The following is a 70,870-nucleotide window of genomic DNA, read 5'->3' as shown; positions in this document are numbered from 1 at the left end:
CAGGATCCTGGAGAAGTGTGGAGTCATGGGCAGCCTGGGCCTAATTCTAAAGTCTCCAGCATAAGTCATCCTGGCACAGAATGGCTCCCGAGATCAGAACCAAGACTTTCACCCTGTCATTAAGGCATTTTAACTGGAGCTACCTCTCATCAGAAGGGAAGTGAAATAAAAACAAGGGCAAAGCTCTGCCTCAAGCAAACAGTCTGAAAGACTTGGATTTCTCTTTCTACCTTAGGAAAGAATGAGCTTATTTCAAATGCAGATGAGGGAGAGTCAGCTTCTGATGCAAGTGTTGGACCCCTCCTCTCCACTACAAGTTCCAGTCAAGTGATCATTTGCCTTACATGACCTTTTGGCTAAATGCTTGAAGATCACCCTGTGTGATTATTGACTATGCAAGGCATTTGCATCTGGGAAAACATGCACAGTTTTCTTGCAGGTCTCCTTTTCTGCAGCACAGAACTTGCATTCCATTTCTATGTATAGTTACTCTTCTACAAAATCCAATCTGACTTATAAAACCTTTTATTCTTTTTTTTTCACTGAGCTTTTGCTGAACTTCTATACTCTTTCTCAGAATGGTGCTTTTATTCCTTCAGTAGCAACAACTGTGGTTGTTCTACATTCTGAGAGATGGTCTCCCTCTCAGGTGCAGTATCCAGTCCCCTCTGCTTGCTTTCTATTGCTGCAGCTTTATCCTCCATACCTCTTAATTGGCCCAGTTGGCATCTCTTGTTGTGCTGGTTGTCTCTCACACCATCCCCTCTTTTGTCTGGTCTTTTCTCAGACTCCATGACAGGCCTGAAGAGCTTACCTTCAATCCTAACCTAACATGCTTCTGATTTTCAGAATAGATCCATTCTCCACTTGAGTCCTGTACATGCTCACTGCTGGCCTAGAACTTCATTCTTATGGCTACAGAGTATATCTATGTTTCAATGTCTATCCAATATTTCTTCAGTCTTCATCTGCCCAGTGGGATTCCACTCTTTCCTGGCTTTCTCTTTACTTTCCCACTCCATTTCCTGTTTCACCTACTGCTTTTGCTTCAACCAGGCCCTTAATTTTAAGAGAAAAATTAGGTCAGGACTTCAGAAGTACTGGAGACAAAAATTAACTGAACATTACAAAGGCCTCAAACTTCCTTCTGAATGACTCTGCTAAACACAGTCAAAACTGGTGTTAGCATTCCAGGGGTCCTAGAGGCTCCACAGGGATCAACTGTCTCCGAGAGAGGGCAGCTCTTCAGGCCACAGGATGTGTTAACTCCCAGTCTGACTGTGAGGGCTTTAGAGCCACACAATACAACCTTATTGACTGCACAAACTAGTGCCAAGAGCTTAAAAGCTTTTTGAGTACCTTTAGTGAATCTGTTTGGTTTAACTAGAATTTCCAGCAGTGATGACCCACCCTTAAGGGGAAGGAAGCACCAAACCTTGAGATGGGGAAAACTCAGACCACCAGGACTTGCTGGAAGTTGGAAGGTGAGCAGAAAGCTGGATTTGGAGTTGAATCTCAGTGCACGTGTTCCCAGGCCACTATAACCATAGATGTGCCATTGTCAACTGTGTGGTTTTATTTTAATTAGTTCAGTCCCTTTTTTTGAACAACTGTTCCTTCAGTCAGGACAGCTGCACAGTTTGGATGAAAAGCCACCCACAAGTGTATCCCAGCTAGAAGTGTGGTAATTAAATCCAAATAATTAAGACATTCATGAGTGGCATGTGAAACCTCTGGAAACAGGCAGTAAATTTTTTTGTGCAGGCTCATGTCACAGTGGGCTGGAAGTGAGAGCTGCTGTGTTTGTGTGTGTGTGGAGAGCTCACTTCTGTGACATTCTTACAGAGGAATGGATCAGTATGCAAGTGTCAGCTTCCTATTTGAGTCCTATTCTCATCGGCTATTAAACAAAAAAAACACCACAAAATAAACCTCAAAAATATTTTGAAATGGTTTTACCAATTTAAACCATTTTTTGAGACCAAAAGAGAAGAGAGACTCTCATGTTAACTTGTATACCAAGCTTTCAGCAGACACAATTTAAATGCTAAGTCATTAACCACCCTACAACTGTATTTATACTGGAAAATACATATGAAGCTTTCAAAGAGCTTCACATGCCACACTCAGCCCCAGTGCTATGGATACACTTGAAACTGCAGAAATGTTTAATTCTTCCATTTAGCTTATGAATCCTCTGTGGATTCAGTGTGCTGGACTTTAGCCCAGACTTTAATATTCAGTCTGAAGCCTTACAGGGAGAATTCTGGAAAATGCTGCTGGCACTGACAGACTTCTTTCTTACCTGCCCATATTAGACCAGTATGACTCAGGCACTCTGAAAACTCCAGAGTATAAGAATGTTGGATATAATCAGCTCAATTGTGGTGTGAAAAAGAAGGTGGGAAAAAATAAATTCCCCAGAGTCCAGGTATAAATCATAGAAGAAAGTTCTTGTCAGCAAGCTGAGAGGCTAACTGCATGAATTATGGAGTAACAAGGCTCCCTTCCTTACTTCAAGTCTCTGTTCTAAGACATAACTATATCCTTCACATCAACCAAAGTCTCCAGCTCATGCAAGAGAAGGTTTGCTGGTAGAGCTGAGGAAGGTTAATCTCAGCCACATAAATAGGCAGAGCTTGATTTTTCCTTCCAAGCATTTCCTAGACTCCAGTAGTAATATTCTAGGGGACAGAAGCTATCTATCTTGTTAATTAAAATCAAGCTGTAGAAGATGATTGACTCATTTCCTAAGACCAGCAGGAGTAACCAGTGCAATGATCTTAGTAAAAAATAGGGGGCTGGAGGCCAAAGCTTTCCTTTAAAAAGAGCTCTTAACCCATAAACATTCCAGTTCCATTTCCTTAACTCAGTTGCCAGGAGCCAAGGGCAAGGCAAGGGGAAAGAAAAAAAGACAAGACATAGTTCTGCTTATCAGTAATGCAGCAAAAAACCTCAGCCCTGATCTAAATCCAGAAAGAGGCTGTTTTATGTGGTGCTTCTGTCACATGCAGCACACATACAAAGATTTCCTAAACCGGAGACAGGAATTAGATCTCTGATGAAAGATGTGAAACACTGAAAGCACTTGTTTTTCACTTTGCATGAGTTGAGTCTAGAAACATACTGGTTTTGTTGGAGCCTGCATGGAAGTGCTTGGCAGTGCCTCACACATTCCAGTGCTGCCTGCTGGCACCTGGTCTGTCATCCCTGCTCGACTGTAAAATTGTACTTAATAATGAAAAAAATCTCTGTATTTTCGTTTCAAAACTCTAGCCTACCCTGCATTTGCAGGGGGGGTTGTATTACATAATTCTACAGTACCATAAAGTGATTTTCTGCACAAATACTGCTTTTAGTAACCGTAATATAATATAGAAAAGCTTTATGTTTTGTTGGTGATAACATTAGGCTTTATAAATACCTGATACTGTTTCAGTGACTATTCTACCAATTCTGAGGAGCTGTTGCTGCTCTTCCTGAGCTAGCCAGCTAAGTGAATATCAGCTTGTGGGTCATATCATTCTGATATGAGCAGGTGATTTCAGTACAACTTTTTGAGCTGCCATACCTGATCAAAACTCTCTGAAAGGTTGGGACCCTTAAAGTGATATTTATCCTACCTCACAGGAAACAGAAAAAATCAAGTTACACCAGAGCAGAGAAAGAAGATGGGCTGATAGCCACTGCCTCAAGTTTGTATAGAACAAATAATGGGATTTCTGTGTCTAGTATTCAACATCCTACCTCAGCTGCTCTTTCCCTGGGGGTAGATGTCTCAGAGGTGACTTCAGGTGAGCAGGGTTCTGGCACATTTGTGCCTGAATAATAATTACCTCTCACCTAAATATGCTTGGCATATTTTACTTGACTGGGGACTTGGACAGGCCAGCATTGATTCATCCCACTAAAGCAAGGTGAGGACACACCTCACTAAAACCTCATCATTTTGTTTGTCCTGCCGTCCACTCTGACCGTCTGCCAAAGCTTACTGCCCTTGTGACAGATGTCAGGAAGGAACAGGCTGTGCTCCAGCCTGTTGTTTTCACAGGTTGGTATCTTTGCTCCATCAACTTTCTTTTTTGTGGTAAACCATGCTGAATTACATCCTGGAGCTGCTGAAGAGTGCAAGGACACCTCTCCTGGTCTCTGTGCTGTGGGGAATGCTGGCACTGGCATGGAGGCAGGGCCCTTGGATAAGGCTGATAATGTTTCAAACCACTGTGGTGAGGATTACACTGGAGTGCAATCAGAGTTTGGGGACCATTTCACAACCTCTCTGTGCCACTGAGCTCCAATCTTTACCAACAGCACAGTAGTCTGCTTTATCTACACACATTATAAAGGTTCTGTGGCTGATGCTGTGTAACTCAACCCACGTGTTGCTGAGCAAAACAGCGCTTTCACTGCCCTTTCCTTGGTGGGTGTCGGCACGAGGGTCTCTCTTGTCGATGTTGTTGTACCCCCACTGTCAGACTGGTGTGTGAACACCCTGTGGGGTGCTTGCAGCCCGTGCACCCCGAGGTGTGCCAAGGGTTGGCTCTGGTGGGCTCTGGGCAGTGAGGACTGGCTGCCCACAGGCAGGGAGCCCTCAGTCTCGGGGCACCCTTAATATCTGGGCACCTTTAATATCTGGGCACCCTCAGCCTCAGGTCACCCTCAGCCTCAGGGAACCCTCAGTCTCTGGGCACCCTCAGTCTCTGGGCACCCTCAGTCTCCCGGCTCCTCAGGCAGACGGTGGTTATTTCTGCCGGAGTGAGGAAGGGGCTTTGGCAGCAGTGTTCCCTTCCTCTGGCCTCTTTTCAAGCTCCAGTCAAAACAAGTCTAATGCCTTTTCTCCACACAGACTTTTTCTCCCTTCTTTGAGGTGGAAAGCAGTCTTCTCTAGGCCGTGATTTCCTCCTGCCCTTTGCAGCCCTGCATGAGGGGGTTTGGGGCTTTTCCCTCCCTTTTGGGGGGGACAAAGCAGAAACCACAGGAGAAAAAGGTGAGTCCACCACACGGGGACTCAGGGCCGCATCACCATGGGCAGGTGCCCAGTGTGGGTAGGTTACCCCTCACCACATGTGGGTCACCCCTCACCACATGTGGGTCACCCCTCACCACATGTGGGTCACCCCTCACCAAGGGTAGGTGACCCCTCAGTGCTGCAGCGTGGCTGCCCAGCAGTAAGAGGAGAAGGTACTTTCCGGTTCATGAGGGAGCCCTTCGAGCTGGCAGACCCGTCTCCTCCTTCTCCATCCCTGGCATTTGGGGTGTCCTCGTGAAGAAATGGGGGAATTCCTACCAGCTGGCTGCATGGAGGCTGTACAGCTGCCATGGCCGCCACTGGACAGGGCTGGGTTTGGCCCAGCAGCTCACATGCATCAGCCTGACAGGATCAGGGTAGGCTTAGGGTTATAAAATGCTATACAGGGATTTTTGTACACAGTGGCAAGTGCTGTTAACACTGTCCTGGGCTGCTGGGGCAGAGCTGACTTACTAAGAGCATGCTGGAGTTTTTCCCAAGCCCAGGCCCACCTGTAGGCAGATCCTTATTCTACAAGCTGGGCACATGATGAACTACTGTGAAGGTAACTCATACATGATTTCCTTTATTTTTTATGTAGTTTATCAGAGCAAAGAGCACGAAGAAAGAGCAGCACAGTGTTCAGAAAAGTTACTTCAGGAGCCTGCTGCAAGAGGGAAAAGCTGCTGCTCTCCTGTCTGGCTGGATCTCACAGTAGAGCAGACACAGGTCCCTAAGGAAGGAGCACAGCAGACACTGAACTGGCAAAACACAGAAGGTAGGAATAAAAGGAAAATGTGAGATCATTTCTCAGATGCAGAGCTGTATCCTGCTGCCTAGTTTATCATGAGAAAATGAGATATCTATTGTTCTTGTCCGTCACAAATCCTTACCCAGTGCACCAGCTTCTGGTCTCTGCTTGGAATTGCTGTGTGGAAGACTTTTTCCCTTGTGCTGACTTGTTCTTTGACTTCTATACCACAGCAGTTTCTTGGCACACTCACTGCAAGTGCTGGAGGGGCACTGACCTGCACTGTCCTCAGACTTCCAGAGTAGAAGCATTATTCAGCAGTGAGCAGTGCAGGACTTGTACCACAGCAGAAATTTTCACAGAAACAAACTCGTTGCTCTTCAATTATGGTCCCCGTAGCAACATATAACAAGCTATAACTGGCTGGCTATGGCTCCCCAAAATTCTCCACTCTCTTAAAAGTTGTTGATCTAGTTAAGAAAGGAATAGTTCAATTCATTTGGCAGGTTCCTACCGAGGAAGGTGTCTCCTTGATTAGTACATGTCGGTAATGTAAGTTAAAAATGAGTGGCATTCTGAACACAGAAAAAAAGTAGCCTAGGAGAGAAAAACTCAAGATATCTTTTTTTCTCTTATTACCTTCCTTTGTTATTGTATCAAACCTGTGGGAAGAGAGGAGTCTAAACTGAGGAAAATACACATTGCTTAACTTAGAGCATTTTAGTAAATAGTACTGAAATGTGTGGCCTTTCCATCCAGTAAGGGCTGGTTTTGGAGTGCAGTTTCAGTGTGGATCTAACATCTCCTCATTAAAGAGTTCATACCATTAAAATCATATGATTCACCAAATGTCATACTCCAAGTAAAATGAAGTCATATGAAGGAATGAACACAACCTCAGCAGTGCTGTCGTGCCGAATAAACAGTGTCTCTGGTTTGAATTCAGAGCAGCAGCTTGCACTGGCAGCCTTTGTGTGTGGAAATGGCATTTTTGCTATGTATTGTTCAGTGGCAGCACCACCAGTGCTATACTTCAACTGTGATTTCTGTCAGAGTGCTGACCTGTGATTGATACATTAATTTCCTTTTTTGAGGGGGGGGAATAGAAAAGTGCTGAAAACCAGGTGTACACCTGGTGTACACCTAAACCAATCCCAAATCTCAGCTGAACACCACTACTTTTTCTTTACCTCTTTTCTACTTTGCCATGTGTTCTAGTGCAAATAGACCCCAAGCAATTCCTTCAGTTCTTAATGTTCCCCAGCAGAGTTTTTTCTGGAAATTGGATTTGACTTTTGGAGCTTACCCTCAGCTTCCGTTTCTGCTAAGAAATTTCTAATATGGGTTTCCTGGGAGGCTTTGAAATGCTGAAGAAACCTTTGAAGCCACAGGAAAAACTGGCAGATTTCAGCAGGCCTTGGAACAGGCTTTTTTTAAGGACGAGGTGAGGGGTAATTTCATTGGGTGGAGCAAATTTCAGGCTGGAGATCTTCCTCATGATTCCACTTGGCTTAACAGTGGTGGTGCAAACACCTCTCAATACTGTGATTCTGAACGTGTGTAGTAGCAAATTCAAAATTACAGTTTTAGAATCATGAGAAGAACACATTGCTGCTGTCATGGTGGTGTTCTGCCTGTGACATTAGAGCTGAGTCCAGCCAGCCTCCCATTAGAGCTGTGGTATCCAGGAGTCTGGAGGCTTACTGTGTGCCCCTCTGCCCAGCCAGCCGAGGCTTTCTGTGCTCAGGCACTTTGCCATGCCAGAGATGTTCTTGGGCCTGGAGACCCCATCCTGCAGAGAGCTGGGGAAATGGGGGCTGCAGCTCCACGTCCTCTGCTTTGCAAGCACAGTTCTGAAGGACAGGATTGCAAACTGGACAACACAGGCATGTGAGCTGACCTCTCACAAGTGCCCCCCCAAACCACATTGATCTTTTTGCCCGAGGATCTAGAAATCTAAAAATCTGTGCTATTGCAGTAGCTTTTTAAGTCTTTGGAAGGTTCCATTTTTTAATTATATTTTTTTGGCCCATCCCTACCCTGTGTTCAGTGTACTTTGCTGGTTTGTCTGCTTCCTTCTTGTGTCATGGTGTTCTGGAGCTCTGCCTGCTGCTGCTGTGGTAGTTTAAGCTGTTTTATTGCTTTGGGGCTTCTGTGAGTGGTGGGCTTTGGCAGGTTAAAAATTCAACATTACACAGAGCTCACAGCAGAGCGTCACTGCACAGCCTCTGTTCCTGAACTCTCCCCAAATGATTTGGACTGATTGAGATCTCTAGTTTGCATCACCCCCTCTTGCTCAGGGTGCCTTCAATTTCCTTGGAATGTGATGAGGGGAGAGAAAAACTGTTCCTGAGTCAATACTAAGTATCTTTCTACACTGGGTCTTGTTCTTTATAAACTGTTTCCTTTGGGAGAGTCTTGAAATCAAATTCTGTCAAGCTTCAACTTTCCTTTCCTGTTTGAGTAGTCCCTTAAGTACAAGCCAGAGCACTGAAATCCTGTGCCTGTTTAACAAGAGGTAGAACCAAAGAACTGGTCTGCAGTGCCAGAAAACCTGGACTTTATTCCTTCTATCCACTGTTTGAGCAGTTTTCCCCTATCAGGTATCTACCTGGAGGGCAAACAGTTGCACAAAGAGGTGAAGTTTTTTCTCCCCTCTCCAAAACAACTTGGAGCTGCTGTGTGTGAAATAAGTGTGTCCAGTCTCCAGAGGAAAACAACCTCCCTCTCCCACAGACCTGCCAAGCAGGATGCATTATCCTACATACCCATCCCAGCAGGGCAGGGAAAAGCAGGGAAGGGAAAAGCAGGGCAGTGTCTCATAGACAGGTCCAAGTGTAAAGGTGAGCTTCAGTTTGAAAGACTAATTGTGAGGAAGGGCTGGGAAGGGGAGGGCTTAGCCAGATGTTTTTCTCACGAGTTTATAAAGACTCCTCCTATGCCTGGTGTTATTTTTAGGAATTTTATATCTACAGATCAAGCAGGCATACCCTTTAACACAGTCGTGCAAGACAGTGCATCTCTTATCCTGGAACATAAATGCATGGGGTTTTTTCCTTTCAGCTTCATCCTATTTTGATATGGAAGTTTTAATCTGGTAACTAAGGTTTGTGTGATTATATCTTTATTTGTTTATCAATGTGCAGTCCAAACTGTGCTGTGAGATGCCCTTCTAAAAGACCTGGTATTTAGTTTAAATCAGCCTTGTTTACCCACATGCTTCTTATCAGTGAAGGAGGGGCAGAAGTTGTTCTGGGTGAGTATAGGATTACTTAGACATTGATGAATTCAGCTCCTAAAGGTCACTTTGTTGCAAAAGCTCTCCCTGACAGAGAGGGGGGGGGGGGTTAAAAAAAAAAAAAAAAAAAAAGTTGTTTGGTTTAGCTTCTTGCAGTCAAAACTCTTCTTTCAATGTCTGGGTAAAGTTGACTGCCCCAAGTTTTTTTCAGAGTGTGCTCATACAACTGGGCTGTCACGGGTGTTGCTGCAAAGACCTGTGAAATGGGATGCCCTTTTCTGGCAACAGACAGGACGTGCCTCTGCCAAGTCCCTCTGCTGGGTTCGACCAGCCTCCAGCCAGCTCCTGCACTTTGACTGCTTGTTTCCTGGATAGCCCCACCATTGCCAAAGGTAAACACTAAAAAATCTAGTCTGCTGATGACCCTATTTGTTTGCAGAAATTTATCCCATGGTCAGGGATTTCCTGGGAGAGTCCCTGGAGTGAGCAGCCCCTGATCTTGCTGCTCTGAGCCTACAATCTATTTCCCAGAAACAGATTAACCCAGTGATGTTCGACATCATCTCTGTGTTGCCAAAACTTAGGCTGTGTAACTTCATTTTACTGGACTCCTGATTAAAATTGTCATGTCCTTTTGTTATTTCAAAGCAAAGTTTTATTTACCATTGTAAAAATTACACTTTTGGAAAAATTCCTAGACAGTGGAACTGAATTTTCCATTCTTAGTTACACATGAGGTTGTAGCTTGAGCCTGAAATTCCTGCATTTTTTAAAGGATCTTTAGCATCGTTCTGCTAAGCAATTAAAGAACAGTTGCCTCAAACAGAGAAGGGGGAAGAGATTTACTGCATTCTTTGTGAGCTGTTTAAATTCCTTATAACCTCTAAGTCAGTTTGCTAAGGGCAAGTGAAAGATTTTATTACTTGATGGAAGGTGTGTGGAGTCATAGCAGAAAATAGCTTTCTTAAGAAATGATTAATTAAAAATCAAAGGTCTGATCACCTGAACAGAAACCCATCCTACTCATCACCTTCCTCTGTATCATTGTCACAGATATTTGCTCTCTATTCAGAGAGACTGTGCCCAGTTGTAGGTCTTCCTTTACCCCTTATTAAAAACCAAACCACACCGGAAACTCCCAGAGCTGTGACAGGGGACTGGATCCTCATTGCTGTTGAACACTTTATATTACTCTCCTTAGTAAGCGACAGTTTGACCAGGCACTTTCCCCTCATCCTGGGAGGTGAGGGTCTGGATGACAGCTTGAAGTGTGTGCTCCTGATACCACTGCACTGCTGGCTGTGTGTTAGCTCAGCCCCATAACATCCTTCCCAATGTATTGTCCCAAGCAAGACAGGAATGAGGAGAATCAGGATCTGCTGTCAGGCAGGTCACTTGATTATTCTCCAAGGAAGGAAGCCCCCTTTTTTTTTTTGAGTTCTGACATAGCTCAAATTCAAAGAAAATGATAAAATAATGAGCTATTAATTTTTCTCCATTGCCAGTTGTTGAGATTTGGTGCTGTGCACAGCTCACTGGTACAGATTGTTTTATGGTGAGCAACACCTTCAAAAATTGCCAGCAGGGAGTAGTGATTTAGGGCCTGTTTTCCTCAGCCTGTGGGCAGTGAGATTTACTTCTCCAAGCAATGGCAGAGGATAAACATCCCAAGGAAAGAGGAGTGGATAGTGTTGGCACAAGGTTACCAGCTGGAGGCAGGTCTTACTGAGGCAGAAAAATCCCCAGGGTAAACAGCACTGTTGCCTGCCCAGGAATTGAGGCACTCTGCTAAAAGCAGGTGGGCTGGTTGAGAGGACACAGCTCTGCACTGGGTGGTGACCTGGCTCAGGGTGGTGACCTGGCTCAGGGTGGTGACCTGGCTGCTGGACTTGTCCATCAGCAGCTTCACAGGGCTCTCACTGAGGAAAGAGGGGAATCCAGAATGTCACACCTTAACATCTGTGACACATCTGAAAAGCAAGACATGGACAGACATGGACCTGAAATGGTTCCAGATCTCCCAAATATTTCTTTTCAGAGCCTTGATTTAGCTTACAGGTAGAAGACCAGTCGTTAACAGTTTATTAAAATGTTAAACAGGTGAAGAAAGGCAATGCCTTTAAATCCTCACAGGCATGTTCTTTTGTTTCCTCTCTTCACTAGTTCAATTACTCCATGCAGAGATCAAAACTCCAATAAACAAATGGATGAATAAAAAATGCAATTATGTTGACTTAGAGAAATTACAATATGTCTTTCAGGTATAATCAGCAAGACATGCTCTGCATCAAAGAGAATTTTAAATGCTATCAGGAAAGTCAGGTTCAAACCACATCAATTCTGTATTGGGGAATTTGACAAGGATAAATGGGCAGGTTTTCAGAAATCATGCAGGCAACTGGAATTGCTGACACTTATAGAGGAGGTATGGTATCTGTATTCAGGTTTCCTGGGAAAAAGAATCTTAAGTGAAAACTGTTGGATGAAACTACACAGGGACAAATTATTAGCCCTCGTGCTGCCAATTCTTCATGCCTGCTCAGCCTCCCCAGGGTCTTCCTTGGACTGATACTCTTCTTTCAGGTCCTAGGATAAGAAAATTGAGTTATTTTAATGTCTGTGTAGGATACTACTCTCTCCAAATATCTATTCCAATTGATTTCCTCAGATAAACAAGACAAAATTCTGGTAAACCTTAGAAAGCCTGTCACTGACAGAGCATCATTTGTAAGAGCCTGTTCTTGGGCCCTGAGGCTGTTCCAAAAGTACCATTATAAACCCTGGTGAATCAAAAAACTAACAGTGGAACAAGATATGAGACTTTCTGTTTGTGTAGTGCACCTGAGACACTCACTGTGAGCTGGGAGCAGGGCAGCAGAGGTTGCATCAGAGGCCATCTGTGAATCACAGAACAGATTTTTCTTAAGGTGTGTCAGTGTTGGATGAGCTGCCTCTGTCTGTGCAGTTCATGACAAGTCTCTATTTGAATGATTACTAATCTGCTCTAACTCTAAATCCTGTCACTAGGGGTGTAACAGGTCTGTCCTCTTTTCAGGAGGCATGAGTAATAATTCTTAGCATGGTAATAGACTCATAAATTAAAGCTCAGATTCCAGAGACACTTCTGTACTTTGGCTGTAAGAATTTGAGTTGGTTTTGAGGTCTTTTGCTTGGAATACGTTTTGTTTGCTCATTCATAGTCAGTTTGGGGTCATATACTGACATTGTCTGTAAAATAAGCTAGCAATGATACTGGAATTTCTTCATGGCCATGTAAGAGGAAAAATGAACTCTTTTCATCCTTTGTTTTCACTAAGCAGTTCTCTCATTGCTTCCCTTTTTTCATCAGGTACAGTTTCATTTTCTTCTCAAATGCATTATTTGATATGAAATGTCAACAAAGCAGGGCCCATGGTAGCCATGTGACACTGGGGCCAGCAAAGCAGCATTCTCGAGTCCCCTTCCAGGGATTTCTTGTTTAGTTTGTGCATAGTGAAGCAAATTGAGCTGCTTCATGGATTACCACTGATTCCTCACAGGCCCTTTCTGTCCTTGAGGATCTCTCTTTTGATCTACCTTTTGCTTTGGAAGAAGGTCTTAGATTATATTTCACATTTTTCCTAGCTTTTTATGGATTAAGTTTCCTCTCAAAGCTATAGGTTGACCACATGGATTCATTTCAAAAATAAAAATTACTATATTAATTTCCAGTTTGAGGCAAGACTGTTCGTTTTTCTAGAGGAAACATCTCTAGTTGTGTTTTTAGAAAACATTATGAAGTCTTCTCTTTCTTCTCTGTCCAGAATGGTTTGCTTGTAAGGATCCCGTGTCTGCATAGCTGGATGATTAAGCAGAAAATCCTAGGAGGTATTTATGTGTTGCTTTTCATGCTCAGGACTGAGCCAGTGACTTTCCAGTGAACGGTCAGCAGAGTCTGTGTCCTGTTACAGCCCAGTTAGAGGTGTTCTCCAAGCAAGCAGCCACCAGGCCTGCTGATGGCCTGGCTGCTGTGGGCTCAGCTGGAGCCCAGAGGGGAAGCTGGGGCTGAGGTTATCAGGAGAAGGGTGTTCCCCTTCCCTTCCTGCTCCCTAGGCAGGAAGGGCAGACGAGGGAATTTGTTGATCTGCCCTCTGAGTTGGCTTGTCTTAGATTTGAATATGGGGTTTGGAAGCAGAACCCGAGGAAAGGGTAGGGCAGTGGTTTGTAGTTAGGATTTTTCTCCTTCCTGCCCTGGGTGGTGAACATTTTGAGTGGCCTCCTTGGTATATCTTTCAAAGTCATGGCTGAATGTGCAAATGACAGAGGGTTCCTTTCCGCTGTATGGCCATAAGAGAAGAGAGCTGAGCTTCACCAGACCACTGCCATAAAATATGGTAGAGAATAGAATCTTCTGTGCTGAGTATTAGAATAGAATAAAGCTTCTGATTTCTGTGACTAAGCTGTAAATTCAGCCAGATAGTAAGTGCTATTCTGCTTTCCCTTTACTTCTGTGAAAGGAACCCTTGGCACAGCTAAGTAGGTTAGGATAACATGAAATCCGAGGGATAATATGGATTGACTTCCATCCTCACAGTCAGTTTTGACTCTTAACAGTTTTTCTCAGTGACTCTGTGTCTCTGAAATGTGGCAAAACATTGTTGCTGTGTACACATGGGTCAGCAGAGAAGAACCTCCTGGAATTTATTCATCAGCACAAACAGCATCAAGACATTGACTTCTATAATACGTAGACAGTAAACAATAATAGGGAAGGAAACATAGGAAACAGGACATGTTACTTGACTAAAGACAATGTCCTGTAAGATTGACTGTGAATGGTATTAGAATAATAATTTCTGGTGTTTTGTATGATTTTTTTCTGGTTCTCCACTGGGGGTACAAACTGAACCATTTTCTCTGGACCATCACAGATATTCCCAGTTCACACCTGTTTCCTGGCCATTTCTGGAGTGCACAGGATGCTTTTGGTTTTGAGTTCAGTAGTTCCAGCAAGTAGCCTCCATCATCCCAGGAAGAGGACAAATCTTCAGGAACTCAGTGGGAGTTCCACTTTACTGCAGTGATAACCATAAGAGTGGACAAGCTCAGTGGCAATGACATTGGTTACAGTTTTCTGTCACATAGTTCTCCAAGATGTTTGAAAGGTCTGAACTGCAGAGCCCCTTGTCATTTTGCTCTCAGCCAACTTGTTCGGGGATTCCTTTTTAGGCTGATGTTAGATGATGTTATGAAATGCTGATTTTTCACAGTATCCCTCAAAGTATGATGAAAGGAGCTACAGGGCTGATTTTTCCATCTGTAACACTGCTTTTTTGCTCTGTCTGTACCTATCTTTTGAGGAGTTCATTGACAGTAACACTGCCAAAGCAGGACATAGTCACAGGTGCACAGAAAAAGTCATGCCTTGTAGAAACCTTCAACTGTGTTGTGACCTTCTGGTAGATTTGCTGGGTAGGTGCAGAAAATTTCATTAATACTATATCTGTCTTCTGCCTAGAGATTGCATGGAATGCAGTCTCCTACGTATTTTTTGGCTCTCCTACAGCTTATTGATTTGCATGGAGGGGGTTAGAGAGGACCTCTGTACAGTCCGAAATGCTGGAATACACAGGGAGCTCCAGGACAGTTTTTCAGTGTTCAACCTTGGAGTAAAGCAGAACGGGAAAGGTGGATATAAAAACAGATATATCTGTAGAAATTGTAGGAAATTTATTAACGTAGATGGTAAGCAAGTTTGAATTCCTCCTGCCCAATATCTGTCAGCACAAAGGGTACGCAGAGCACTTTCAGCGATACACAAACCACATCTCTGCTTCGGCTGTGCTGTTTTGGAAACATCAGAAAGCACAAACTTACCAGGTGCCAGAGATGTTTAGTGGATGTAGTGGCAGCACAGTTGGCCCTGTCTGGGGAGAAAGGTGAGAGGGCTGTAGGCAGTCCCTCCATCCTGACTGCCCTGCCACTGCAGCCCTCGGGCAGTTTGCACCACCAGCCTGCTCACAGGGCTGCTGAGCCTGGGGGAAATCTGGTCTTAGGAGTGGGACTGTGCTCTTGGCCCCCTGCCACCTCCATCCTATTGTCCTTCCCAATAAAGAAGGCGGAGATAGATCAGCCCGTTGGGTTCACATCCGTTGTGCCAAACTAGTTTTGCGTTTCTCAGGCTTCAGAAGCAGCGGGATGTCAGGTGTGCTTTTCCCTTTGGATTCACCTTCCCTAATTACCTCCTTCAGTCTTTCTGCAGCTGCTGCAGACATGAAGAACAGCAGGAGAATGCTTCTGTTTGCATGCTGCTGCCACTAAACGTCTGCTTGATCCTCTTATTTGTAGCTAAAACACTATTTGGAGCAGGAACTCACTTTCATACGCTGAGGCAGTACCAACTATAATGCAGGATTTTGATTTCTGAACTGGCATGTGTAGGGCATCACCGTGCAACAAACATTGGAGTATAATTACGAAAGAAAAACTCTTCAGAAATAAAAACTCTTCAGCTAAATCTCAAGTGGGTCACAGTCCGTTAACTTCCATCTTCCAGGACCCTTCACTTCTGTGTGCTCCCGAGTTCTGCCCAAGAGATACAGAGCCATAATCAGGCATTGCTAGCCCAAAGGAAAACAGGAAGCAGGGGAAATGTGAGGAAGGAGCTCAAGGCCTCCTCTTAAGTTTCAGCCTTTATACCAACTGCTACTGCACCTCTGCTTGGGAGTTTGTTTCAGTATCACCTCAAGCAGGAGGAGTTGTATATGCCAGCTCTCAAGGGACAAAACAAAAATGTAGAGCGTGAGTAGTAAGGTACCATTCTTCCTTTAAAAGGGAATGAACCCTCTATATCCTGTAAGGAAGGCAAGTCACAAGAGGAGGCCATCAGTGATGGCATCAAAGCATTGCCAGCATTTCCTTTCCCTCAACTCACTGTGACTTGAAGAGCTGGTGATGTCAGAGAGCTGGGATTCCAGACAGTTGTTGATCTTACCTCACTTGGAGAAGCTGCAGGGGTTTTTAGCTCTTCCTTACAAGACATTGGCCAGTCTTTCTTACGTGTTTCTCGTGTTTCCTTTAAGCTCTTTATGCTGCCTCCCTTTCCTGCTCTCACCACTGTGCCTGATTCTGTCCATTCTGAAAATAGCAATTGATACAGCTCACAGCTATTTATATCTGCTCGTGTCAACATGACATGTGCCCAGAAGAAATCGTGCCTTTTTACAGCTCCTGCATCAGTGCAGTTAGACAGGCTTAAAACACAGGTAACTCAAAGTTTGAAGTGATCTCCATTCTTGTCTTTCCCCTGAAGAAGATGCAGGAAGTTCCATGTTGTGATAGATTTTATGGTCTTATACAATCTACCAGAATTTGTCCCTGCATTTTTTTCGGCTTCGAAGGCAGGATTTTTTCAAGTCATGTTGTGTTTAATGTATCCCCAGTGCTCAGCAGCAGATTAGCTTCATGTCCAGGAATGCAACAAGAAACATTTATCACTGTGGTGTAGCCACTTCCTTCTCTAGAAGTAAATCTTCCATATGCTTTGACATTTTGGTTCCTGAACTGTTGTTGTAATCATGCTAAGAAAACCTGATCAGGATGGAGTAACTCAGAGAGTAATTTGTGCTTCAGAATAGTTCACAATTTAGAAGTCAGAGCATTATGAAGCAAAGAACAAACTGGTGGAGGAGTTAGAAAACAAGTGTGATGTTATTGGAGGATGCTAGAAACACTGCTGGATGGAAAACGGGCAATGTATTCCTGCATCTGCTGACAGGTAGTTGAAGTGGCAAGGATTTTTTTTTCATATGTTTGTGACCCTCTATTTACCATTTGAAGTAAGAAGATGCACTTATATCTAGGTGTCTGGGCCAGAGAGAGAAGAGGATGGAGGATGATTCTGTGTATATTGATACGCTTTGTTCAGTCTCGATTTTCTTAGACTGTGAGTTTCATTGACCTCTGGTGCAGAATGCCAGTTCTGAAACAAGAAATATCAAAGCAATTCATTTCAATAGTTCAATATTATTAACATTTCATCCAAAAGAAGTCAGTGCAGGGCTCTTTATTTTGCTGTGTGCACTGAGTTTGGACAGAATTTTTCACTCTGGTGAAACGTGACTCACGGTGACCCTGCACTGGAGTGTGGTGCAAAAGCAACACCTCAGCTTTTTAAAGATCTGCAGAAGAGGCAGTTCCAGGGCTGATGGAACAAGGTACAGAGGGAGAGAATCAATTCTTCTGAGTGCCTGTTCCAGAAGAGTGTGAAAGTCAGTGGGAGCAGAAGTCTCCACAGGGCCCTCTACCACATGGAGTAGGTTCATCATGTCCCTTAGAGCAGTGCCACATGAACCAGCTCTCTGAGATGGGGAACAGGGAGGGGTAAATTAGACCCTTCCTGGGCTTAAATGACTTCTTGGGAACTTCCCTCTCCAAAAGTTTCAGGAGCAAATTTCAATGCCTAGGGGCAAGTTAGAAGCAAGAGGCACCTGACATGGCATTTATGAATTGAAGAGAGTGACAAACCTTAAACAAACAATGACAAAGGAAAGAAATATTTCCAGATCTCACAGTGGAGGGAACTAAACACAGTAGCACAGCTGCAGGTTAGGAGTAATGAACAGACCATGTTCAAGGCTAAATAGCATCACTTGTGCTTGGGGTTTTTATTTTGTGAACATGTGTGCAGCTCTCTGACTAATCAGAAATGGGAGGGTTGCACTCTGAGCTGTACCTGACAGGAAATGGAGTTGTACACGTGGAAACCAGATGGAAAGTGTCCAGACAGGAATTTTTGAGTGGCTGGTGAGGTCAAAGGTGGGAGCCAGTTACAGTAAATTTGATGGTCCTACAATATCAGAGATAGTCTTGAGACTTTCTTTCCCGACAGAAGATGAGCTGGGGCTGTGAAATTTCTGTCTCTTTGGTCTATTGTGATGGAAACACTGCTTAAAGAGCTTTGAAAACAGGCAAAATAAAGCCATATTAGATGTTCTTTTCAGGCTGGAAGCCAGATCCAGAAAGAATTTAGGGAGCTTAAAGTTTCCTTCTCACCTCATAGCACCTTCTATTTAAAAAAACCAAAACCCAAAAATGATTGAATAACAAATGAAAACAATAAATGAACAATAAGTGTTTCAGATCACTGTCCAAGAATGTCTAACAGGTAATCCCCACTAGTTTCACCTGCAGTGTTCACAGATAAACGTTTGTTATTTCTGGGAGAGGGAAGAACTGCAGGACATGGTTGTGATATGATAAAGCAACCTGTATTCCTGAGCTCCTTCAGTTGACTGGTTTAATATCTTTCATGCCTGCAATGACAGACAGCAGAATTCCCATGACTGAAAACTCCCAAACAATTACAGTGCAGGAAATAAGCAGAGGTGTCACTGCCTGCTGTGAATTTGTCCCCTCTCTGACATGGGAATGTACAATCTGCTTGTTTCTGGGAAGCCAGTTTGCTGTCCAGGCTCCACAGTCAGTGGAAACAGCAGCATTCCTGTTTTTTCAGTGTGTAATAAAATAAATATTGAGAGATTCATAGTCTTCTGTGCCTGGTGAGCAATAAAAAGTGCAGCTGAAACACAGCCCATTTCCCCCCATTGTACCAGCTGTGCCAGCCTGCTCAGTGTGAGCTTGGCTCATGCATTACAGGGGATTTTCAGTGAGATCCAACCTCTAGAGCAGTGTAAGGCCTGGGGTAACCCGAGTGTGTCAGAATCTCAGGTTTGGCAGGGGAAGGTTGCTTGTTCAAATTGCTATGTGTGGCAAAAAACTTGGAAGGGTCATGGAAATTCAAAATCTGGAAAGAAAAACAGCTTCAATTTATTATTTCCATGAAGTTGTAGAAATTAGGATATTAGACTGTTCACCTCTGTGAGAGAGTTTGACTTAGCATGTAGGAGATCAGCAATATCCCTACAATCTCATGCAATAACTTCTCCATATATCCAGCCAACTCTTATTTAGTATGCACATAGCACAGGTTCACATAAATGGGTTCTATGGTTTACATTATCTGTTTTTTTTTTAAGCTAAACAAATCTGTCATGAGACTAATGTAGAAGGGAGGGGTGCATGTGCTTAGCTAGTCCAAAATCTAGGAAATCAGAACTGAGTTCACTTTCTTCCATTCTTTGGAAAGCCTTAGAATGTCTGTCCGTCACTGAATCTGTCCTTCAGGTGTGTGAAGTCATTCAAAAAACAGGTGAGAGAAAGAACCACACCCTGCAAGTCCTGCCTTGGTTTGTTTTTGCAAGATCTCTAGTCATCTGTTACTTTGGTTGCAGAGGAGTCAGTACAAAGGAGAGAACCCTTTCTTTCCTTCAGAGCTGTAGAAGCACTGAGTAGAGAGGGTCTGCTTCAAGGGGTTTGTGCAAACACCAGTAAACTTAACTTATTTAATAGTCCAAAGAACTGAGGTGTAAAGAAAGGAGTCCAGATCTTCAGCAGCCCAGGTCAGTGCCAGATCCAAGAGATACTGTATCATATATTGTCTTTTCTCTTGTACAGAAAGGCTCAGGAGTTAACTATGCTTTCTGACTTCATCACAAACAACTATCTGTTAAAAACACATCACACACTGTTATGTTGGCCTTCACTCAAGATTTTTGGGTGACAAACCTTTTAAATATATTGAAGGCCAAGTCGACTCCAGGGCACTTGTTGGTGGGGAGACACCACAAAGCAGATTGCATGCCTAGCTCACAAATTACTTGTCTAGCACCTGTATTTTCATCAATGGCTTGCATTTAAATAAGTACTTTCCTTTTCAGATATTCGTGGTATTTTGCAAGCTTATTATGGGAAACGGATGATGTTGGGATGGAGGTGACACAACCCTCACAGTAGGTTCTGGCAGAGGAGTTTTAAGTTTTGTGGGAGCAAGCTAAGAAGCTGAGTTGGCAGGTAAAATGAGTGTCAGCCCTCCAGTCCTCAGGCCTGTGTGAGTGGTGTTTGCTCTTACCTAAGTGGAGTGGTTTCAGGTTGCACACCCCCCTTTGCCTATCTCTGCTCAGTCTGGCTCTGGGTTTTGAGGTTTAGAAAAGTACAGGTGCTTTGCAGAGGAAAATTTATTGCTCTCCACAAAGGAGTGCTACGGGATCCTCCTAGATCTCTAACAGCCACATTCTTTCAAGCTTGGTAATGTATTTAGTGATAATGAAAGTAAGTAGCTCATTGTGTTGGTATGAGGCAGGTGTAATGTCAACAGGCATTGTGCAAACATAGCCAGACTACCAAGGCAAATTATTTCAGGTTGATCCTGGCCTTCTGTAAGCACAGATTGATAACCCAGGGGAAGGCCTTTGTCTCAAAGCTCACTGCTGTTATCTACAGCCCTGACAGCTGGAGATCTTCCCAAAGAGTAAAAGGCATGACTGCTTCCAGAGCAGGATGCCTGCCATGCTGCTTTGACAGAGCCCATGGCAAATCCTGAGCAGTGGATTCAACCCTTGAAAATGATGGTATTTAGAACTAAGCTGAAGATGTAGCAAACCATTAGAAAAGAGCAGCTTCCAACTGATGCACACACAGTGCACCATTCCTACATCTAGACCTAGAGTTCTCCAGTAGCATAGGAAAGGAGCACCAGAGGAGATCAAAATGCCTTTGTGACCAGCAGGCACATTGTAGAAGAGCTTTCTGGAGGGGAATCATGAGCATGCTGGTGCACTGTGTTAGTTAGCTGAAAGCCATGCTGTTTAAAAACATGATGGAACTGATACTAAGTCTTTAGAATTAAATTAGCCCCAAGCAGAGAAGCATGTTGGAACACTGGCCTCCACTTCCCTTTGGTCTTGTCTCTAACCCATCCTCTTGCTATCAGGGCCTGGATGTGTGGAATCCCTGGAGCTGTAATAATAAAGACCTGGTGAACATGAAAAACTGGGTAAAGGGGAATTACTGGAAATCTGAGACCCCTCCCTGCATTTACAGAGCAAACACCTTTTTATAATTGCTATATGTACTTATGTAGTTTTACTAGTTACAAATCTATAGTAAATAATGCCTCGACAGGTCAAACATTTAAGGTACAATGAGTCATTCTCAATATTAAATGAGAAGCCTCGATCCCCAAATTTTTGATTGAGGCAAATCAGTGTTTTAAATGCATATCTCAAACTGCTTGTTAAAGTAAATGCCTGTGGTATGACTGGGCTGGAAGGATGGAAGAGAAGATTCACTGGGCTTTCAAACTGGAACATGCATTGCCTGCTCCAGTTTCAGGTTTTATTGCAAGGCCTCTGGTTTTACCCAAGTGGGCAGCAACTTGGCAGAAATCTTCCACAGAACATTCTTTTCATGTATATTTACCAACAGTAAACTCAAAAGTGGCCCAAATGAAACTTGTCAGTGGGACTGTGGTGTGTCTCCCTCTGTGCCCAACCCACAAAATCTTATCAGTCAGCTGTTGCCCCAGCCAGGAAGTGTTAGCTCCTGAGTTTGGCTTGTGGTAGCTCCTGTGTTCAGCTTGGGAGACTCCAAGTTCCATATGCAGAGTGCCAGCCAATATGACTGTTCTGTCAGAAACAAAAGGCCTGTTCAGGGTCACCCCCCTACCTCTGAAGGAAGGGTGGGTGTGTCCAGGGAAAGAAGGACACAACAGACTTAAGTACCTGTCTTTTACCCATTGTGTCTTCCCTCCAATTTTTATCAAGATAATTTGGATACCACCTCAGCAAAGAACCTGCCAGGCACTTCCTTTAATTCTTTATATTTATATTATATTATAAAATAATACATTATATATCAACATTTTAAGCTCCATATTTCAGTGTAGAATCATTGAATGGCTTGAGTTGGAAGGGACCTTTAAAGGTCATCTAGTCCAACCCTCCTGCAATGAGCAGGGACATCTTCAATCAGGTCCAGTTTGCTCAGAGCCCTGTCCAACCTGACCTTGAATGTTCCCAGGGATGGAGCATCTACCACCTCTCTGGGCAACCTGTTCCAGTGTTTCATCACCCTCATTGTAAAAACCTTCTTCCTTATGTCTGGTCTAAATCTTTTCGTTTAAAACCATTCCCCCTTGTCCTGTCCTATCAGGCCCTGCTAAAAATCAGCCCCTTTAAGTATTGAAAAGCATCAATAAGGCCTTCCTGGAGCCTTCTCTTCTCCAGGCTGAGCAGCCTCCACTCTCTCAGCCCTTCCTCACAGGAGAGGTGTTTCAGTCCTCTGGTCGTTTTTGTGGCCTCCTCTGGACTGACTCCAAGAAGTCCATGTCCATGTCCTTGCTGTGCTGGCATGTCCCTGAGGAATTGAATCCACTTTCTGCAATGATCAATATGATAAATTGAGCAGGGTTTTTTTACACAAAAGATTTCTTTACAGGTAATTGCTTACAATTTTGCAAAGGCTGGAAAGATGGTAGTATTATATCCAGTCAGAGGAGTGGAAGAGGCAGGATGTCATTCCATGTAAGGGATCTTTTCTCTGTGTAGGCATTGGACTTTAGATCTGCAATAAGGGCTCGGAATTCTTATGAAGTGGTAGGAAAAACCTTTCACCATCATCACCTCTACTGCTGCTGTGTCCACAGATTCTAAAATGTATTGATGCAAAATAAATGGACCAACTCCTGTCATTCCCCTTGCCCTTTGCTGGTACCTGTCTTTCCTGCTCTCTAACAGGGACCAGATGGATGTACAGCCAAACACTGTAGTGTTATTACTAATAAAATAAGTGTAGAGTTATTACTAATTACTATTATTACCAACTGGGCAACCATACAACAATTTGTATTGATCATTGATCCAGTGCTAGGCAGTCTGGGGGACAAGGATCAGTCTTAGTTGATCATTAGCTCAACATGATTCTTTTTCCTTGGTTTATGAAGGGAACTACGAGTAAATGGCCCAGGAAGTAGCCCTTTGTAAAAGGGGCTGGGGAGGAGTTAAAGGGATAGTAGATTATACATAGTGGTGGGTTCGGGGTAGTTTTGGGGTGGTTTGGTTTTTGGTTGGTTGGTTTTTTTATCAACAGGGGTTTTTTTAAAAAAGAACCATGAAAATGTTTAATAATTTGAACAAAATAAAATCAACGTTTTGCAAGAAAGGTTGCCCTAACACAATAGTGTGTGGCAATTGGGAGTAGAAGTGCCCTGGGCCACAGAAGTCTGCTTTCTTTTTTCAGCTACAGGAAATATAAAAAGAAAGCACAGTTGCCAGTGCAAGAACTAACTCCAGATTTGAAAGTCTTCCTGTTGAGAAATACTGGTTTCATAAGCATGGAAGTGTGCTCTTCATAATTACAACCAGTCTTCCACTTTGTCATTTCTTATTAAAGTTTAGAAAATTTAGCAACCTTCTACATAAATGGTGATATCAGACGTTATTATTTTGTACACTATGTAAATGTGATGGGAGCTGGGGTTTGATTTTTTTCAAAATCAATCTTTCCAACTTCTGTACAATTCCCATGGATTGTCTCTCAAGCTGGAGAGTATCTGGATGTTCATGTTTCCAGTACTTCTGCTCTGCAAGCTGTGCAGTTCTAATGTATCTGTTAGCACAGAATCCAGAAATAATATTTTGTTAAGCCAACTCCTGTTCTTTTATTTTTATTTTTTCTCTCTCTCTCTCTGTTCTTTTTTAACTCCTCTCCTCGAATCAGTGTGCCCTTCAGCACTGGTGGGATTTCCTGAAGGCACAGCAGCATTATAGCCCATTGCAAGTCTTCCACATGTTCCATAACTTTTCCACAACATGGAAAAGTTGTGCTGTCAAAAACCAGGTTTCCACCTGTTGCCTTTGAAAATGCCCTTTTGGTTTTGCCTGGGAAAGGAGGCAGGGGCCCTACCTGATGGTTCTTAGGGAAGTAGCGTGCACAGCTAGTCCTCAGAACTCCCATGTTTGTTGACTTTTGAATTTCACGTTGTAACTGTTGGCATCCAGCTTTGAAGTGATGAAAGGCTGAGAAAGCACTCAGAGGTGTGACAGAAATGGGAACAGAGAGCTTGCCAAACCCTTGCCAAACCCTGCAGCATTTTGCACAGTTGGAAAGCCAATAGTGTCCTTTTGCTCTTGGCTCCTGTGCTTAACTTCAGCTGCCCAATTGATGTGAGAATGAGCTTGTTTCCATTGAAAACATGTTAGAATTGAACTCTGCTCTTATTTTGTGACAGTCCTTACAACACGTCTTGCAGGGATTGTAGCATATTCTCAGCGTGAACATCAAGAGAAATCTGAGTGTAGGACACACGTGTAGAGCGAGATGGATGTATCTGTGCTACTTCTAGAACTGCCTTTCTGAAGAGTCAGGCTAAAATTTCCTGTGGTCCCTTGATTAAAGGATGTGTATTTAAAATGTGTCAGGTTTCTTTCTCTCCTGTTTGTTTAAATGGAAGCAATGTGCTTGCTTTGATGTGAAGGTGAGCAGGTAACACATTTCCTGCCATGTGTCCCCCTGCACCGTCTAAACACTGAAATAGAAATGTCCCTGGTCTGTGAATTACCCCTGTGCTGTTCTTTGTGATCACACTCTGGTTTTGACCATGACAGTGAGATCCTGAGTTTTGGGCTTCAGAGACTGCAGTGATTGGAGTGATGTGATTTTTCCCTGAGTACCTTCTGTGGTAGGAGCTGCATATATTCTGAAAATCAGTGTCAGGAGAGGAGCTGGAAATTTAAATGTGAGGACCTACTCAGTGGTTTAGTGGCTAAGATCACTCAGTGTTCCTGATACCATTTACATATTTTCTGCTCCTGTTGATTTTAAATACTTTTCAGGCTATTGGGAAGCAGATTTTTGCATGTGCTTGATCATATGTGCAATATGATGAAGTCCATCTCTTCAGAGCAGCAGTAAGGTTACAGCTGTACTTCGTGGCTGATTACAGGGTTAGGAATATTGCAACAGCCTCACCAAAGACCAGAACAAGCACATTTTTCCTGAGGGAGTAGACTTCTGAAAGCGGCAGTTAGATTCTTCAGGACATAACTTCTATCCCAGAAGAGGTATAGACTGCTTTCCTGCCTCTAATACCAGACCTAATTATGCATTATTGTACTTAATTATGCATTACTGTATTGGGCAGGGAAGGTATTACATTCTCTGTCATGGAGCTTGACAAGGTTTATGTGGACTAACATTACAATTATTTTGACCCAAGGAAGGGAGTAATCTCATTCCTTTCCAGATTGATGTGGTGGTATCTGAAATCAGATTCTGAATCTCTGTTCTTAATCACTTCATGTTCTAATCCCTTTTTTGTTTGTTGATACAGCTTTGGCTTTACTCAAGTGCTATGATTTTGAGCCCAAGCTCAGGTAGAGCTTGAAACAATATAGGACTGATTTCCTGTTCCATCTTCTTTTCTTGAAACACAGACCCATCCACGACTGAAGCATTAGAAGACAAAAGGTAATGAGATTGTTTGTGGTATGGAGTGCATTTGTTTGCCAACTCTGTGTTATGTAGGGCAGAACAATCATTTGCTGATGGAATTCAGACCTCGGTTCTGCCTGTGTGAGGCAGAGGTTGATGGTTCCAGGTTCTTGGTTGTGCTCAGGTGCAATAGGGTGCACACCCATCACCGTGGGTGCAGGAGCTCCTGCTCGGGACAGGGATGGGTTACAGAGAGTCCTGCAGCCCTTACCTGTGGGCAAGTCTGCACTGCTCCTTCTCTTCTGCATTACCATGGCTATAATCAGGCTTAAAGTGCCAAAGAAAAATGTTTGTAATAATTGTCCACAGTTTCTACCCATGGCATTGCAGTAACAGAAAAGAATGCAGGACAGATTGCTGTTCCTGTGACACCTCTCACTGTGAGCCTCTGAGTTGTGCCTGAAGTGTAGGCATCTTTTACTGAGAATCAAAGGACCACTTTTAGCATCATCACTGTGTGCTAGAGGCTCCAGCCACCTGTGAAAGTGCAGGAGTGAATGACAGAAGTACCAAACACTTCTGCCTGTTATGCCCTACAGGTCTCCACTACACAGTGACAAAGACCTTTTCTTCCACCACCTTTTAGCAGTCAGCAATCCTCAGCCACATAGGCTTTATTTCTTTGCAGAACTAGACTTAAAAATAGCAAGATGCTTCTTAATCAAGTGGGTTAACACTGCATGAAAGGAGTCCTGTCTCTGTAGAGCAGGTTATTGGCCCTTGCTATCTTAGTAATTGTTCTTATCTTCCTAACATTGCCTGCTTTCAACTCAGGAGGCCTCTCGTGAAAATATGTCAGTTCTGCTACCTTATTCATGGGCAAAGCCTGCTCTTTGTCAGGAATCACAGATTTTTTAAAAAATATATGACTGTTTTGGAATCTTTGACCTCTGCAGCACCTATGACAAAATGCAGATTACAGAATAATTTACACTTGCTCAACCTACCACTTTCTCACTGTTGATCTGTGCTGCTCAAACCAGAAGTCCCCCAGCACCCAATTATGAATGCTCAAGGAGAGGTTCATGTTATTTTACTGACAGTGGGCCAAAGTGGTGTCTGTGTTATGCTCTTGCACCAGCTGTGAGTCTGACCCACAGTCAAGCAGTTTTCTTACCCAGTGTAAAAAGAAGAGACTTTGGTCTCATGTTCCCAGAGCTCACTTGAAGTTGTCAAATTTATCCTGCCCTGTCATCTTAAATTCTTTCCAATGAAGTGTGACAGCATAGCTTAAAAATGTCAAAGGTTGTAGCTTTTTTTAAGAGTATCTGTTTTCATCTCTTAGGAGGTTATTAAAAAAATAGATAATAACCTTGAAAACAGATAGAAAGGGACCACCTGTACAAAAGCAATCTCTGCAAAAACATAAACAAACAAAACCCACTGACATTTGTGTGATCTAGGATAGGGTGGGAAGGGAAGTAAAAAAGGTGCAAATTCTCCTTTTCTCTTGTTTTTTTCCTCCCTTTTTGTGACAGAGAGATTTATGTATCTGCTGCTGTGGCCACAAAGGGAAAAAATGGATTAGAGGAAGATATCACATTGCAGAAAATGAGCGTTCCTGTTGCAGTTGCCCCTGTACAGAGACAGAACCTGGGGCCAGAGTCGTGCCAGGTCTGGCTTCTCACCCCATGGATTCTGTGTCACTGCACATGGCCATGCCAGTCTTTAACACTTGGCAGTTAAATCTAGGGATTGGATTCTCACACATTACCAAGGAGCTTAAGCCCATGCCATTCATGACTACAAGTATATTTAGGAACTTTCTGCAGTCAGGAGCACTTGGGGAGAAATATCTGTCTGGTTGTCTGGTGGGTTTATGATAATTCTGCTGGGTACTGCCTATTATTTGGCTTCAAGCAGTGAACTGAAAGCATGCCCTATAATGAATAAAAGCTTAGTTGGAAAGAATTCTTTTGTTCTTACATGGGTTTGCTGTCATCTCCTGAAATGTTATTAATTTCCTCTTGGAAATGTCTCCAACAATCAAAGCTTGCTGTGGTTGCCAGCCATTTGGTTTAAATAAACAGCTGTATTGATTTACAGAGATGCTGGGCCTTGGGCCAGCTTTTCCTTTGCATTGCCAGCAGAGTCCTAAAGGTCCCTGACACCGTGTGCCCTTGCCTAAGCTCTGTCTTATCTGCTACATCCTTCTGTATTCATTTCTTTCTACGTGTGAAACACGACTGGACATTAAGGAATATGAGGATTTATGGTGTGAAAGCTGGAAGTAGCCAGCTAGCTCTTGGCTTGGTTCTTTTCATCCCAAACCCACATGTTTCCCAGCCCCTCTGGGGATCCCAGCATTTCCTTTTAAGCTGCTTTAAACATGATTCTGCTTCTCCATCTCTGCTTTTTATATTTTAGAAAGAAAATCGCAAAAAAAAATGGATTTCCTGGAGACATTTGCCTTCAGAGACTGTACTAGAGAAAATATAATTAGAATGGAAGGCACTGACTGAAAGGTTGAATACATCTGTCCTTAAACAGGCTATTTTAGCACTGGGAGTGGTATAGCTAAGGCAAAATAGGCTGTAAAATCCATTTAAGAAGCTGCCTAAATACCTAAGCTGTGGTCTTGAGCTATCTTTGTACCACTGTGGCAGCAGTGCTGCCAAGCCAGCTCAGATGTTTGTGGGAACTGATGCCATAGGGATGATGGCAGCACAGCCCAGAGTCTTGCTCTCTGCCAGAGAGGGAGTGTTCTTTCTGTGCCTCAAACAAGACATCCCAGGAAATGGCCAGATAATTTCTGAGGCTCCTCAGCACCTTAAAACATGGTTGGTGAGGGGATAAACCATCTGGTTTTGAACTCAGATGAACATCAGAAAGGTTTGACATGTGGGAACTGTTGAGGAAGATCTAGATTTTAATTTCTGTTTGTTGAGAGTCAGGGTGACTAAGTGCAGAAAGCTCAATCTAGTGGCATCTGCCTCTTTGGAAAACCAGTAATGTAACTTGTGATAAATGCTGGGATGCAAATATGATCTTCATTTAGGACTTCCAGTAAATTTAGACTAGCATATAACCAGGTAGGAAAGAGAAACATGAAAATGTTTATTCCAGTGGCTCATGGTCAGCAGTCAGAATTCATCTCAGATTGCTGAGTTCTGTGATTAGTTGATACTGCACTTAGAACTTCCTTTGCCTTACTCTTCTGGACTTTGATCTCACCAAACACTTCAGGTATGCAGGTCTGGCCTGCCTGCAGGACCTTGCAGCATCTCCAGAAGCAACATTGTCCAAAGCAGCAGCTCCCTTTGGCATTCTGTCAGCTTATCCAGAAGTTGATTTTTGGAGGTAGACTGTACTGTTTGCTACTCTACCAATGGAAACCCCAAGTCCAGAGGGCATTGTGATCTGTTTTTAAATTCCTCCTGACACCAAACTGATTAAAAAACCAACTGCTCTCTTAGCCTTGAAAGTTTTCCAGGGTCTGGGTTAGCATTCCTTGACTTCTTGTTGTCGAGTCACTGCAAATGTATCCATACTTGGAATAGAGCAGGATGTGCCAGGGCAGTGGTCTTGAGTCCTCTGCAATTGTGCCCTAGGTCTCACTCCACATCTCTAGCACTTAGAAATGGAGAACAGTACATGGAATCAGTCTGTTGATGCTGCAGTCTTGAGAGGTTTTGTTTTTTCAGCTCTGGATTTGTGCAGGTTTTGTTTCGGTGTCTTGATTGTGCACATATGAGTTTGGCCTCCTGCTTTGCATGCAGATCTCATGAGGAAGATGGCCAGCAGTCCTCATGTATGTGTTGCATATTTGCAAGGGAGCTTTCTTGTTGATGTGATAAATAGCACATTCCTCAGGGAGCAGCACGGGCCCATAGGGAGCTGTTTGACAGCCCTGACCCTCGGTGAGGTGTTGCAGAGCAGGCTAAGGTCACTCCAGAGGTTGTGTTTTGATCCTCTGTTCCTTTAGGTCAGCACTGAGTGCAGGGGATTAAGGGATTCTTAGCAGTCTGTGTGAGGGGTCCACTGCTGGGGATAGCCTTGAAAAGAATGTTTGTCATTCCCGCTGCCTGCTGTGGGAAATTCATGGGATCACTGCAGCAAGTGCTGGGATTTCTAGAGAGTCTTAAGCAATAAAGAGCCTGAGGCAATATATATCTTTCTTATCTAGCTGTGACATTTCTGCAGGAGATGCTGTTTTACAGCTTTTTGATTTCTCCTGTAATCTTTAATTTAGTTTAAGGGTCGAGGAAAAAAGTTAAGCATTTTGCCCAAAGTCTTTCTCTTGTTGTTTTTGCTCTTGTGAAATTTAACTTATGGCTATTTGGATCACAATACTTAGAGGAAAAGTAGTTTGCCTTAGAATTTGCTTATTTGTCTCCAAACCCACCTTAATTGACTAGCTCATGCATTCATATGCTTAAAAGTCACTTTACTCAACCTACACCTACTTATCACCTACTCAGCCTGGTGTTAAAAAGTGGTGTCAAAGTTCGGGTTTGGCTTGCGGGAAATCAGAGCAGTGGAAACAGGAGATTCTCTTCTGGCAAGCTCGGAGTCCCAGCTCTGGCACTGTTGGCTTTGCATTGTCATCTGGGTGGAAACCTCCCGTTCCCTCTTTCATAATTCCAGCCTGTCCCAGGCAGGGATGCACCCACGCAGTGATGCAATGTGGCCCGGGAAGGCTGCGCTCCTCCCGGGTGTTAGAGGTGCTGAGAGACACGGTTTATGAGCTGGTGTGGTTCAGGACAATGCAAGTTTTTCCACTTCCAAGATTGAACTGGCTTTTGTTTTGATAAAACCCTGTATTGCACAGTCCACAGCCAAGAGACACTAGAGGTTAAACCTTTGAACAATTCTATCGGCATTTTAAACACACACATTTTTGAAGCTTCTGCTTTGAATATAACCCCCTGTTATTTTACAGAGACCTCTGTGCCTGAAGGTCTCCAAGTGCTTTGAGATGATTAGTGAGATTCCCCACTGTTGTCTCCTTTGTCATCTCCCTTGTGCTTGACTTACCTGGAACGTCTCCAGTCACTGGCAGTTCTGCAGTGAGTGTCAGAGCAAAGAGCTCTTCCTTGTGCTTGCTCTGCACTGTACTAACACACCCTCAGTATAACCAGAAACCCTCTGAATTCATTCTGCCTGCTAAATTCTGTCACTAAGGACAACAACAGTACGGCACAAAAATCCCTGAATCCCAAAAGAGAACTTTGCACTTGAATATTTGCTGAAGAGAAAGGTTCTGATTTGGCCTTCAGCATATTGTGACTTCATAATTTTGCATCTTGTATTGCTCAAGCCATCAGTTCCTAAAAGCTGTTTGGCACAAAATCCCATTGATATTCCAAGAAATTAATTGTACTGCTTGAAAACATAGTATCAGCCTCAGAACAACCCAAAGGAAACAGGTGTGTGTTCAGAAGACACACAGAGTGGAACCTGTGAAGTTCACAGGTGGGAGGGTCATTCTTGTCTTTTCATTGTTGACTGTGTTACAGAACTGGTTTCTTTCCACAGGAACTTATCATGAGATAATCTAATTATGATTTTTTTTAGCAGACAGCTTTTCTTTGGGAATAATCTCAAAAATTCATCACCTGGAATGCATCCTACAGTTGGTCTTCTAGCCCTTCTCCATTAGTGCTTCTTTTATGAGTTTCTCTCTCTTACCCTTGATGATTGTTCCAGAAGAAAAATCTTTTATTATTTTTGTCTTCCTATTGTAAAGGCCTATCACTTTAAAGATGTAATTCTCTTATTCTTGTCTTATGCTTTCCAGAAACACAAGTATTTGAAATAATACCTATATTTAAAAAAAAATACGTTAGTAAGAATGAGGGCTGGAAGGTGTTAAAACAGATTCAGTTATTAGAGGCCTGTGCTGCTCCCCATCCCTGCAGAATGTGAACATATTCCATGGAAAATAGCAAGGCCATTGTGGAATATCTGTGATCTTCAGGGTGTGTTCTGTCTCATCCTTTCACATAATTATAAATGGGAAATAAAATTAATGTAACAGCTTTTGCAGTTTTAGAATTATTGTGTTGGGCTCTTGCCTTTTAAAAAACCAGCACTGCATCTCCTGGCATGACTTGGTCCAAGGATACATTCCATAAGGGGTGTTTCTTTCCACATCTCCAATGAAATTGCTGCTCTGCAGGTTGTTACTGCAGAAAACACAGCCCTCCCTGCTGGCAGCTGCCACAGGAGCTCTGGCACTGCAGAAGTGAAAGTGTGAAGTGTGGCATCAAGTCAATCTGCACCCTACTATATCATGGATGGATGGATGGATGGATGGATGGATGGATGGATGGATGGATGGATGGATGGATGGATGGATGGATGGCACCACCTCCTCAGGCTTGCCTTCCTGTTTTCGATTCCCTTCATTTTTAAATTTCCTGCTGTCTCATTATTTCAGAATTAAACCACATGAAACCTACCCCCAAATATCTGCCTGCTGACCAGAGCTGGTAAATCCTGGTGCCAGAGAAATGAGTCTGGCCATGACTGGACTAATTAAGTTGGCCAAGGCACTTAAGATCAACTTGAAGGCGAGTCACAGTGGGAAAGGGAGGGAGCAACACCACTTTCTTATATGCAAGTATTAAAGGAAACCAACTGCTCCAAAATACCCTTGGTCAGTGAGTGTCTCCACAGGCAGGCTGCTGAGGGAGCAATAGCTGGAGTGTAGGAAAACTGACTTTTTAAAAAGCACTACATGAAAAACAGGACAGATTGTTATTTTTTTCTAATCTCCTCCCCCTTTACAGTCAAGTTTGCTTTCACCCAAGCCTCTAACATATTACACTTTTGGCTTCTGCAGCCTTTTTTTGCAAGACTTTTAAAGGGATATGGGACCATTGTAGCAGAAGGGCCCTACACAAGTGACTTTACCTGTGTGCTAAAGTCCTCTTCTGATTTTGAGCAATTGAAGCAGCACTGGACTGCTTTGCTCCCCCAGTTCCACCTTTCATGTTTTTCTGTTTTTTTAGAAACAAAGACAGTAATAACAATGGTCTGAAAATGGAACCAACAGCAAACATGAAGCAGAAAGTCCCATGTCTTCCTTCCTTGGCATATCCTTGCTGAAGGCTCTGAGAGACTTATGTTTCATGTCTTGCCCAATATCTCTTATAATATAAGGTAACTACTACCTCTTGCTGATGCTGATAAATCCTGCTTTCTAGTCCAGTTTGTGTAACCAGATTCTTTGTACCTAAAATTGCTCTACAGATTCATTTGAACATGTTCTCGACTTTCTGAGTTGAACTGCCAAGTGGGAAGTGCCAACTCTCAGCTCTGTTTTAGATGAGGAAACTCCCTGAGAAAGAGGAGCGAGGGAATGTTTGTCCCTGTAAATTTAGTTGGTGGCACTGTTCCCTATGGCTCTTCATAAAGCCCAGCACACAACTTCATTGCAATGAGAAAGGAATCCAGTGGGAAGTATCCAGTTGAGATTTGTATGTGATCAGTTGTCATGAGGAAAGAAAGCTGGTGGACTCACAGTCTCATCAGAATTTGTCCTCCTTCTGTGCTGAGCTTTGTATTGTCCCTATTTCTGTTCGTAAGCCCAAAGAAAAATGGCCTCTCTCCTTTTTCATTCTTTGGGGTTTTTTTCTTTCAACTACATCCAAAAAAGGTACAAAGAAAAAAAAAGAATTGTTATTTTTTCAATGTTACATTGTGTTTTTTAATACCTGGTTGAAGCCTTCAACTAAATAAAGAAGTCACAAAAGCAAGGTGTAGGGAGTGAATAGAACTTCCAGAAGAGATTTCCAGCAACTGCTTCACTACTTTCCTGTTTAGGAGAGCTGAGTGTAAGTCCCTTCTCTCAGGAGTGTTTCTAGAGCACATAAGTGGTCTCACTTTCTGCACCTCCTCTCTTTTTGCTGAGAATGTTGCCCTGTGGTTCTAGGAAAATGCTATCCCAGACTTTACTCAGTTCTCACTTCTCTAGTCAGAGAGGATAAGAAAGGGAGAGACCCAGGCCAGCGTGGTGCCTGTTTTTCAAAGGACTGGTGCAAGAGTTTGTACTTTGGGCAAAGTGGGCTTTTTTGCTTGCTATTTCTCCTTCTCCACAGAAAATGCTGAAGATTCTTTGCATGTGTGTGCACAGTGGGGGAAGGTGCCCAACTGAGATCCAAACACAAATGAAACAGAACTCACAAAGTTCAAAGTTGACACAATCCAAGTTCTTGCTCCTGCGGGGGGGAAAGGCTCCTCTATTTTTCCTTTATTAAAAAAAAAAAAAAAGAACCCCCCTCCCCAAAACCAAACAACAGAAACCCCTACAAACACCACCACCACCCCTCATCTTCCTTTTCAAATGCATGTGTTTAAATCAGCACACTGATTTCGGAGAAGGAAGAGAGATTTCTATTCCCAAAGCCTGTTTTCAATCATCAGATGAATTTTGAGAAAACCTCTGAACATTCAGCACTTGTGGTCAGTTTTCCCTGCCCAAAAAACTAGTGGTTTTTGCAGACATTCCATAAACACAGGAAGCTTTGACTGTGTCTCTAACAGATAGGGAGACAGAAAAGTAAAATACACACAATATAAAGGCCAAAGCCAAACCTGCTGTGGTAGCTCAGAGGAATGTGGTCCACACATTTGTCTCTGTGGCCAGGGCCAGATGTTCCAAAGGGAACACCCCAAATCTGTAAAGTACAATTCTCACATAACCTGCCTATGGTTTAGATTTCTTTTTCATTCTTGATTTTCCTCCCTGAAACGTGGCCCTTTATATTCTCTTCGTGTCTTTGGTTTGATTTTGTTTCTCTGGAGGGGGACAAGGGGTGGCATGAAAGGCTAAAAAACTGCTGTGCAGGATTCCCATGCTGTTTGGATTCCTGATCATCTCCTGACTGGTCCTAAGTTTTATCTGCTGAACTATTAGCCTCAGTTTTATCTGCAGCAGGAATTTGCATGGATTAACCACGTTTTATCCAAGTTTTCATCAATTTTAAATTTTTTGTCCTCCAGCTCCTTACTATCTCGTTTTATTTCTAATGTGAGAGTAGCCAAAAAGAAATTCCTGATAATCTTTTCCTGCAGCATGGATTATTTTTATACAGCCTAATTGTTGTTCGTCTTCTTTGTAAAATAAACACTTTTGTTTCTTCCTTCCATTTTTTTTCAGAGAAGTCTTTCCTTCATCTAATTCCCTCAGCAGCCCTTCTCCTCAGCTTTGCTTTTGCCCAGTTGTTCACCAGAACTGAAGCCACTAATACAGGGGAAGTATCACTTTCAAATAGCCTTTTAATATTGTAATTATTTTCTTTTCCATTTGAATATTAACCTTTCTAACCTCACCAGCCCAATGAACAGAGATTTCAACAGAACTGTCACCAAGTAGCCCCTGAGCAGTTTTACTCAGTTATTAGTAGGTGAAATGCAGAACATTTTTTCCAAAATACATTAATTCTCTGTGTAAAGTAAAGAACTTGGCTGATGTTTGTCTACTTTTTTTCATTTCTACCCAGTTAAAATTACAGGAGAGAACATTTAACTGGGAAATCTTTAACACTTTCAGATGATTCCTGTGAATAAGTTGTGATTGTTGAAATAGCTGAATCTAAGGGCTTTTGATCTGTGGGCTTTTAATTCTGAATTTAGGATTATGAATCAGAATAATGTAATGTTTTTTTCTAGAATCAGTATTCTTTGGTGAGCTTCCTAATTTTTAATTGGCTTTCTAATATTCTGTGTTGATATGATTTCTCTCTTCCCAGAGCATGTCATCATTCTTAGCTTGTTTGTCAACAGAAACCCTGCTCCAGAAGTTTTGGTTCAGTAGAAATGTTTCAAAGCAAAAAAAAAAAAAAAAAAAAAATCAAATGAGACAAAAAACAAATACAGATTTTGAAATTTTCAGCATAATGAAAAAAATACCAAGTATCTTTCATGATATTGTCGAATACTGATGGTATTAAAATAACAATGGAAAAGAAGAAGAAAACGGTTTTACATTGTGATAACATGTATATTACTGCAGATGTTTCAGATTTCAATTGCATTACCCTGGGGTAAATTCCTCTGTAAAAAGTTTAGTGCCCATTTCACCAAGAGACAGCTGCTTAATTTTTGGTGTGGTTTTGCTTTACCCAAAGTGCTCTGTGTTAACCAAGACAAGTTCAAATAGTGTGTGTTCTATTGTACTCTACAATTAGGAATTACAACATCTCAAATATTGAATCTTTAACCCTCAGGACATAACCTGTAGCTTGTGTTCAGAAAAAAATTAGCTTGCCCTTATTGGGTTTGTGCTGGCAGCTGTTTAATTTGCTTTGGTGAAACCCTCCCTTAGCATTTCAGTTACAAGCTGCCTTTGCTGTATCCCTACTCCATCCTTCTCCTGCTTTCTGGTACCAGCTCAACCTGAAACCTGGAAATTCCTGTCCCATGACTAATGGACACTGATGCAGCTCCTCCCTGCCAGCTTTGCGTCCCCTGCTCCTTTGGAAGTGCTTTGAAAGTAGGCAAAAATAAGGAACCAAACACTCCTGGCCCTCCAGATCATTTTATTAACCTTGCTGGTGTGACAGCTTTAGCACTGCTCCTGTTTTCAACCTTAGGCCACATATAAGTAAAGAAATACCTTATTTTACCAGTAAGTGTAGTTAAAACATAGTAGATAAATTGTATTTATCAAAGTAGCTCAAGTGATGTACACCAGAACCTCCTCTCAAAAGGGACTCCCAGTCAGCTGTTCTTAAGGGAACTGTCCCCAGCCTTGGAGAATTCCCTGCTGATAATCAAATGCCATCTGACCCCGGCAGGTAAAGACTCAAATTGACTTACACTGCGTTTTTCAAACTAAAAGCCTGCAGTGTCTTTGAATCCTTTATCCTGCTAAACCTGTTTTCTCAGCAGCATTTTTGGCTGGTTCACACATCACGACCTGTGGGAGATTGAGGCACCACCTGGAAAGGCACGGTCTGGATTGGGTCAGGTGCAGGATTTCAAAGGCACAAACAGAGCAGTGAGACCCCCTCTCCACTGGGAGCAGCTGACTCCCAGGAAAACCTGATGTCTCTGTGCCACCAGTGTCCCTGAACCCAAAAGGTTTTCACCCAGTCCTGCACTTTTGCCTATGAAGAGCTCGGGGCTCTGTGGCCACAGATCACCCCAGTTGTGTTACAGACACGTACTGCACCTTTTTCTGGAAAATTAATGGACTGGGGGGTTGTTGGTTGGTTGGTTGATTGGTTTTTTATTTTATTTTGGGTTTTTTGTGGGTTTTTTTAAATGATAATTAGGCATGGATAATTAAATACAAGATTTTAGCAACTTTGTAGAAGTAAAGGACCAGTATGAATAACTGTTACAGCTGTCAACATTTCTATGCTGTTCTTAGGGGATTAATATGCAACCACAAAAATTTATTCCAGGCAGACACTTGGCATTAAAAAGATGCAGTCCAGGACTTTTTTTTTTTCCCTTAAATTTGAATTAGGCCATTTTTAAGTAAGAAAATTCTTTATGTTTTTGAAAGTAGAGATTCCTGGCATAGTTCTGGTTTCACAGGGAATATTTAGGGAACTAACAGGGGCCATAGGACTCTGCTTTCTCTCTTGCCCCCATTCTGCCTCTCTTCAGCAAACCTATTTTGTGTTATGCTTCTCCACTTTATCACAGCCTGTGATAGGGACAGATAAAAACACAGTTTTAGTTTTATTCTCCTCATTTTTCTCTTTCATTCAGTAAAAGCCTGTGACTGGTTACACCTCCTGACTCTTGATAGCAGCTGAGGGCTTCTTTGGGAGCTTCTGGAAAATTACATCTTGGTTATATATTCTGTACTCAGTGACTGTTTCATATGCCCACATGTAATATAAATAAATTAAACACCCCATAATGTCCTGAAAGTTGTCATCTTTCCCCAGTCATCATAATTGTCTCCCACCAGAAAGGTTTTCAGCTGTTTCTGGAGTAAATGACTTATTGTGAGGACAGTAGAGCAGAAATTGCTCTAGTCCCAGCTCTCTTGTATCACATTTCTACTGCCAAATTTCTGCTGTTCTGGGGAGAAAAATTTAGCTTTACATAGCAAATGCTTCATCTTAATTTAAAATAATAAAGGAACTCAGAAGAGGAAAAATGTTTAGAATGTTAAAAAATATCTTTTTAATTCAGAGATTAAGAAAAAGAAAATTAGGACGTTTTCTTGCTTATCAATTAGGAACCCTTGAATGCAGGGTTCACTCAAGACTCTGTGAGTTGCTCAATGCTCAGCTGGCAGGGAAAATCCCTCAGTGACTTGTTCATTTTTCTTTTTATCTTGAGTGTCTAGTTTTGCTTTAAAAATAAGCAGTGTGGGTTCTATGCTGAATTCCAGTACTGAGTAACACAAACCCTGAGGGTTTTTTTGTAAGTTCAACCAAGAAATATGCCATGAGGTAACAAAGCATCCACTGTTCTGGATCTGAGTTTTGCTTCATACCTTGCCTATGAACTTTGAGTGTTACTTATTACTTGATGCTGTCTGTGTAAAATGGGTGTGTAAAATGGGAAAAAATCTGAGGAAAGAGGGTTGGGTGCTCATATCTGAAACACAAAAGGGGAAGAGTGGTGCTGTAATCCCTGTTTTAATGTTTTTCACAGTACACAGAACCAGGGCACGAAGCAGGTTGTGCCAAAGGCATTAACTGGGAATCAGTGACAAGCCCTCATTTAGAACAGGCTTCCTTCCTTTCATCTGATCCCTACAATGTTACAGGAGTTTTTATAAAACTTCTCTTTAAATTAAAAAAATCACGGAATATTTTTAGCGTCCAATCCATTGAAACAGTTCCATTTGCCCTTTGTTTACTGTATTTAAATTTAAAGAATATGTTTCAGAGATCTTATGAAGGTCGGCATTGTCATTTATTGAACAAATTATTTATTTAGGTGAAAAAAAGCCAAAAACATTCTCCCCCAACCATTTTTTTTTTCAGAATTCTTGAGAGCTTAAGGTCTTCATGCTTGGAAAACCAGTTGTTATGATAAACTGCGTGCAGGAAAGAGTGAAATTTTATGTCCGACAACATTCAAAAAGGATAAAAAGAAATGTAAAGAACTTATTCTCAACACCAAGCCCCTACACTAATACTGAGAATTGATTCACCTAAGATAGGAGGAAGAAAAATCCCATTGTTTTTGTTTTAAAATTGATTTTTCACTAAAAAGCCCATAAAAACTTAACATTTCAGACCAAGTTATCTTTTGTTATTTCTTTTTTAACTTTTGGTGCAAGAGTATATCATCCTCCCTGTATGTAGAGCACTCAACAGGTATTTTGTCTATACATCCTGAGCACAATTTGATCCTGGCAGTGCTAATTAGAGTTTCTACCTTTGAGTACTGAAGCAGCTGAACTTCCTTCAGTTCTGGCACTGACTTGTCCGACACTCCTTGGGGATTTTTACAGGGTGCTCATTCTATGATACATAAATGCCCAAAGGATCTGTGAAGTGAACCTGGGAATAACTGATGCTGTGGGAAGGAGAAAAAATAAATAATAACTATACCAGGAAGTTTTAAATAGATCATTGTCTTGAGTGCAGGAAATGCACTTATACCCTGGAGTATTATAGAAACAGGCATCTGTATCTTGCTTTACATCAAAGTGATTTGGGAAGTACTTGGTGTGAACAAGAAGGGCTCGAGTGTGAAGTGTCCAATATACTTTGCTGATTTGAGTAGTTGTGGACAGCAGAATGAAACCAGTGCTCTGCTTTTGCAGGGAAAATAACACACGAAAGAATAGCCCTGACAAAAACCTGTGTATTGCTTTTCTAATTCTGCTTCAGGTTTAAGTGCTACACCAACCCCACCTTCTGACTCAGGATTTATTTCAGAAAACCAACGGATCTTAAAATGCAACTTGCCTGTTAGACACTCAGGTTCAAATACATTAGCAAAATGGTTAAAAAGTCCCCCTGTTTTCCTCAGAGTTCCCTTGTCCTCAGTGTGCACGTTCCATGTGTGCTGAATGGGACTGGGTTTAGTAATAAAAGCAGGAAAAAATGAGCGAACGCTACCGGATCTTGCCCTGAAAATCTTTCAGTCTGTCAGGGGTAATAGCAAGAACTAAAAGCTACCTGTGCAAAAGTTGAACTGGCAACTCATCAGGGATCCAAAGACTGCCTCTGTTTTGCACAGCTTGGGCTTGCAGTAGTTGTCAGCTTTAACAAGGTCCGCAGCAGGAGTAGCTGTTGGCAGAACCTCGTCCTGTCGGTGATGAAATGAGTCAGAATGTGCAGTCCCACTTACCTCTGGAGCCTGGATAAACAAGTCCAGAAGAGCTAAACCTCACTATCTCTCAGCAGTTGTATTTTCCAAGCCCTTACTCTAGAGCTGTGTGCTGAAGGAGAAAAGTTGTGAGCCGTTTCCTCAGGATCTGTGTGTCATGTGCCGGTGTCAGAGGCAGAACGTGAAGCCTCTGTTAGAAATCATCATCCTCTCTCATAAACTGCTGAACTGAAATTGTAATCAGCAAAGTAAAACCTTTGCAGAAAGGCCACTGAGGAGTTGTGCCTCTGGCCAAGGTCCCTGCTGGCTGCCCTGGGCAGTGTGCAGTTGGTTCTCTGTAACACGGGAACTTCTCCACGAGCTCTCCGGTCCCCCTGGCAGAGGGCTCCAGTTACAGACAATTGTTTGCTAAGCTTGTTGTTCCTGTAGACAAATGAATGTTAGAATAGCTCCTAATGAAACTTTAGCTCCTGGCTGGCTCCCAGCCTGCCATCCAGCTGTAGCAGCCGGGCCATTGCAGTGCCAGCTTTCAATTGTGGTTGATTAACAATTCCTGCAGCCCACGGCAGGGCTGAGATGGATGTTTAACACACTGACACACAGAGGATTACCACTTCCAAGGGGGAATTTGATTGCTGACACTTGCAAACTGCTGCTTTGCTCCCACTGTTCCTGTGCTGGTGATGGGCTGGGAGAGCCAGGACAGCAGGTTCTGCACAGATTTCAGGCCCATGTGTTGTTGCTCAGTAAAACTGATCAGGAAATTCGGAGTACAGGGGCCATTTTACCTTCAGAATGAAAAGGAGCTGTGAGCTCTAATTATCTGAGATTATCTTAATGCTTGAAACTGCCATCTGCATGCTGAAATATGTGTGTTGTGATAGACTGATTAACCACTATGGGACATTTGTGATGGATGTGCTCTTGTCTCTGCTCTCACCTGAGGGCTGATGTAGGGCAATCCCTTGGCAGTCTTGTATCTTCTTGAGTATCTTCTCCAAGCAAATGGAAAGCCATTAGTTTTGGCATCATGGTATGTGAGATAATTTTAACTAACTCAAAGATCATTTTCGCTAAAGAAAAACAGTATCCTTCATTGAATTTGTCAGCTTCCTGTACTCCCTTGCATCTGGCAATTTGGTTCTTACATTGGAACATAAAAGATACGTGTTTTGAGGAAGTTACATTCAAATCAGGATTAATTCCAGCAGAACAATCTGGGAATTTATTTTTTCTGTTTCATTGGGGCAGGGAGCAGTATATAAATATAAATTGTACAGACCCATGAGTTAGGTCCAAGCAGCTTTCCATAGCAAAAATAGCATGCAGACTAATGGGAACACCAGTTTCTTTAACAATAAAAAACATTAACTGCCAAGTAATTAGTGAAATGTTTCAGAGACAGGAAAAGGAACTAATGAGAGGACAGATGAATATGTATTTGTTATTCCAGTGGATTGGATTTATTGTGTTTACCATTGCTGCATCTCATCCATCATGCTAATAACATGCCAAGTTGCAAAGATGTCAGTGATATGAAATGCACGTTTGCTGTCAGGGAGGGTAGGAAAGACCAAGATAAGGTTGTGGGATACGTGGAGAGAGAGAGGTCAGAAGGACAGAATCAGCACCTGGGCTACACTCTTATTTCAGGAACTGAGACTAAACACTTGCACAGTTCTCTTGCTGTGGCAGCAGGTTTCAGGCTGTACAAATATAAGGTCTGAAGTGAAGGGGATGAAGTATTATTTGTTCTGCTGCATGATTAATGATTGTTTATAAAATACAGCTGCACACATCTTTCTTCCCTTTCTCCCCTCTCAAAAAAAAGAGACTCAGATCAGAGGAAAAAAAAACTTCTCTGGGTTTCAGTAGATAATTTTTTCTGTTTTTTCCATTAAAGTTGTTGTTTGTTTGGGGTTTTTTTGTTGTTCCCCAGTGGGTGTATTTTTGATGCCAATAGGAAAACTTTGGCCAGACCTGGCAGGGTTGGCTGTTGACAAAAATTTACTCTGTCAGTTAGGTTCTCAGGATCTTCCCACCAGAAAGGTAAATATTCAGATGAAGTAAGAAGTTTTCTGTCTTCCAGAAGTAATCTCTTTATCTTCTAGTCTTACATCTTCACAAATTAATTACTTGCTTATTTTCTTGAGGTCTACCCCCAATTTGATTGAAGTGGAGTAATTGCAGGAGATAAAGTGTAATGTGGGATCTATTTGCTATCAGAAAATTTGCTTTTCCCAGAGCCAAGTTCACACAGCAGAAAATCCCCATGCTGCTATTTCTTCTTGGTTAGGAATCTCTTAAGACTTCTGCCCAGATTCCTGGGTCATCAGTCACAGGCAGAAAGGTTAAATTAAGGTTGCATGAGTGTGGATGTATTTTCCTACATCCTGTCTAAATTCAGATGGATGTGTGACAGTTGAGAACCTCCCCAGGACACAAGCTAAGTCCTGTCAGGAGAGGAGCCCTCACATGCACAGCCCAGCAGCTTCTGCTGATTCACTTACTGGAGCAGCTTTGGTTTTTCCTGGCCTCGTGTGCTGCAGGAGGTGCTGCTGCTGGATGAACTGCTCTGAACTCTGAGATATGATTTCAGGACATTCCTGAAACACTTGAATGTTTCCCAGCTGCAGCCAAGAGAAGGGAAATAGCTGTCTGCCCTGATATTTCTCTACAGCATCTCCCTCTCTGCTGCTGGATGAAGGAGTGGACTTCAGAAATACCATTGGGTTTCTCATCTCCTGTTTTCCATTCCTGCTCTGTTCCACTATTTACTGTCATCATACCTTGCTGTGCCAATAAGATCAGTGACACAAATCTGGTAGGGGTTTGTAATGGTAATTGTTCTTTGTTCTGCCAGGGGAAAAAATCCCCAACAACACTGCAAAGTTAAACTACAGGACACCTCGTGGTCTTGCAGATGTGGCAGGAGATGTTACAGTGATAATGTGTTTATCTATATACAGCTCAAAGCACTGGCAAAGGAGCTGCTTCACAAGGATGGAACTCTGTCTTCTGAAGGTGTTGGCCTTCCTGTACAGGACAGGGGGTCTTTCTACAACTTTTTCTCAACTTATTTTCAGTAGAACTGGGTCTGATATCATTTGGCACAGGAGGAGATCACAAAATTTAATGAAATTTCTGCACCAGTGTAAGGTTATGACTGGACTCTCACCAGGAGAGAGTCACTTCTTTTTGGATTTGTTGCTTCACAGTTCCTTTCAGTTTGGTGTTTGGGTACAGTTGATTTTAGTCTTTTTTCTTTCCCCCTCATTACATACTACTTGCCCTTTTCTGTTACTTGTCCTCTTCATGGTTCTTCTTTTCTCTTGCACAATACCATACTTTGAATCAAAGGGAACTGGGTATTTTTTTTTCAAGACTGATTTTTTAAACACTGTTTTTTAAAACACTCGATTACTGTAGTTAAATTTAAGTAAGTGACTTGAATAGAGACTTCACTGAGTGGAACGTAAGTCCAACAATACAGGCAAACAGTTTTAAATGATCTATTAATCTTTTTTGGTCTAAAACTCTCCAAAGCTATAAAGAGAAGGATGTACGAAAGTATCTTACCGAGAGTGATCTTTGGCTTTTATTTATTTTTTTCAGAGAATTACATTAGTAATTCATAACTAGCAGCTAAAGCAAATCTGATTTTAAAAGGAAGAACAATATAAAACCTTGGGAGACATGTTTGCTCAGCTGAAAACTAGTGAATAACAGTAGTGCAATTAGAGTGAAAGGAGTCTTAGGAAAAAAAAATACCTCAGAGCTATTTTAAGATCTTAGGTCATGAGTTAGGTCATGAGCTTCTTAGCATTTGGTGTGGTATCTGAGTAGACCCTTGGATTACAGATCAGGGCAGGTGCAGAAGACTGTGCTAAAAATACTTTTCTCCTTAAGGAGTTCACTAATTTCTTGAATGACAAACCAGACAGAAACATAAGTTCTGAAGAGGAAAATTATCAAAATAATTTAGAAAGAAGTTAAATCTTTATTTTCCAATAAATCATCCCATAGTTCTTAATTACAGAAGCTGAACTGCTCTTCACCATTACCTAGGAAATGTTACAGCAAACCCTTTATAGAGTTACAGCATGTGTTGAGCATGACTGGCATGTTCAGGAGTATTTCTGTACTCGTTTGCTGCCTCCTGAGCTGTGCAGAGAACTGTCAGGATTCCTGCCTTCTATTTTAGGGCCTTCTCCTGCCTTATAGCTGGAGAATACATGACCCATTCCCTCAGGGCAAGTTTTGCCACTTTTATGCTTCTTTTAGGAATATTATCCCTCAATTTCTATAGTGCAAAGTTCTTGGAGAGCCTTACAGGCTAAAATACACTCACTGTAGTAGTAAAAGCTGCCTAATTTCCTCAGTATCTATTGGGGTTTCTGGTTTTTCTCTAGGTGAATACAGATGTTTTCAATTTCCTATTTTGAATGATATGCTACAGTCTTGTTGCTGCTTCCTTTGTCCAAAATGAACCTTCCCGTTTTACAAAGGCTGCAGAAACTGAGAGACCTTTGAGAAATTAGTTTGTATTTCATTTATATTTGCCTTCCTGTGAGGGAACACTCCACTTCTGAAATGGCACATACAGGCCTACAAGTTCACTCTAACTGACCTAATTTGAATCCTTAATAATCTTTTAAGAAACAGGTTTTTATAGAACTGGCAGAACCAGTTGTAGTATAAAGTTAGGTGTCATTTCCTGTATATTCCTTAAAAAAAAAAAAAAAAAAAAAAGAGACCAAGGAGAAGAAAAAGCAACTCCAGGTGCATCTTAGGAGTTTTCCAAGTGATGATGTCCACCCACCCTTCTGTCTGTTCCAAGAATGAACAGTGTGAACCCCCTTTGACCAGCCCAATCTGTGCCCAAAAACAGATCCTCCTTAAGGCAAATTTCTGCCTTTGTCAAGGGATACATGACGTGGCAGAAACACCGTGACATAAACAGGTTCCAGCCTTACTCTGGGAAAATGTGCTGTGTTGTCAGTAAACCTGAAGGGCAACATCACCTGCTCTTAGGAGGAGCTGTGAACTTCAAAGCCAGATATCCCACTCTGGTTCTTTGTGTTGGCTGTCTGGATTTTCTGAAGAGCCTGATTAAATTAACAGAATTCAAGATGAGTGCAGTAGGTACTCCCCAGAAACAAGTGAATCTGCTGTTAGGGAGTTCCTGCACCATTTTCAGTGAGAGAGATGAGGTGAGATTGAGACGAGATTGAGATGAGATGAGATGAGATTAGATGAGATGAGATGAGATGAGATGAGACGAGATTGAGATGAGATGAGATGAGATGAGATGAGATGAGATGAGATTAGCCATTGTGGTGAAAAACAACGAAAGGTAACAAGTACCATTAGAGAATTGATATTATGTCAGAAAAACAAAGTTTGTGCTACCTTCATTTTTCAGTATGCAAAAATAATTTGTATAGTCTGTCTTCACATGTCAATTAAAGAGGGAGAGACTACACAAGCTATTAGATTTCCAAGCCTATCTTTCTTAGCCAGCTGGAACAGAAATTTCCAAGTAATTGAAATTGTTAATGAAACATATAGCAGGCATGTTTACACGTGTCTGTATTTTTCATATTCTCTCTCTGAGGAAAAGAAAAATTAAATCACCATCAGCCAGCTCAGCCCCTTGGGTACAGGGTCATCTTGCTATAAACAAAGCTTATTAACTGGATATTTTCATGGAAGTAGAACCTCAAGATTTTGTTTTTCTGTGGAGGTGATTGCATCCTCCAGGTATTTTTTATAAAAAACTTGGAGTTCCTTTCCTTCTGCCCGTATCTCATACTTTCTCACGTATCCCAGAGGCTCCCATGTCATGGCTAACATTCTTTTAGAAAAATGGAGCTGCACGGGAATTCTTTAAGAGCCCATCAGCACCACTCCCAAATTAGCCAGACAGGATACTGTTTGTTTAATTTTGCAAGTCTTTGCTTTCCCCAAAGTGAGAAGAGCTACCTCAGTGAATTCCCAGCCATGATACTCCATGCTTTTTAAGGAATTTTTTGTGAGAGAGGAGTAAGTTCTCCGAAACTAGGAACAAAACCTACTGATATGTTTAACAATGCACTCGGGTTGTTGAACAATATGTAACTAGGCACCTTTTAAATATTCACTATACTTACCTCAGGAAGGCCCTAATCTCTTTTAATTGACTAAAATGTCAAAGCAAGGTAAGTGCAAAGAGAAAAACTACACTTTGGGGGTGACTAAATCTGCAGACTCTTTCCGTATTCTGTTCTTTGGTGTTTTAAAACATTCTGTGACAGTGCCACATTTCACTTAATAACTTTGACTACTTTTTCTATTATTTTACTGTTATTGTTATAGTAGTTTGGTTATTAAACCAATGCAATGAGAAAGGAATGCAGTGAGAAACCATCTTTTCTTTAAGGAGGCATAAGGTTAGCAGTGGCCTTGTGCTCTCTGGTAGCACTGCACGTGAGTCCCCGAGCCTGGTTGTGAGCCTCTCTGAACCTGGGATAGTTCATAGCTGGATTCAGAGCATGGCCTTTCTCGGGAGTTAGGGGAAGGTCTGAACTCTGTTCAGGGGGCTTTGCAATCTTGTAGAGCTGAAGCTTCATGGTGCAGTTTGTTTAAGCTCTCCAGGAGCTGGTCTCCAAGGCTTGCTTTGCAAATCCAGCCCTTACTGCCCTGGCACGTACCATGGGCCAGAAGCTGTAGGACATTCCCTCCTCCTCCAAAGTAACATCAGTTCAGCTGATCCAGTGACAGCACCAGGGAGGAATTCCCTGCTGCAAGTACCAAGCATAGACAAAGAGGCTGCTTAATTTTCACTTTGTGCAACCCAGATCCTGTGGGACTTGTGCACATCCATGTACTCCCTACACTGCACAAGGGAGCGTGTGTCCTGAGGACAGCGTGTTGTGTCTTGCTCGCTCTGCTGATGAGCCTGTGAGAGACCCGCCAGAAGTGAATTAAATAGGTCTCTACTTAATTATATGTTATTTTGTTAATTGTCTCTGCTGCTTGTCTCTCGCTGGCGTTACAGAAGGGTGCAAGTCACCTCTGCAGCCAGTTTCTGTGCCCCAGCCGTTCCTGGGCTCCATCCCTCGCAGCTCTGGCTACCCCCGGGAGCGCAGCCGCCCCGCCGCTGGCCCGGCTGAGCCTTGCAGTAGTTCTCTGCCTTTTCCTTTCAGTCCGCTATTGGCGACCCTTCCATGGGCAGCACCGAGGCATCTCTCCCTGCAGAGCCAGCGGTGCACTGGGGAAGCACTGGGAGCTGCTGGCAGCTCTGCCCTCCCCGGGGCAGGAGTGGAGAGCGCTGCCGTGCCCTCGATGGTCACCTGCCCCGAGGGTCAGGATCGCACCTCGGCACCCTCCCCTCGCTGGGGGTCCCGGCCGAATCCCTGCCCAGCCCCGCCGGGGTCTCGCCGCGAAGTCTGGGCTCCGTGCTCGGCGCTGTGGGGCCGGCCCAGCACCCGCCCGCATCAGCCTCAGCCAGACGGCTGAGGTGCCCCCTCCTCCTCCTCCTCCTCCTCCTCCTCCGGCTGCCGGGGGAAGGTCTCCGAACGCGTTCATTCCGTACGTGCATGCGGTTAACCCCTTCCTGCCCTTCTGCCAGCCCCCCTGCCCGCAGCACCGCGCGTTCCCCCGTCGGCTCCGCCACCCTGGTGCTGTAGAACATTGATTTCCAGGGGTGGGGACGGCTCCAGCACGGGGCTGGTGTCCCCCACCCTGCGACCCGTCTCCTCCGCTCCCCGTGCTCCCGCTTGCTGCCTTTCTTGTTGTTTTTTTTTTTTTCTCCCAGGAGTAGCAGCGAAGCGTCCCGTCCGGCCTATTTGGAAATGGGAACAAATTGCTCCTCCGCCTTACCTCGCCCATCGCATCCCATATATAGTCATATCTACGGTCAAATGGCAGGCGGCAGCGAATGGGAGGGCTGCGCTTCCCAAAAAAAGCCGGGGGGCAGTGAGAGAGGGAAAGGGGTAGGGACGAACGGAGGAGGGAGGGAGGGAAGAAAAAAAAAAAAAAGCCCTTTCCAAAAAAGTATTGGATGTCTTGAGGAATGCAGTCAGCCCCCTGGGAAAGTACATATCTGTGAGGCGCTCCGTGCCCGCCGCTTGCACTCGGCCGGCGCCCCGTCCCGCACGGACCAGCCCCGCAGCTCCGCTCCGCTCCCCCGGGGGCCGCGCCCGCGTCCGGATCGGGGCTGTCCCGCAGCTTTACAAGTTTGACTTTCGGGAGCAGTTCGCGCGTGTTCGCGCCCTAACCCACCGCCACCATGGATGCCATCAAGAAGAAGATGCAGATGCTGAAGCTGGACAAGGAGAACGCCTTGGACAGAGCCGAGCAAGCCGAGGCGGACAAGAAGGCAGCGGAGGAGAGAAGCAAGCAGGTCTGCACCGGGGGCCCGGGCGCAGCCAGCGCCGGGGCGCAAGTTTTTCCGGACTCCTCTCTTTTTTTCCCCTCCTCCTCTTCCCCCCCACTCCCCTACCTTATTGTATTCCACCCCCGCGCCCCTGCAGAACTGGTTGAACTTTCCCTAAGGCAGAGCTTCAGCCTGGCAGCTCCTGGCTGGAGGTCCCCGGGTGCCCGGTAGGAGTTGGTCCCCCCTGTCCCCACCATTCCCGCTGGGGAGCGGGGCCTTGGGACAGCCGCGTGGCCTCCGTGCCTTTGTCACCGGGGCACGGCGTGGAGAGGCTACCTCGGGCACCTCGTTAGCAGTGGACAGACGGGCTGCCACTTGGCAAAGGACGCTTAAAGCTGTGTTCGCCCATTACAGCATCACCCAGCAGACTTGTCCGATTCCAGCTGCCCCCCCCGCCCTCCTCCGGATGCACGTTCCATTTTCCTGTCCTTCCCCAACCCCCTCCTTTACACCTGGGGCTTTACTCGACTGGGGGAGGGAGACACGTTGTTTGCACGTTTTTGGAAGATCCTGAAGGAGGAGGGAGGAAGGGACGGAGATTATAAATTAATTTCCCACTTTCCTAAGCCCAGGGAGAAACATATTTGTGCGTTGTATTTCCTCTTGTGCACCTAGTTAGAGGATGACATTGTGCAATTGGAAAAGCAATTGCGTGTGACGGAGGATTCAAGGGACCAAGTGCTGGAAGAGCTGCACAAGTCTGAGGACAGCCTCCTCTCCGCAGAGGAGAATGCTGCCAAGGTATCGTGCCCTTGCCACAAGCAAAGAGAATAACTGTCTCTCCTTCTCTCTCTCTCTCTCTCTGTCCGTCTGTCCTTTTCTGTCCCTTCTGCACCCTCACTTCTCCCTTTGCACGATCACGTTGCCTGCTGCACCTTTTCCTGCCTGCCCTCCCCTCTGCACCACCTTCACCCGTATCACAGCTGGAGGACGAGCTGGTGGCTCTACAAAAGAAGCTGAAGGGCACTGAGGATGAGCTGGACAAATACTCCGAGTCCCTTAAAGATGCCCAGGAAAAGTTGGAACTGGCTGACAAAAAGGCCACAGATGTAAGTTACTCCCATCCCTTTCACCACAAGCCCAGCAGAGAACCCACACACTCCCCCTGCACAGGACAGCCAGGACTCCTGCCTGCAGCACTCCAAAGCTTTGCTGATGGCAGGGGCTGGGCACCTCCTGGGCAGGGGTGTGGGAAACACAGCACTGCCTCCTTGCATGAGGTTTGCACACTATCAGAGGCATTTGATCGGGTTACTGCTCACTTGACATGTGCTTTTCATGTGTACTTGCTGCTGTAGACGTGAAAGTAAAGAAAGGGTGGTTTATCTGTTCAGGTGATGGGAAAATGGCTCAGGCTGGAATGACACTGTCTTGATAGTGAAACAGAATCAGAGAGTTAATAGCAAGTAGATTCAGGAGAGGGAGATCCAGAAGAGCAAGGACTGCTAGTTCTGTCTTAAAGAGAGCTGTTCCTAGGCATGCATGTGTTAGAACTGCTGCTAGATACTAGTTTGGCTCACTGATCCCTGAGATGAAAGGTCCTGTCCTTGTTGTTTTTCTTTCCTGGAAATCGGTGGAACTGTTTCACTTGTTAAAGAAAAGTTCAGTCTTGTGTGACAGAAAATTGTCTGGAAGATGACACTTGGTAGTTTTGCAGTTCAGAGGACAGCAATCCTAGGAGCAAGCTGGGAGATATATATAGCTCAGCACTTTATATGGTAATAAGGCAAGAGCTTGTGCCTCTCCCAGGCCCTCATCCCACCCACCTGTCTGCCCCTGACATGCATTTAATGTATTGCATGCATGGAGCCACAAGAGTATATTTCTCTGCAGTTAAGGTCCTGGTCTCTGTTGCTGCTGTTGGACAGCTTGATTCTGTCAGAGTAAATCTCAGGTCTGAATTACAGGAATAGGTGAAACTACAGTATATCCAAAGCCATGACACTCCTCCTCCTCCTATAGCTCAGCTTTAAAAATCAACCTCAAAGCCATAATAAAAAGGAGTTGCCACAGATGAAGCAAGCAAAGTATTTCAGGGGGAGGAAGGATACTTTCAGAAGGGGAAATGTTGCAAACAACAACTTGGCATGAAAGGCAACATCCTTTTGTCTTATTTTACTTTTAAAAGGAGGAAAGGATAGAAAAAAAATTTAGCTTCAGTATTGGCAATTAAGTTGTACAGCTTTGAAAGAGAACTCAGGAACTGAGCAAACAGAAGCGTGCCTAGGAACGGGGGAGAGGGTTCTGTCTAATGTGGATCAGATGTCTGTGTTCTGTGCACGGCTGCCATAGAGGGGAGGCAGCTCCCTAGCAGGACGTTTGTTTAACTTGTTCAAAGGAACCACATATAGATCCAGGGGAGATATTCCTTATAAGGAAAAGTATGCAGACTATTTGGAAATAGCTTGCCTAGGATGAAGGCAGGAGAAATGCTACTAGATTCCCATTTTGAAATTAAGGATCTTCTTAGCCGATCCCAATGCCATTTTCCCCTGCTAGAAAAGAGCATTTGGAAGCTAGTTGAGGGCAATTTTATCTGCAGTCTTCCCTCAGGTGGAGGGTAGGAGATGTCTAGCTTGTTTTCCTCGAGGTAAATGCTGTATTTATTTGTGTGCATGGAATATGTCTGACATTTTAAGGACGTATTTATCTTTTGACAAAGCAAAGTATCTTTAGGGCAGTTGACCCAGTATTTGCCCTACTAGTTTGGATAGTTCCAAGCCTTGGGAAAAAGACACGGGAGTGCCGGCTCCCTGGGCTGGACTCGCCTTACAGGGGATGAGGAAATCTTCCCTCGCGGTGTGACTCACGTCCCAAAAGTGGGCACATCCCCGGAGCCACCCCACCTGGGAGGGGGCAGCTGCAGCCCCCTCTCCCGTCCCGGTGTCTCAGGAGCCAGGCCGGGTGCACCATCTGGCGGGTTGCTCAGTGTCATTTTACTACGGTTATATTGGGGCGGTTTAGAGGGGGAAAGGTGGGTCCGACCCCGGTCCCGACCCAGGTCCGACCTCGGCTCCGAGTCCGGATCGGGCCCGCGGGACCCTCCGCGCCTCGCCGCCAGGGGGCGCTGCAGCCCCAGGGCACCCACCTGGAGCGGGAACGGAGGGAGCGGCGGGAGCGGCACGGCCGGGATGGGCACGGCCCGGGATGGGCACGGCCGGGATGGGCACAGACCGGGATGGGCACAGACCGGGATGGGCACGGCCCCGGTACGGCCCTAACCGGGATAGGCACGGCCCGGGATGGACACGGCCGGGATGGGCACAGACCGGGATGGGCACGGCCAGGGATGGGCACAGACCGGGATGGGCACGGCCCCGGTACGGCCCTAACCGGGATAGGCACGGCCCGGGATGGGCATAGAGCGGGATGGGCACGGCCCGGGATAGGCACGGCCCGGGATGGGCACGGCCCGGGATGGGCACAGACCGGGATGGGCACAGACCGGGATAGGCACAGACCGGGATAGGCATGGCCCCGGTACGGCCCTAACTGGGATAGGCACGGCCCGGGATGGGCACGGCCCGGGATGGGCACAGACCGGGATAGGCACGGCCAGGGATGGGCACAGACCGGGATGGGCACGGCCGGGATGGGCACAGACCGGGATGGGCACGGCCAGGGATGGGCACAGACCGGGATGGGCACAGATCGGGATAGGCACAGACCGGGATAGGCACGGCCCCGGTACGGCCCTAACCGGGAGCGGCACAGCCCGGGATAGGCACAGCCCAGGATGAGCATAGACCGGGATAGGCACAGACCGGGATGGGCACAGCCCGGGATGGGCACGGCCCTGGGATCGGCACAGCCCGGGATAGGCACAGCCCGGGATGGGCACAGCCCCGACCGGGACCGGCACTGCCCCAGTACAGCCCATCCCCGGCACGGCCCGTTCCCGGCCCAAGTGGATCGGCGGTATCGGCAAAGCCCGTCCCCGGCACAGCCCCAGTACAACCCTGACCGGGACCGGCACAGCCCCAGTACAACCCTGACCGGGACCGGCACAGCCCTGGTTCATCCTCGGCGCATCCCCGGCCCGCAGCGGGACTGGCACTGCCCCGGCACAGCCCCGGTCCATCCCCGGCCCGAGCGGGAGCGGCGGGAGCGGCGATCCCCGGCACGATCCTAGGCAGGACCAGCCCATTCCCGGCTGGACCGGCCCATCTCCGGCCGATCCCCGGCAGGACCCCAGGCAGGACCAGCCCATTCCCGGCTGGACCGGCCCATCCCCGGCTGGACCGGCCCATCCCCGGCTGGACCGGCCCATCCCCGCCGGCCGTGCCCGGTCCCGCCCCGCTCCCCTGCCCGTGCCGGTGCCGGCCCCGCCCCGGAGCGCTCGGCGCGGGGGGACTTCCGGGGCCGCGGCGGGCGGAGGGAGGCGGGCAGGGCAGGGCCGGGCCGGGCCGGGCGGGCGGCAGGACGGGCAGGGCGCGGCGGGAATGGCGGCGATGAGCTCGCTCGAGGCCGTGCGCAGGAAGATCCGCAGCCTGCAGGAGCAGGCGGACGCGGCCGAGGAGCGGGCGGGACGGCTGCAGCGGGAGGTGGACCAGGAGCGGGCGCTGCGGGAGGAGGTACGGCCGCCCCTCGCCCGGGGGGAGCGGGCGGGGGACCCTCGTTCCGCGGGGCTCCCCGACCTTTCCTTCGCCGCCGTCCCCGCCCGCACGGCCGTTCTGCCGCGGGCGGCCCGGGGGCTGCGGGGCGGCGGGGGTGCGGTGCCTGCCCCGCTCCGCGGGCCCGCAGCACTGCGCCCGGCTGCTGCGAGCCGCAGTTTAGGCGAGATGCTTGCGATTCGGTGCTTTGCGTCAGGTTCTGAGCAAGCTTTTGTGATTTATTTTTTTTTTCCCACAAGCCCTAGTTCTCTTTTGCCATCCAGGCGAGCTCATCTGGGAATCAGCATGGCGACACTTGGGAAGTTACGTACCTGGGGCTGAACCTGAGATGGCCCCGGCACCTGAACGCACAGCAGTGCGATCGGGTGGCCGAACAGCTCTGCTGGGTACTGCTCCTCAGAGCTGCTTGCTGGGATGGGAAAGGAACAGCAGGCTTGGGTTTAGGCAGAGATGAGATCAGGGGCGAGCAACTTAGAGAGCAGAGAGATGTAGTTATGTGTGGCAGTCACAGCAAAAAAACCTGATAGGGCTGTTGTTTGTCTTGCCACTGACCTTGGGGAATTCTAGCAGCTGTAATTTAATGTTTCCTGCTATAAAATGCGCAGTATCCTTTGAGTGTCTTCTGTGGTTGTATGAAAGGGAGGCAAAAGAACAACTTTCTTGTGTCGTTTATTGCAATAGAAAAAATGGCGATTATTAGATTTCCTTATAATATGGGGCTTCCTGCACATTCCAGGCAGCAAGTTCAGAGGAAGAGCCTGCAGATTACTTGCAGGTGATCTTCCTGATGGAGCAAAATATGGCTACTGTGCTTGTGTAACTACTGCATTCTTGCAGCTCACTTGGCATATCCATTTTTTTTGGTGAAGGACCATGTCACAGTCATTAACTGGTTTCATAAGACTTTCTGTCTTTAAAAAAACTTGTATTCATTTTCTAAGTTTGGTGGAGTAAAGGACACCAGTTATTCTACTTTCAGTAACATATATTATTCTAAACAACACATAAGGAGATTTCTATTGAAATGGGAAGCTTTGTGGCAGAAGGAATAGTGCTGGAGAAGTGATGGTAGCTCGCTGGTAAAGTCTTCCCTTAAGAGCTCAGCTACATTGCTATGAAGGGCCCTAAAGGTTAGTGTTTGTGTCTTCCCTGGAGTTGGTTTGTGTGGATGATGTGGAATTCTGCAGAGTGCATTTGCATGGTATTTTAAGTTTTTGTTTGGAGGGGTCAGTGCTGGGGTGGAAAAAGGTGGAAAACTGAACTCCCAGGCACAGGTAGATGTGTGCCTTTTTTACAGTAGGGTTTTTTATTGTTGCAGCTGTATTTCTGTATGCTTGAGGAGGGAGGCTTTGGGAGCTTTGCAGAAGAGAGCAGAGGTGTGAATCTGACCCTTCCCTCAGTGCAGTCCTTACGTGTACAGCATGTGACCAGCCAGGGTTGTTATATGGGTTTTATTTTCTTCCTGTGCAAGGTACAGATAGCAAACAATGAAAAAGCTAAAGCTGTGGCCAAAACACATCACAGCCTACAGCTCTTGATTGTTAAACCAGATTGTTAAAAGTTTCAAGACTGTGATTAGCAGCCATTGCCTTAAAAAAGAATCTGTTCTGTCTCCAGTACAGGCATCTCAAGGGGCTGTTGGAAATCGCATTTTCAAAATGCATTTTTCTTCCTTCTTCTGGAAAACAGACTCTCCCTTGCAATAGTAAGAATTAACACCCGATGGCACCTTACCCATGTCATCTCTCACTGTGGAAATATGTGGTGTGTAAGTGGTGTGGCAGACACACAGGAGGTTGTGTTTGTCTGGTAGCTTTGGGAGTGCCCCTGAATGTCACTGGGGTTTCTTCCTGCCTTGCCATATAAGGAGAGGAGTCCTGCTCTGCAGAAGAATAACTTGGGCCTTATAAGGCTGGTTGGTAAATCCTGAGTGAGTTACTGGAGCAGGAAGTAAAAACTTGAACTTTACTCACCCGGTGTTTTCGAGGCGCATTGTATGTTCTTATCGTGGTGAGGAGTCTTGCCGTGATAATAATTAACTGGTAACATTACAAATTTCCCAAGAGTAACATTTGTGAAAGGTTATTTTCTTTCTTAAACCAGAAAGTTCAAATTCTTGCTATTTAAAGCCAGAAATCTGAAAAGACAGGCTTGGATTACACACAGCAAAATATTCTATATTTGGATTAATATGGATCTCTAAGAATGAAGTCTCTTCTGGTTCTCCGTGTTCACTGCCAATACATATTAATGTTCAAAGACATATTTGTTTCCTTGCTTCTGTGTTGCTTTCAGTCATTCTAGCGGGGCATTGTTACTGTTATGTCAGAGGTAGTTTTACTTGTCTGGTCTGTAAGTTACTCTTCCTTCTGTTATGTACTGCAAAATTTTCACTGCAGCCAACTGTATCCAGCTACCTCTGGTTAGAAAAGAAAAAGTACCAAATTGATACTTCTGGTATCTGCTTTTGCTGGAGGGTTGGTTCCCTCCTCAACCAGACATCACAGGAAATTCAGATGTGTGCCTGTTCATATATAGCATATATATATATCTCATCTATGTTAATTTTCAGTGCTAATTAAGACAGTTATTCTTGGAAGTTATTAACTTTTTTAAAATAATAACCTTTTCATATATATTTTGGGCTTAATATAGTTTTGAAAGAAAGTTTTATAATGAGGTTACCGTGAGGAGGCTGTTGTAGAACTCAGTCTGCAACTTAAACAAGGGTAGTTTTGAAGATGTCAGAAGAGCTTGTAGTGGTAAGAGGCAGATGAGTTGCAAGGGTTGTACAGAAGATTAAGTGAACAGATAATAATGCCAGAGAGGCAAATTTAGAAGAAGTTTGAGGATGGCACTATAGGGAAAAAACAAAAGGAGAAGGTGTTTTGAGTGGTTATTGCCTGTACCTGGGCCCTTCTTGAGATGTAGCCTCTGCTGGTGCCTTTTTTAGCAGGTCTTGCATAATTTGCCTGTAAATAAAACTTCGGGGTACTGAGACACTTCTTAAATGTTCTCCTGCTCTCTCTGTGGCAGCTGATCCAGGTGTGTTTTTGTGTGTTTACGCTGAACCCTTCTTGTGGAACTCCAGGAAACACTGGGACAATTCTTACCCAAATGTGGTGAAAGGTCACAAATAAAGGATTTGGGATAATAGAAGGCTCATAATTGGTTTGTGTTGATTTAACAAAAAAAAGGGGAGGTCCGTGATTGATGTCTGCAAATACAATAACAGAAAATATTCAGGTAACAGTGCATAATTCTTCCAGTGCAGTTCTTTCTAGTACAAATTGTACAGTCCTTGATGTGGTTCATTGAAAGGAAGCATTAATCACTTTTTCCTCTGTTAAGCAATAACTTCACAATTCAATGAGGGCAGGTACATCCATGTGTAGGGATTTCATAGTGGCTGAAGTCAGGCATTAGGGAAGTGCTGTTAAATGGCACTAGCAGGTAAATGGGACAGTCTTACAAGAGATGATGTGTGCCTTATTGTGAACTAATTTCTGCTCTTCCCGTGTTCAGGCTGAGAGCGAGGTGGCTTCTCTGAACAGACGCATCCAGCTGGTTGAGGAAGAGTTGGATCGGGCTCAGGAGCGCTTGGCCACTGCCCTGCAGAAGCTGGAGGAGGCTGAGAAGGCTGCAGATGAGAGTGAAAGGTGGGTGGGGCCACTCCTGAATGGATCGTTACTCTCATGACAAAGATCCTAATTGCCAGGGTGTGGCTTGGGGAAGTAAATTAGACCACTCCTGTGTCTCTGAACATGTGTAACCTACTCTGCCTTTGTGTACCTGGACTTCAGTTACAGCTTGTCTGGAGGAATGTCCAAAATATGTAGGCTTGAATTCTTTTTCACTTGTAAAGATGAGGTTTGAGTGGGGTAGGCCCTGTGATGAATCATGTCACATCCTGTGAAAACTGGCTGACCAAGCCCAGATTTCTCTGTTCTTGTGCTGTTGGGCGATTCTGGATTTCATTGTGGGTAGAAAATCTCACCTGGAGAATAGCAAAGTGCTGGAAGAGGCTTTGATTCTCCTGTTGGCAAGATTAGTACGTGAAGGTGAGCAGAGGAAAGAGGCTTATAATTCCTTTAGCTTTCCAGAAGTCCATAATGTGAGTTAGGAACTCAAGATTTGTGACTTTGGAAGATCATCTCTCTTCTATAGATTGTATTTTTTATCTGTGATAATACCTTTCATTGTGAAAGAAGCCTACATATTCTGCATATGTGTTTCTGCCTCACTAACTGTGCAACCTGTTGAACAGAAAACCACCAGAGACTCACAGTGTGTTTTGAAACACTTAGAGAATTTGGGTCAGATGTGCAACACACAGTGTTTCCTGTTATGAAGGAGTTAAAATTGTGCTTATGCAGAGCACAGAGCTCCAGTGTTCTAGAGCTCTGACATGGCAAAACTCAGGGGAGTCTGGCCCATAAACATGGTTCTTGTCAGTCCTGCAAGGGTTGTAGCATGCTGTTTCATGGTGTGTGTAAAAGCACAGATGTTTTCAGTCATCCTGTTAGGTCTTGAGAAGCAAGACCCTTTATTTACCTTTCTGTAAGATGAGTTTTCATTCAATTTAAAATGAAAAAAGGATAGTACAGCTGAACTGTGGTTGAGAGCTAAACAAATCACACTTTCTTTCCTCTTAAGACATGTTTTGTTCCTTGGACTTCTGGGTGGGAGTGCACAGGACTAGATCTATGGTGCGAGGACTCAACTGTGTGATGTTCTTCATTCACCTTAATGCAGCTGTCTGCAAGTCTCACTCCACCAGGAGATAAACTGGCAAGCCCTGACCCTCACATTTCCTCTTTTTCACATCTTTCAGAGGAATGAAGGTCATTGAAAATAGAGCCCAGAAGGATGAAGAGAAGATGGAAATCCAAGAGATCCAGCTCAAAGAGGCCAAGCACATTGCTGAAGAGGCCGACCGCAAGTATGAAGAGGTCAGTTCCCGAGGGCAGCTCATCTCTTTCTAAAGTCCATTGGGCTGTGCCTGTACCTTATTTTTTCCTCCTTTGCCTGTTAAGTTCAAAGGGTCACAAACACCACTCTTCACAGCTGTTGTGGAAGGAGAAATGGACACCTGTACACCTCAGGGGACAAGGTGGCAGGAGATCTGTGCTTCGAGCTTTGTGCCAGAATGTTTGAGAGTGTTCCCTAGGCTCTTAGGGAGAAAAAGACCTATTTTGAAGTTGCCTTTTGGTGAATGAGAGGTCTTGAAAGATGTCAAATAACTGAGACTCAAATGGATAATGAAGATGTCACAGAATCAAAACTCACGTGTTGACCAAAAAAACGAGAAGAGGCCCAACCCCCTGCTTAGTAGGGTCTAGAAGCAGGTGACCTGTGCTGCAGCAACATAATATCTGACTGTCCAGGGGCTTCTCTTGTAGGTGGCTCGTAAGCTGGTGATCATTGAGGGCGACCTGGAGCGGGCTGAGGAACGTGCTGAGCTGTCAGAAAGGTAAGTGTTGAAGTGCCTCTTGTGAGGTGCCCCAGGATGACTATAACAGCATGGACTGTTGGCAGCACACTGTGTGTTCAGCTCCAAGCTATGTTTTGCCGTTTTGCTCATTTACTGTAATCGTTGAAGTAAACGAAGTAAACGTGTTGTTTGTGTTTTGTCACTGCATGCTGTACCTGCACACTGATTTTGTGAATGGCTTTTGTGCATTTCATGTGTTCACTAACAGCCAAGTCCGACAGCTGGAAGAACAGTTAAGAATAATGGATCAAACCTTGAAAGCATTAATGGCTGCAGAGGATAAGGTACTGACACTAATAAACAGTTCTTAGGTTTAACTGCAACCCAAGTCTTTCGGCTTCCATAGCTGGTTAGCTCACTCAGTAGTAACAAATCAGTCCTTGCTATGCTCTTCACTCTCTTTGCATCTTGCTTTGGTGGTTTTCTTTGGTCTCTTTTTTGTTTATTTATTCATTTTTACCTTTAAAACTGATCTCCTGTGCAGCCAAAAGAAGCTGAACTGTCTCACGTGTAAAAGCTCTGTAAATGTTTCTGTGTAAGCCAAGGGCTGTAGAGAAATTTCTGTCTGGTCATCGTCTTAATGTGCACTTGAAGTGATATTTGGCATCACAAAGAGCCGCTTTCAATCTGTGATGGATCAGCTGCTTTTGAGGCCGTTCTTTTGCCCCGTAATTGTTTTCATTTTTCTCTATCTTTTCCCCCTATTTTCTCCTGTTTCTTTTGCTTGACTGAATCTTCCATCCGCCCCTTTCCTGCCTTCCCTCCGAAATAACAGCAAATGTGCTGAGCTTGAAGAGGAGTTGAAAACTGTGACCAACAACCTGAAGTCGCTGGAGGCTCAGGCTGAGAAGGTAGGATAGAGACTTATGTGAGAATGTGTCCCTTACTTGTCATCTGGCCTGTGGGGTTTCCTTTGTATGGAAATGCTGGTCACTGCAGCAATTCAGCAGGGCCATTGTCTGTAGGAGCACTTGGACTCGCTACTCAATTCATATTTGGCTCTCACTGGAACACAGCGTATCTCCCAGTTCCAAATAGGTCAGTATTAGTTGGCCACACGTTCTCTTAAGTACTCTGACAGGATTAAATATCATTTATGGAATTACCCTCCAGCTGGCATTGTGTACTAATATTCAGTTTCTCCAAACAATACTCCTCTTTAGAAAAAGTGTAGTACTAATTTCTGCTTGGAGTTCCCACCTTATTACACTGGAATATATCTCAAGGGAAGTTTGACTCTTGTAATGAACTGCATTACCACAGCCTTGCAACTGGAATTAATTTAGTTTTACCCGTGTTAGTTTCTTGTGTACACGTGATCCGTTAGAAGAGAGTTTCAAATGTAGGTTTTTTGGTGTATTTAGAATACCTGGTCTAATACCAGTGATCCTCTTTCTAATTACAGTACTCGCAGAAAGAAGACAAATATGAAGAGGAGATTAAAGTTCTGACTGACAAACTGAAGGAGGTAAAATTAGAGCTGTTCTTTGCAATGTGTCTTCTAATGGACATTTGATTCTTTTAGTATAAACACTATTTTGCCTTAAGGGTGAACACATAATTTTGGAAAGAGTTTAGTGTTAAATGTCCCTCCTAAAAACTAGTATATGCTTCCCTCCTCTCATTGTACTTTTTTCCTCATGTGAACTGTTGCTGCACTGTTCCTGAGTACTGTGTGTGTGTCTCCTAAAGCAGTCTGTGTTTGTCTTGACCCCAGGCTGAGACCCGTGCTGAGTTTGCTGAGAGGTCAGTAACCAAGCTGGAGAAGAGCATTGATGACCTAGAAGGTATGGGCTTCTGGTTTTTTACTTACTATAGAAACACGTGTCTCTTATTCTGCTGTTGGGGGGAGGTGGGTGGGTTTGGTTTGAGTTTTTTTCATTACCCAGTTCTACTGGCCTGACTTGTCCCACTTTTACAAATGGGTCTGCCTAAAGAGCAAAATAGGCAAAACCTTTTCCAGTTGAAATATATTGATAACTTAAATGCTTCAGGTGAACAGTGTTTTGCTCTTGCCTGTTCCTTTTTCTCTCATGTTCTTAAGACTCCTTTCATTTTTTTTGCTTTATACTCTTCTACTTGGAGGTATATAAATGTGTAGGGTGAATGATCAGATGGTAAGTGTTATTATCATCTTACTAAAGAGCCGTGTTATGTTTGCAATAATTAGGAATGTAGCAAGCTAACCTAATTTAATACTGTGCCAAGTGTGGGTCAGGGCAGGCATTTTGTGACATGGACCAGTTGTTGGTTTTCAGTAAAGCTAATAGATTGTATACATCATCAGAAGGACAGCTTGTTTAACTTCAGAGAGTTTGTTTTAAGGTTTTGATAAAACTATCAGAACTGCAGCAGAATAGCAGAATGTGCTTCCTGCCTCCAGAGAAAATAATTCAGTAGGGCTTTGTAATTAGAAGTTACATGGAGTTTACTATTTAGATGCCTTACACCAAGTCTAGGATTTTAAGAATCTTAAATGCTTGGTGTGGCAGGCTGAATTCTGCATGAAGGCTGTGGAATATGTAGGTAGCTGCTGAAAATTTATGATCACTGACTCAGGAAGGAAGCAGAGAAGAAGGATAAGTGTTTAGAAGGAACAAAAATTGCTGTAAGAAACTGAGTTTATGCCAGCACACAAACCAGAGTGGTTTGGAAAAATAGTGGTGGAAAATGGTAACATCCTCCTCGAGCCCCATTTTTGGCTCTTTTCTCCCTTGCCTCCTGTGTGCCCTCCTAACGTGCATTAAAGCAAAAATCCAGGGCAGCAAAACATGGATTTTTTTCCCTTGTGCCCCTTTTTCCTTGGTTTTCTCTGTGTCACAGGCTGCCCCACTGGCAGTGCAGTTAATGGACTTGTCACATAAGACTGTTCACTCCTGATTTTTTTTTTTTTTCTTTTCTTCTCTAACTTTGTGATTTTCTTCCATGTTGTCTGTCACAACACCTCTTTCTGTGCCCTCTCCCCTCTTCCTGCGGCTTCTGGATGGTGTCCCCGTGCCACCACCTTCACCTTCCACCCACGGTCACGCTCCATTCCCTTGCACACCCGCCTTCCCGGGGGGACCATTAGATGAGCTGTATGCTCAGAAACTGAAGTACAAGGCCATCAGTGAGGAGCTGGACCACGCTCTCAATGACATGACTTCCATGTAAATGTCCTCCCAGCCCGTCCCCGCTGCCGCTTCCCTGCCCTCCCTGATTGTGCGGTGCCGGCTTGTGAAATGCTCCCCCCTGTGCAGTGGGAGACTCGTTCCTTTAGCAAGACCTAGTGTACAAAATACCATGAACAATTTCTTTACCGTGGCAAAGTGTGGGTGAGTGTTGTGCCTAGCCTGGTAAATCCTCATGGTGATTTTGTAAGCTCATGGTTACTCTTTCCTTCGCTGCCTGCAGTCCATGTGTCCTGGGGTTGCCTTTCCTTTGTAGCTCTGTTTGTCCTTTCAGTTCACCTCTGTTCAAGCATTGTCTGCCAGCTCCCTCTTGTTCATTTTACCAGAGAAAATTGCCTTGGTATGTGTTGTATTTGGAGTGTACTCTTCTGCCTGCTGTCACAGTTTTTTGCTCTGGCAAAATTTCTGTACAAGAACGTCAAAGAAATTTCGATTTAACCGTATTCTCTATTTTAATGACAGTGGAAAGTGTTTACCTAAATTGCCTTAACTGCTCTGAAAATTTCACTTGTTATCACTAAATTACAAGTGTGGAAATTGATTTAAAATACTTTGTCATTTAAGCCCATAAAAGTCACAGTTGTTTATAGGTTTCTTCTGCGTGTTTTCTGGATAGTAATAGTAATTTAACTTACATATACCAAAAATGTGGTAATACCAACTTGAGCCATGAGGAGAAAAATGATGACAGGAAAGCACACATCCACCTTCCCATGCTCACACCTTGCACTTGCATGAGCCCTGCACAGCTGACGTGGCAGAGGGGAAGGAGCTGTGGCTCTCAGGTACTTATGAGGTGCCATGTTTAGTCCCAGCACTTATTTTTGGAGGCTGGCATGCTTTCCACAAGGCATAAGGTTTTTTTCAGAGCCTGGAGTGTGTTTTGTGTGCACCCATATTTTAGATGTTTGTTTCTTTGCATTTTTTCATCCCCGTGTCTGTTCACTGCTTTCCTCCCTCTCTCTGCCAACATTTCAGTAGAGGTCTAATGTTGTCTGTTTTGGTTTTGTTTTTTGTTTTTGAATTCCCTCCCAACGTATGCTTTTGCTCTGTGGTTTATCAAGCAAATGGATTTCTCTTTTCCTCCTCTGTGTACAGAGATTACAGTATTTCTTCAATTTGGGATATTTCTAAATGGAAAACAGACTTTAAATTATACTCTGCTGCTACATGAGGACATTCCAGTCCCAGCATGGTGTGCTGTTTCTGTAGCATAGTCTCTCAGCATGCTGGGCTCTGCTGTGCAGTTGCTGCTTTTTTGGAAGTCTTTACTGCACCTTTTTTTTCATTTTCTACCTTATCTCACTTTTTCTTTTCATGCAGATAATTTTCTTTGCTTCACTTCTCCAAAGACATCCCCATCGGGTTGGATAAAACATCTTCCCAAGCTTTGGATGTTTCATGGGTTCATTGTCCTGTCCTCTAGCTTAGCTGACTCTCCTCCTCTACACCTGTCTCACAACATACTCTCTTTGTGCTCTGCTGTACAGAAACTACATTTCTCAATGTAAAATAAACATCCCAGCTGTATCCCTTTTGCTATTCCCTTGCCTTTTATTTATTTAAGTAACTATTTAAGTTATTAATAAAAAAATGCTCTTTTTTGCCTGCAGGGATTTATTTTTTTTTCCCGTGTTTTCATTTTTTTTATCTGCAAACACTTTTGCCTGAAGGTTGACAATGCCAAGCCAGTGAGAGCAGTCTGGGGGATGAGAGTACTACTCTTGGTGTCAAAAGCGGCCAGTTATTAGTTATTATCTTAGTTTTTCTCAAAATATGAGGCAGATAAAATGACAAATAGATGGAATGGGAATTTTTTCAGTTGTTATTGCTAGGCCAAAATCTGCAAGGACACTTCTTCTTGGGGTCACTTGGTCGTGGGAGCGTGGCTGAGAGGACAGTTACATCCTTGACACCACATTTTTCACTTTAAAGCCTGAAATTTGCTCCTTGCTTGGTGCTGAAGACTTCTAACCTTTTATATAAATGTGTTTGTTCATTGACTTAAATATTTGAGACAGATTTAAAGGGACAATATCAGAAATTTTAAATTATTTTTTTTTCATCCAAAAATAGTCCTTGAATTGTCTTGCAAAAATATTTTCCCTCTTTCACCCTTAGTTAATTCAGCAAACATGTTACTTGCTAACTTTTGAGGGGTTTTTTCAATGTATTTTTCTTGAGTGGCATGATGGGATTGGAAGTTCATCAGGGAGGTTTCAGTGGTTTTCCACTCTTGGGCTTAGTTCAGACTTGTGAGTTTGGATTGCAGACTCATGAGAAGTGTTTCAAAACTGGAGTAGGAAAACTCAGGATTATACTATTAATGTAATGATTCTGCTGCAAAGTGGAACATCGTGGGTTTCAGGTTTGAAAGCCTGAACATTGGCTTTCAGCTGATTTGTCAGTGCCTAATTTAGGATGAAGCATTAAATACTGACACTTGGCTTTTTTTTATACTTTCATTTGCAATTAGGGAGTTTATTGCCTTATTTTAACTTCATTTTCTTTACAGTGAAAGGAGTTATTTTCCATTTAATGTTAAAGTGAATCAGTTTAAACTGGATTGATTTCTGGTCACTCTATAAGTTGCTAAAGTTCCTAAGTCACCAAAGCTAAATAAACTTATTATAGCTGAACTGTAGTTTTTAACTTGTAGAATAATGTAAATGTGTCTTTCTTGTTCAGCAGTGCAGTCTAGACTAGATTTTCTCTCTTCCCCAAAACCTGTTTTCCAAATAAGGCTTGCAAATGGATGCATCCCAATTTTCTGTCCCACGACACATCCTTTTGTTGCTGGCCATGGGGAGAAGCCCAAGAGCAGGATGTGTGTCAGCAGTCAGAGGTAGCTCAAGCAGTAAAGTTCAGTAAGTTGCTGCTCATCAGCTGAGATGCAGTAAGTGTTGTTTTCCCCCTCAATTCCTTGCAATGCTGTTGTTTCTTAAGAAGAGTAAAAAAAAAAAAGCCCAAAATCCATTGTAGGACCCTGGCAATTTTTAACATGATAATTTTGGACATCAGCATTCAGTTTTTCCCTTTTCTGCCAGTCCCCCGTGATCAGCTCTGCACTGCAGGGGAGCAGGGTGCTGGGAAGGGCAGTGCAGTGCAGGCCCCCAGGTAGCTGTGTGCACAGCTCCTGGCTGGTCCTGCTGCACTGAGCCTGGCTGCCCAGAGCACTGCTGGTTTCTCCCTGCAGGGTGTTCCAGCACTCCTGTCCCCCTTGGTGGGGATGTTCCCCCTCCCATGTGGGCTCTGGTTTGCCTGGGCTCTGCTGAGCTGAGGCTGAGCCTTGCTGGGTCTGCACCAGAGCCTGAACGCAGGCTTGGCTGACAGGGCTCTGCCTCTGTGCCAAGGGACAGCCCAGACAGACTGGGGGGGATCCAGGGCTTGCTTTACACTCAGGAAATGCTTTCCTGCTTTACCTGGGGGTTTTAGTCTCATTTTGGACATTGAGGAATAGTGTAAATCTCTGCCTCAGTTAGGGAGGGGTTTCCTGTGATGGAGGTAAGCATCAAGTTCTTAGTTCAAATGTCGTGTTTGAATAACAACTAAATACACTTTGCCAAAGTGAAATTTTAGTTACTCCGAGGTTTTGATGTTTTTTTCCACATATATGTGACATTATCCTGATGAGAGAGACAAGCCCCAGTTGTTACTGGTCCCGGATCAGAGCTGTGAAACGTGCCCTGGTTTTACTGAGCTGGCTGTTGGACTTTGGGCTGGGGAGGAAGCTGGGAGGAGTTACTCACCACACAAGCATGTCCTGCAGCCCAGCTCATTGCACAGCTTTGCCTTTGCTGTGTCCAGTGCCTGCAGGGGAAGAGCATTTCTGTGGAAGCTGTTAGGAAGCTTGTGGAAAAGAATCAGAAACAGTCATTTCCTGGAGGGGAATAATCTGGGATCAAGAGGTCAGGAGTGCAGTTTGAATCTAGACTATTGAGGAGAATATGGGCACTTTGAGAACACAAGACAGTGAAAAGCCATTGTGGAATGTTCTTTCACTCTGCAGAACTCACTAACTGTGCTGTCACAACATAGTCCTGGCTGTTCTGTGTGAACATGACTCGTCCTCTCTGTTTGCTGTATTTGAGCAACACAGGTTTTCATCCCTCCATTTCATTTTCACCAAATGTGTGGGTCTGTTTTCTTGCAGAGCACAACTGGGCAATTTAAAGTTATCAAAAGGTGCTGATAGCAGTAACAGAAGTATATTTTCCTAACCAAAAATAGCATTTCAGCCATCAGATTCCCTAGGAAGGGCGTATGGGCTGAGTCAGACCCGGTGGTAGGTGGCTCCTGGCATCTCCTGCTGTTATTTCTGCTGGTTGTGATGTAGTTGCTCTCCCTCCACTGGCAGATGAGGTTCCACCACACCTTAAAAGAGTTTGCAGAGAAAAATGGCACTCGTGAAACAAATCTTCCACACACTGTACAAAAGACTAAAGCAGGACTTGGTAGCTGTTGGAATATGGCTGCAGTTCTTCTGTTCCTGTTCCAGTTTTTGTGTCCCACAGCTGTTCCCCACAGCAGGATTCTTAGCCAGTTCTTCACACGGTATAATAGCTGTTCCTTGGAGTAGCTATTTAATTACTAGAGTTGTAGAAACAAAGGTAAAATGTTTCTCTGTATGTTACTGAACTGTCTGTCATGTGACCAGTTTCTTTATTAACTCTTATTTAACTGTTTTCTCTGTCTAATCTGTCTTCATTCTGCCTCTTTTTTTCCCTTCTAACCTGCTTGCTGCCTGTACAGACCAACTCTACCAGCAACTTGAGCAAAACAGTCGCCTAACTAATGAACTAAAGCTGGCCTTGAATGAGGATTAAACCTTAGTGTGACCACATTGTTAACTTGTTTAAAAACACCCTCTTCCAAATTTTCTTTAAGAACCAATCACTAAAAGTAGAAATAAGCAAGAAACCTAGAAATTGATTTTTTTATTTTTCTGTTTTGAGCTGTTGATGATGCGGTAAAATGATAAATGAAACTCTCGGTTTCTCTTGGGAAAAATATGAAAATGCTTCTCCTGGATGAGGCTTTTCATTGTGTGTGTGCACACCTGCTCTGGAGGAGCACTGAGCTCTTGGCTGGCCAGTGGCTTCTTTCCACTTCAGTGAACAGCATTTCGCTGAGAGTATCCAAAAATTAACAGCCTCAGTCAGGCACTCAGATTGCCTGAGGCAACGTGAATTGGCCCTGAGATTTTTACTAGAATGAGAGAAAAATTCCAGGATTCAAATTTGTGTGTTTCCAAACCAACTCAAAGGATCCTTACAGCTTGTTTTGTTGTCTGGAGACTTTGATGCCATAACTTTGCATTTCTATGAATTGGGCTTGTATTTGACTTGAGGGGAAAAATAAAAAAGCATGGGAGCTCCACCTGAAAATCCTGATCAGTTTGAAGGTATGCTTGCAGTAGTGTGAAATTACTATACTGGATTCTGGTAGGATGCACCTCTAGAACATTATGCTCATTTATTGTATTAAATAAGTGTGTTAAATGACTGTCCTATAAAAGTGTGCATGCAGCATAAAGCTACTAACTTCAATTTTATTTATTTTCTAGAAGAAATAAATTTCTTAAAGGTCACTTCGCTGAAGAAGAGAATATTTTTAATTTTTTCGTTCTTTGCGTTTCTGAATTCTATGAAACTTAAAGTAGGGATCTGCAAAGAACTTAGTTATTTTCTTTATTGCTACTTTAAAAATTAATAATTTTTAAAAGCCATTTACACATTCCTATAAGCAGAGAGCTTCCAGAGCATGTAATTCTTGCGTCTCTGGTGGCAGTGCATTTTCTTAACAAATGCAGCTGTAAACAGTGCTAAACTTGCATTACTTGTTGTTTGTTTAATTAATTTGGAATTCTCTCTGGTTGTGTTGTTTGGGAACATTGGTATTTATGAGCATGCACATTTCTTAACTTTCTAAACCCTCTGAGAGCAGTGATGATTGCATGCCTTCATGTTCTGAGAATCAGTGCCTCCAAAGAACTGCTATTCATGTTTTAATTTTCTAATCCCACAACAGAGAAAGTGGCACATGCCAAAGAAGAAAACCTTAATATGCATCAGATGCTGGATCAAACTTTACTGGAGTTAAACAACATGTGAAAACCTTCTTAGCAGCAACCACATTGTTTGTTTTGTTATTTTTACACCTGCTTGCCGTGAAGCCCCATAAACGTGTCTTTATTTTAGTTTCACCACAGTCACAAGAACATCTGCTAAAGTACCAAGCAGGGGTCAGGGAAACACCAAACTGGGCAAGCCATATGCGGGTTAAGCTACGTTACATTATGGTTCAAATGTGCCATTTCCCAACAAAAATGTTACCTACACTCTGTAGAGAGTTCAGCAACTCAGTGTGCTTAGTCTTTGAAGAATCCTGGCCGTGGCAGAAAGTGTCCCACCTCAAGTGCCAACTACAGTTTTGACCCAAGAAGAATGATTGGTGTTCAGGGGAGATCAGTTGGAAATGGTGCTATTTTGAACAAAAGGTTCTACTGAAGTCTTTTGTTTGATATCAGACAAGTCAGGAGTTGTCCAGCACAGTAATTTATTTTTACCAGAATTTTACTGATCTGTGAGAATTTGGACTTTCCGTGCCTTCTAATTCAGTAAAACGAAGGTGTGTGAGCAACAGAGACAAGTGAAGGCTCCTGGAGGTTTTAAATTTGTGTTCTTGCAACTCAATACAGAAGTGTAGGTCAGCATTTCACCTTGAGTATTCATTCGATTGTATTTTTCATGTTGAAATGAAAGATTCAATAAATTCAGGACAAAACATTAATTTGGAAGAGATTGTTTAAAATGTATTTTATTTGTGTGGATTTTGGGGAGGGGGAGGAATTTTGAAACCGATATTCGCCTCACTTTTTTTTTTTTTTTTCACACTTTCTTTGAGCAGTTTTAAAAGTATACCTGTATTGTAAACATTGTATAATGATATGAAATAAAATGCACATTTTAGGACATTTTTTTTTTAATTTTGCTCTCCTGTGATTTGTTTCTCATCACGTCAGCTTTCTGTGTGTGAAGTCTGCCCGTGTGCAGTGTCCCTCACTGTGGTACCCTGTGCTGTGCTGGTTATATAAAAATGCAGGCTATAAAGTATTCGTTGTTGACCCAAACTAGTTTTGGTAAGGCCATGGCAGAACTCCCATAGAGTGTAAATGAGTCCTAAAGGCCTTGCTCTTGGAAGAACTACCCTGTATTTGTATATCTTACCAGGTAATTTGGGTTATTTATTTGAATACTGTGATAAGCCTTCCAAAGTCACGTGTCACGTTCATAAGAGATCCTTTCACCCAACTTTTTCACTGCTGGTTGCTGATTTCTACATGTGGGTGTCTTTGAATTGTGAGGTCTGTCAGTGGGCAACTTCAGAACTTGAAAAATAATTTTTACTGCTTCTTTTCCTGTAGTATGTTGCTGAAAGTTGGTGCTGCCCATCCTTCCAGCAGCAAGGAGCTTGGCAGTAGGCAGGTGCAGATAACCTTCCAGATCACCAAAGAATTGCCATTAGTGGACCCTTCGCAAGCAGCTGAAGAGAGGTGACTTTATCAGCTTCTGCTGAAAGGGTAAAGTAACACATAATAACTTCAGGTTAAGTGGGAGTCAGAGAGGGAAGATGTGCTGGGGCAGGTCTGGCTTTTTTTGATGGTGTTGCAGAGGGAGGAACTTGGTAGCATTGCAAACTTTTACGTGATTGATTGGCTGCTGCCAAGTCATCCTGAATGGAAAAGGTGAAATCCCTGGCTTCGTGTTTCCCTTGTGGTTTTGGGAAGCAGAATATATGTCATAAGGCTCCTACAGTGCCTTGTGATGGAGGCTGAGAGTGCACAGCTCCAAGCAGCAGTGGTGCAGAGGTAAATCACTCCAATCTTTGTCCTTCCTTCCTTAGCACAAGAAGAAATGTCAGGTCACTGAGCTCTGAGAGCGTGGCTTGGGCTGGTGCTGCTGGATCAGTGGGGTGCTTCCAGCAGGGAAGGGCTGTGCTGGTAGTAGTTTGCAGGGTAGGGCCCAAGGCCACCCAGAGAGTGGAGCAAAACAGAGGAGCTGTTGGCACTGGGCCACGAGTCTCACACAGCTGAGTGTGCTGCCAACTGCACTGCAGTGCTGGTCTGGTCCCGTGGTGTGTGCTTGGGTCCTAAACAATGTGTCTGGGTGAGGTCAGACCCTTTGTTTGCTTCTCAGAATTGCTCGTTTTCCAGGAGACCACAAAGTGCTTTGTGGTCTGGGGAATCTGAGCTGGGCTCTGACTGTGTGTCAGGGTAAGGAGGAGGAGGCTGTGGTTTCCATGTCTCGGTGAGATCATGTCACCATGAGCAGGGTGAGCGTGTGCGAGCAGGCAGATAAGAATTAATCTGAAAAGAATCTGTTTCCAGACTTCCCTGAAGTGCAGTGCTGCAGAGGAATCCAGAAAGCTTCAGAAGAGGTCAATAAAAGCTTTCCAGTTCCAAGGAGAGCTGAGGGGAGCAGTGACCATAACGGTGCCTCACACCAAGGGGCTTTGTTTGCTGACGAGGAACAGACACACAAATAGACATAAGGGTGTAGTTGCTGGAGTAGGAAAAGCTGTTTCTACCATACACCATAAGCCAGTGCTCCTTATGGATTCTTTGCAGGCAGTGTCTAATCAGACAAACTCAGTGAAGCTAGAAAGCATTGGCTTGTAAAAATAAACCAAGTGAGCCCTGATTTAGCCTGGTTCCAAGCAAATGGGAATCTCTCTCTCTCGCAGCTGCTTTGCCTGAAATGTTAACTCTGAAAACTTGTTATATCACAGAGCCCTGCATCATTCACTATTCCTCAGGATGTGTATCTGGGTTTGAAGAGATACCCTTTTTTTCAATGCCAAAGTACATTTGGCAGTTGGAAATACCCCATAATTCTGCAACCATGCTCTGTAATTGTCTGAGTTGTTTTGTGAGTTGACCTCTCTCGATGAAATGAGTGGTTCTGGGAGCACCAGAACTGGCAAAACCTGCTTTCTTGCAGATTCTTGTCTCATGGTTGGTTGTAAACTTGCAATGAATTATTTTCCAGATACTGAGACATTTGTGTTGCCTCTTTCTCCCTCTTGGGATTTCTCTGAGGTCAAATAATATGTAAGACATGCTGCAGGGTGTGCCTTTCCTTCCCTCAGGACCCTCAGAGGCTTGTTCTGTCCATCCTGATGGTTCCTTACGTTCACAAAATTTGCAGAAATCTAATCTATTATCTACAGTTCTGTGTGGTCAAAGCCTGTCAGCCAGTTCAGTCAGGAGTTGTTGGATGGGATGAGACAGATAAGAAAGAAAAGGAACTTAGATTAAGAAACAAGGCTGAAGCAGTAGCCTGCCCTGCCTCTGAGTGAGCACCTGGGTGAGAGATCTGAATCTGGAAGGTATTATGCACATTGACAAATTTCTGCTGTCGCTGATGCTACTTAAAATCTGGATTAAGTTGTCAAACTTCACTGTGCTGCTAATATTGTAGGAATATCTGCTACACTGGGCTGTGACTGCTGTAATGTTTGTAGTGGCAGCAAAAGGAGAAAGTGATTAGCCACCTAAAAAATTTAAAAATTGGGGGGGGGAAATACTTTTTACGTGACTCAGCAC

The 70,870-nt window shown here is 44.0% G+C and overlaps 1 protein-coding gene and 1 long non-coding RNA gene across 7 annotated transcripts; both read left to right on the top strand.

The window, feature by feature from the left end:
• Nucleotides 1–4,583: 4,583 nt before the first annotated feature.
• On the top strand, nucleotides 4,584–9,391 carry LOC108498300. The gene is made up of 3 exons (XR_001875139.1): nucleotides 4,584–4,987; nucleotides 5,610–5,786; nucleotides 9,209–9,391. It is a non-coding gene; the product is annotated as an uncharacterized LOC108498300 (long non-coding RNA).
• A 38,238-nt stretch (nucleotides 9,392–47,629) lies between these two features.
• On the top strand, nucleotides 47,630–68,251 carry TPM1 (tropomyosin 1 (alpha)). 6 transcript variants are annotated; one of them, XM_017816806.1, is made up of 10 exons: nucleotides 47,630–47,953; nucleotides 48,910–49,035; nucleotides 56,125–56,258; nucleotides 57,434–57,551; nucleotides 58,002–58,072; nucleotides 58,869–58,944; nucleotides 59,499–59,561; nucleotides 59,811–59,880; nucleotides 61,164–61,242; nucleotides 62,587–62,806. In XM_017816806.1, exons 1-10 carry the CDS (start codon nucleotides 47,840–47,842, stop codon nucleotides 62,588–62,590), a joined length of 855 nt encoding a protein of 284 aa, XP_017672295.1. In that variant the 5' UTR covers nucleotides 47,630–47,839; the 3' UTR covers nucleotides 62,591–62,806. The 6 variants fall into 6 exon arrangements, with proteins under 6 accessions (XP_017672295.1, XP_017672298.1, XP_017672297.1 ...); XM_017816809.1 differs by lacking the exon at nucleotides 58,869–58,944 and adding an exon at nucleotides 58,302–58,377 and having other exon boundaries at nucleotides 62,587–62,805; XM_017816808.1 differs by lacking the exons at nucleotides 61,164–61,242; nucleotides 62,587–62,806 and adding an exon at nucleotides 67,294–68,251.
• The last annotated feature ends 2,619 nt before the right edge of the window (nucleotides 68,252–70,870 follow it).

The sequence above is a fragment of the Lepidothrix coronata genome, unplaced genomic scaffold, assembly GCF_001604755.1.
Source record: "Lepidothrix coronata isolate B3197 unplaced genomic scaffold, Lepidothrix_coronata-1.0 Scaffold58, whole genome shotgun sequence".
Lineage (NCBI taxonomy): Eukaryota > Metazoa > Chordata > Aves > Passeriformes > Pipridae > Lepidothrix > Lepidothrix coronata.
Note: the sequence above shows the minus strand (reverse complement) of the source record. Positions and strands in the feature narration are given on the sequence as shown.

Bases quoted from the DNA above. Each gene is read 5' to 3' on its own strand.
- TPM1 (XM_017816808.1), top strand. From the start codon at position 47,840: ATGGATGCCATCAAGAAGAAGATGCAGATGCTGAAGCTGGACAAGGAG. The intron at 57,552-58,001 runs GTCAGTTCCCGA...CTTCTCTTGTAG, and splicing joins CCGACCGCAAGTATGAAGAG to GTGGCTCGTAAGCTGGTGAT. The intron at 58,945-59,498 runs GTAGGATAGAGA...TTCTAATTACAG, and splicing joins TGGAGGCTCAGGCTGAGAAG to TACTCGCAGAAAGAAGACAA.